The sequence below is a fragment of the Lytechinus pictus genome, chromosome 3 (assembly GCF_037042905.1).
Source record: "Lytechinus pictus isolate F3 Inbred chromosome 3, Lp3.0, whole genome shotgun sequence".
NCBI classification, from domain to species: domain Eukaryota; kingdom Metazoa; phylum Echinodermata; class Echinoidea; order Temnopleuroida; family Toxopneustidae; genus Lytechinus; species Lytechinus pictus.
The window spans coordinates 13,418,027-13,490,115 of record NC_087247.1 but is presented as its reverse complement, the minus strand read 5'-3'; the positions used below and the strand labels follow the sequence as shown (position 1 = coordinate 13,490,115).

General features: G+C 35.8%; 3 protein-coding genes and 1 long non-coding RNA gene across 5 annotated transcripts in view; 2 read left to right on the top strand and 2 right to left on the bottom strand.

The window, feature by feature from the left end:
• The window catches only part of LOC135153527 (uncharacterized), a 25,855-nt gene extending 13,969 nt beyond the window's left edge, over positions 1 to 11,886 (top strand). The window contains exons 5-7 of the long non-coding RNA XR_010292931.1: positions 1,806 to 2,030; positions 7,427 to 7,585; positions 8,414 to 11,886. This is a non-coding gene — a long non-coding RNA (uncharacterized LOC135153527). The remainder of the gene's footprint in view (positions 1 to 1,805; positions 2,031 to 7,426; positions 7,586 to 8,413) is intronic.
• A 5,258-nt stretch (positions 11,887 to 17,144) lies between these two features.
• LOC129256522 (dnaJ homolog subfamily C member 9-like) lies at positions 17,145 to 33,489 on the bottom strand. The gene is made up of 5 exons (XM_054894705.2): positions 33,050 to 33,489; positions 29,954 to 30,106; positions 27,761 to 27,877; positions 22,753 to 22,964; positions 17,145 to 22,078 (listed from the first exon to the last, which is right to left on the bottom strand). Exons 1-5 carry the CDS (start codon positions 33,138 to 33,140, stop codon positions 21,863 to 21,865), a joined length of 789 nt encoding a protein of 262 aa, XP_054750680.2. The 5' UTR covers positions 33,141 to 33,489; the 3' UTR covers positions 17,145 to 21,862.
• Positions 33,490 to 35,031: 1,542 nt separating this feature from the next.
• LOC129257791 (serine/threonine-protein kinase DCLK1-like) lies at positions 35,032 to 61,084 on the bottom strand. Its single transcript, XM_064096426.1, has 6 exons — positions 60,312 to 61,084; positions 53,235 to 53,919; positions 45,759 to 47,857; positions 43,967 to 44,099; positions 42,246 to 42,413; positions 35,032 to 40,175 (listed from the first exon to the last, which is right to left on the bottom strand). The coding sequence occupies exons 2-6, from the start codon at positions 53,848 to 53,850 to the stop codon at positions 39,970 to 39,972; spliced, it is 3,222 nt and encodes a 1,073-aa protein (XP_063952496.1). The 5' UTR covers positions 53,851 to 53,919; positions 60,312 to 61,084; the 3' UTR covers positions 35,032 to 39,969.
• A 3,099-nt stretch (positions 61,085 to 64,183) lies between these two features.
• On the top strand, positions 64,184 to 71,598 carry LOC135153525 (ileal sodium/bile acid cotransporter-like). Of its 2 annotated transcripts, none has more exons than XM_064096422.1 (2): positions 64,184 to 64,516; positions 68,383 to 71,598. In XM_064096422.1, exon 2 carries the CDS (start codon positions 68,438 to 68,440, stop codon positions 69,842 to 69,844), a length of 1,407 nt encoding a protein of 468 aa, XP_063952492.1. In that variant the 5' UTR covers positions 64,184 to 64,516; positions 68,383 to 68,437; the 3' UTR covers positions 69,845 to 71,598. The 2 variants fall into 2 exon arrangements, with proteins under 2 accessions (XP_063952492.1, XP_063952491.1); XM_064096421.1 differs by lacking the exon at positions 64,184 to 64,516 and adding an exon at positions 66,429 to 66,585.
• The last annotated feature ends 491 nt before the right edge of the window (positions 71,599 to 72,089 follow it).

Below are 72,089 nucleotides of genomic sequence, written 5' to 3'. Positions count from 1 at the left end.
TTCCCTATTGAGTTTTATCTCTGGTTTTTTACCCTGGATCTACTTGTCGTAGAATTGGGTACATGAATATGAAAGTAACCCAAGTCCATCTGTTGGCCAAATTGATTTATTCATGGGATATTGTTTGCTTATACATGAGCCCATCTTATTTGTAATTTGTATTTTGGAATTCCACCCAAAAGTTCCCCAAATGAATGAAAATTTGAACCCCAAAATTATTTTTTATTTTTTCCTTGATTTACTCAAAATAAACTACATGTATTATGGAATTGGGTTATTGTTATATTCATATACTCAATTGTCAACACAACCCACCCCCCTTAATTTTGCACTTGATAGCTTTGTAATACTTATTTTTTCCATTAATATTATAAATTTGTTCTGTCTTTTTTTGTCAATTATTACACCAAGGTTTACAAAAATTGGCAGGTTACTTTTAATAAACAGGCTACTTTTAATAAACAGAATATCATGTATTAAGTGTTATAAACCCTTATCTTATTTGTGTAGGACTATCAGCAACAAACAAAGTTGATTATTAGATAATTCAATCTATTCCTGTTCAATTTCGTTTGACAAAATTATATTCGGTATACAGAATAAAATTTGATGTTTTAGAGGAATCAATTATGTCTGTAACATGAACGAAAAACAGCAAAGGTCCAGATATATACTTACTAGTGCGACATTGCATGTTATGGCAAGAATATCATATCAGTCAACAAGGTCATTATTTTGAACTACTGGGTATTAGAAGTTTGTTGTGTAATATATTCTATATCTGGCAATAACTAAAAGATAAAAATTTATTAATTTGATACATTTTCGTGAAAAAGTTTACTGTTAGCATCAAAGAGCTAATTTTTAAATATATCTTGTCTTAAGGGAACTATATAGAACCATATAGGGTTCATCTTCCAACTTGGTTCATGAACTATATATGAAAAAGGGTCTGAATCACATGGGTATTAAGAAATAAAGTACAGTATTGACTTTTCAAAAAGTGACTTTATATTATCCGATCAGTTTTAATTCTTGAAAAGTTTATGATACTAGGATGATCCGATTGAATTTTAAGGTCACAACTTAAGACATATCTCTTTAATGAAGCATTCAATTAGATTTTACTTAAGCCATATGTAATTGATTAATGCTTTTGTTGTTTAAGTGTTTATTTCCACTGTTCTAAGTTATAATTGGGCAATTCCATAAAATATGTACGTCCGACCCCCCATATGTGGGACCTTCATGACATTTTTTTGTCTCTGATTTCTTGTTCTTTTGACAGTCTGTAATGCTCTCAAATGACTATGACTTGGTCAGTTTATGAAGTGAAGTAAAACTTGAGAAAAATGGGGGTCGGATGTACAAAAAGGTTGATTATTTTATGGAATTGCCCAATTACAATGTATAATTTTATTTTAAGTAAAGTGCATTGAGAGTCCTTACAGGTCTGAAATGCGCTATATAAAAACAACACTATTATTATTATAATGATTCTGGGGAGTGTTTCACAAATGACTAAAACTGACCAAAAGTCTTTGTTACGTTAGGATATTAAGCGCACAGTCTCATTGATTAATACATAGTTGAGAGTGATCTCTAAGTATGATCCAACCAAAGGCCTATTTTCCGCACCAGTTGGAAATGAAAGAGCAATTTTTAGTCACACATAAAATCTTTGTGAAACACCCCTCTAATACTAGATAGCTTGGACCTGCCCGGTAGAGTACTATTGTTTTTACTATATATTCGCTTTGTATTCATGATTTTTTTTTTTTTCTTTTGTGAAACAAAAATGTAAGACCAGCAGCTGAGAAGATTCTTTCAGGTTGGAGGACCAGAGCATTTGACCTCATTGATTGCAGGGGTAGGCCCTAGACCTCACAAACGTGGCTTCCTGTCTGGTTTGAGCTGGGATCTTCCTGCCAGAATCACACAGTTAGTGACGTCACTACCAAGAGACCTATTTTTCAGTGGGCAGAGAAGGGCACTGGACACCGTTGAGCATGGTATGCAGCTTCCATAATGTAAGTGCTTTATTGATGAATTTAATGATATTTTGTGTGGCTTAGAGTATGCAAGACAATGCAATTGGTTTTCCGGCAATTATTCTAAAGGTAATAATTGTCGAGGAAATATTGGGCAGCTATTTCCCTCACATCAGGATATTTGCCCACTTGTTGCCCCATTTGAACTCTTTAGATTCAGTACAATTTCTTTAATCTTTGGGATGTAATTCTTTTCCTGAAATTCTTTCAAACAATACCAATCCTTATAAATGCAATTTTGATAAATTTGTAGGGAAAAAACCCCCATTGCTCTTTTCTGTCTCACTTTAAATAAATGACCTGCCCTTTACTATTACTATTTATCTTTTCCATTCCTACATGAATATCATTTTGTTTGCTATGTGTCTTGATCTGTTGATCTTTACTGTAGTCTATCTATTCCCCTTATAGCCATCCCTTTCTTATTCCCTAATCTTCTTTCTTCCTTACTCCACCCTCCCCTCATGTTTTTGCTTTCCCTTCTCCTCACATCTCTACAATAGTATTAACAGTTGATCCATTAATTATTGTCTGCCTTTTAATTCCCTGTACTATCTGCTCGAAATTTATCTTTGTTTCACACCGTTACACCATGATATTTGCCATGACTGATAGAATGTGCCAAGACATAACAAATTCTTTTACAAGGCAATTTATAAAAAATGTACAAACTTTAATCTAATTATTATTACATTTATTGCAGAGGAAGAAGTATAAATTATTTTGCAATAAATTTCCCTTTTTCTGTACATGTTAATTTTTCGGACCAATTTGAAACAGTCGTTTTGATCCTTTCCCCATAAACCACATGTTTGTGGGAGTATGTATGTATTCATCATGTCATCACATAACTTGCAGAGATAACGGCCCGCGTTGGAATGATATATATGATTTGTGATGAAACTGAAAGTAGATTCTCAATATCGGTTTGTCCATCAAAAACTTTGCATTTAAAGTAAAGTATAAACCTTTACCCATTTTTGTGAGGATTGTGTGCTTCAATGGTTTTTCCACAAAAAAGGGGGGGGGGTGTGCTCCATCAATTACAGCAATACATGTCAGTGTTGAATCTAGTTTCACAAGTGCAATGTCAAATTTTGATTTCTTTCTTGCCAGCAATTGTCATTTACTTTTCAAGTGATTATTCAAGAGCCTTGCTGTTGTTGTGTTTCCAGTTGACCCTCCTTGATGTAATGGGGCTTGTGCACATTTGTCGAATTTCATCGATGGAACAGTTTAGCTTTGGGGCTCAATGGCATTGATTGATCAAGATCAATCTTTAACCGGTTTGCACTCCAAGTTGACCCAGGTTTAACTCTGCGCGAAGAAAGTGAAGAGAGGAACTGTTGACCTAAAGAGAGCTCTGCTGACTTCTGGTATTTTTTTTCAATTGCATGTGACATCTTTGTTTTTATTTTGAAATCTTGTATGGTGCTGATCCTCAAGTACTGTCCGACCAGGCCTTCTTTTCATCTAATGTATGATATCCCAAGCTCTCCACAACATCATGCAAGTTGCACATTAGCTACAGGACTTTCAAATCCTGATGTAGCATCTGTTCCTTTGATCTGGAATTGATTTCTCTGCTATCCTTTGAGAGTGTTGGCCTCTTTGTGGTGATGTTGGAGGAATTCTCAGTGGATCTCGTTCCAGATGATCATTTTCTCATCTGAAGTATCTCATGGGAACTTGCAAGTCCTTCACTGTCCTTGTAATGACATACAAAGCATGTTTGCAGACCATCGTAGAAGTGGTTCCTTCCTGTTGTTTATGGACCCTCTGATCATGTCTGAGTGAAGTTGAAGTTTCTCAACAAGGTCCAGGGGCTTGTCATATGTCGATGTTGGGCTGTTCATCCACCTACGCATCTGGCAGTGATCCACCAGATCGATAGCCTTCATTTCTCAATTTTCTGTTTGATTTTCCATGATGCTCTTTCAGTCATTGAATTGTGTGGTATTTTTTTCTTGGGAACAGTGTAAGTCGTATCCCATGTGAATGAGGATTGCACTTATTTAATTGGCTGGATGTATTTGAGAGGGCTTGCTGTACTTGGGAAGGCATTTGATGGAACTTTGCTTACATGGTTCGGTTGATCCTGTGGTTTTCTAAATTTCACATGGGCTTTAAAAGTTATTCAGTCCAATCCAGAGTTTTTTCATGGTTCTCGTCATGTATTAACCCACGGTGTTAATGATGGCGGTGTGGCCTACGAGAAGGAGCCAGAGTGGGACAGCTCTTCGAGACCCGAGTGTCAAGACTATGGTGATCAATGAAAGAGGCTTGTAATTCCTTGAGCTTCCTAGTCAGCATCTACAAATGGTGCAGATACTAAGGGGCATTTTCGCCTATTATGAGCCCATTTGAAAATCCTTATTTTATTGTTCGAAATAGACACCAGAAATGAAATACTCCGAAAATTTGTTTTGCCCAATTGATCGTGGGCCTGGCAGCCGCTGTGCAGCACCAGATCGACGAGGCTCTATCCCTTTAATTGTTGAACACCTAGCAGGGCTAGGTGTTTGAACCCACGACCTCCCGGTTGTGAGACGGATGCTCTTCCAACTGAGCCAACACACTGGTCACTGAGCCAACACACCGGTCATTTCTGAAAGTTTCTATTTGAAGTTAATGTGTGTAATTGGTTTATTGTCCCAACTGTCAGTGGCGAAAGAAATGGTTTCCAACATCCAGTCTGGATAGAGTTCAGGAAATTTATTTGGTGCCTTCTCTGATATTTGACATTGCACTTCACAACTAGAAAACATGCATTGTATTGTTATGATTGATGGGCTATTGATTTATGGGTCATTATTAAATCATTGTGGGATATAAAGTGCACTTCCTCGGGACAGATCTATGTTGAGGGTTTAACCCTTCAATAGATTCACATATCATTTCATTCCAACGCCCTTTACCTTATCTCTCAGAGTTGTGCAGAAAGAAGTGATGGATACAATATACAAACACAACCATTTGGTGCCCCCTTGACAGAAAACAAAAGATTTAAAAAAAAAGAAACCCTTTAAATTATTATTTGGCACTCTCGGCAGAAAAAAAAAATCAAATTAACATTTTGTGCCCCCCTTTTGACAGAAAAACAAAAACATCAAATTTACATCCCATGTTTAATGGATTCTCTTTAGATGTTTCAACCAAATTGCAGTGTTCATTGAAATTCATAAAAACATGTTTGCATCATGTATGGAAAAGGGTGTATTTATTTGCGAAATTGTTGTTCTATTTTCCATTTGCTCACTTAAAAAGGCCCCCCCCCCAAAAAAAAAAAAAAACTTACTAAATGAATAAATGATAGAGGAAAACAAATCAAAATTGTCATTATCATGGAAAAGGAAAAAGAAAAAAAAAAAACATACAGATAAAAAAAAATGGTATCATGAAATTACTTAGAACATTGTATTAGTCATGGCAAGTAAATGTTGCAAGGGTGTGTCATGAAGGCAGACATGGATGGATAGTACAGGGAGGTACGGAGAGATCATGATTAGTGGATCAACTGGTAAGCTTGCAGGAAGGAGAGGAGGGGGATAAAGGGGAGGATAGCCTATCATCCACGCAGAGGCTACAGCTCTATTTTTGCCGTTATGCTGAACTAAAGCGATGTCTGATCCAGTGAATATCTGGTGCGTTTTATAAAAAATTGCACCAAATCAGAGTCCATAGTCTCGCTGCATCAGACACATGGCTTGTGTTTAACATCAGCAAAAAATAAAGCTGTAGTCTCGGCCTGGATCATAGACTAAGAGGTGGTATTGAAGAAGAGAGCAGACTAGAGGAAATAAGGTGGTTTTGTTCAAGGGTGAATAGAGAGACTACAAAGAGATCAACAACCAAAGTCACATGGTAGGGAAGAAAAAAAGGGGGAGGGGCAAACTGTAAATGCCTAGGTGGGCAAGTTACTCCCAAATACAATTGTTGCCAAGAGCAACAAAACCAAGACCCCTCGGAGCGAAGACGGCTGGTTTTGGGGGTTTTGGGGGCTATTTTTGGAAAATACTTATTTTGCTCAATTTTGGACAATTTGGCAGGTCACGGGTGGGGCAAGAGACTTAAATCTTTTCGAAATCGATCTTCTTTATTTTTTGTAGATTGACCCATTCGGATGCTAGAAGACCCCTCGGAGCGAAGACTGCTGGTTTGGGGGGTTTTGGGGGCTATTTTGGAAAATACTTATTTTGCTCAATTTTGGACAATTTGGCAGGTCGCGGGTGGGGCAAGAAACCCGAAAATCTTTTCGAAATCGATCTTCTTTATTCTTTGTATATTGACCCATTCGGATGCTAGAAGACCCCTCGGAGCGAAGACGGCTGGTTTGGGGGGGTTTAGGGGGGCTTTTTTGGAATAAAATCATTTTGCTCAATTTCTGACAATTTTGCCAGGTCGCGAGGGTGCAAGAGACCCGAAAATCTTTTCGAAATCGATCTTCTATATTCTTTGTATATTGACCCATTCGGATGCTAGAAGACCCTTCGGAGCGAAGACGGCTGGTTTGGGGGGGTTTAGGGGGGCTTTTTTAAAATAAAATCATTTTGCTCAATTTCTGACAATTTTGCCAGGTCGCGAGGGTGCGAGAGACCCGAAAATCTTTTCGAAATTGATCTTTTTTTTTTTGTATATCGACCCATTCGGATGCTAGAAGACCCCCCGGAGCGAAGACGGCTGGTTTGGGGGGTTAATTAAATCATAATTAATCATATTTAAACAGAGTAATAGATCGGTGTACACGGAGATGACTTTCTTTCCTATACATAGCGTTGAACCTATGAAGTTATCATGATATATTTAGCAAGAATGATGTGTTATAAAATTGTTAAACTGACAAAGATGATGCATGGAATAATTTTTTTTCTTATCTGCAAACAACAGAATCCTCTGTGATTTATCAAATTTAGGAATAATTTTTATGAATCATATTCCACCCCTCATTTTGAATGATTAAGAAACTGTATTGACATTCAAAATGTCAAATTAAGTTAGGAAAACAGGACAAGAAATGGATGTGCAAGCCAAAGATTTGGAATGAAGTTTTATTGCATTTAATTAACCATTTTGTTCAGATATATTACAGCATTAATTTATGCCTGCATCTTTTTTAATGAGTAACTTCAAGAGTGAATTAAAAATTGGTTGTCCATTTATGAGGTGAATAGCTGGAGAAGTAGTCATGGGAAGTGGTGGCAGAAGTGATGGAGTTTACCAACTTTAACCACAAGTGTAGAAATTATTTGTTATGAATTAGAAGAAAAAGGGAACATTATTCATACTTTCATAATTAAATTTTGATTGTACGATTAATGTTTTTAAAAGAAAATGTTGTTAGAATAATATTTTGTTCTTTCACTTGACATCCGCAGTCATATCACTCAATGTACAGCATGGATACATCCCTATCTTGTGTGAACCATCTTCCAGCATGAATAAGAGAGCTAGTTTACCACAGACAAGGACATGACACCAATCTTGAAATCATCATCTACAAGGAATGGATAGTGTGAGCAGTTATTGATGTTTAGGTGAGTTATGATCCAAAAGAGGCATTGGATTTGACATAAAACTCTTTAAAAATCTAGTCATGTTAAACATATTTACCTTGTGAAACAGAGGAGTAGATCCGTGTACAGGGAGAAGAATTTATTTTTCAAACAAAACGTTGAACTTTGAAGTTTCAAAATGTGGATGTTTCATAATAGATTTAGCAAATACTGTGTCATCAAATTGTTTACCAATTTCAGATTCATTTCTTTATCAAATAGAGAGAGAGAGGTTTTTATGCTGTTGAGAAAAAATAAATCTTTCATTTTTTTCCCCTTTGCTTTCATATTGTTTTTTCTTTACCCTTGTGTTTTCGTTCTTTTTGCAATTCCCCCCTGCCTCCTCACTATGCCCCTGAACCATCAAAAAAAATTTATGATTTTGCAAGATGATTTCTGTTATATATTATTTCAGTTGCGACATCTGCATATAGTAGGCTCTTCTCAGAAGGAACAATTTTGGAGAAATTTTGTTCTTAAATTTTGAAATGTATGAATGTAAACAAACAATCCATTTTATCGCAATCTCCATACTGTATATTCAAATCAATAAACTAGATGACACCAAATCAGGTGATACATGTGTATTTGTGAGGAGTTTTTGAGGTTATGTTATGGTACTTACCTCTAAATAAAATTGCCCTCATAAGTGTTTTGGTGTAGTATACTGGCATTACATTTGTCCAAATGTAAGCCTCTATTCATTTCATTTGTACATGTTTTATAGTATGATGAATGTTTCTGAAAATTTTATTTATTTATTTATTTATTTATTGAAATATATTTTGTTCTTTCACTTTACATCTGCAGTCATATCACTCCGTGTACAGAATGGCTACATCCCCTATCTTGTGTGAACCATCTTCCAGTATAAATGAGAGAGCTACATGTAGTCTACCAGAGTCAAGGACATGACACCAATCTTGAAATCATCATCTACATGGAATGTCTGGATGAGTATGGGAATTTTGCCATAGTTTCAGAAGCAAACGGTCAGATCTCTACATTTATTATTTGGAGGTTGTATACAAAAATACAATTATGCATATTGACTTGGTATGCATTTTTTCACATAAATAAAAAATCAAATTTTACAGCCACATTTTTTCCATTTTTCTTTAGGGAACTCTTATTTATTGAATTATGAGTGGGGAATATTACAAAAGACGGCAACAATTTCCAAGGACACAAAGGGGCATTTAGTCCAGTAAACGGGCATCCACAAATTATTTATTATCAAACAAATTGAATGAACCAAATAGGTAAAATATATTGAAAAAATGTTATTTTATTTAATATGTGACTTTACCTTTGCTTGCCATATATATTGCCCCATTTACACAATTTATGGTATGTGAAAAAATAAGTTTTTAAAAACTTTATGGTATATGATTTGAGAAAGTGGACAGTTTCCACTTTCCTTTTATGCTGATGTTAAAGTCACATTTGAATGATTCAAAACAGAAAAAAAAGGTTAATTTACCCAAAATCAGTGATTTGTTTAAATAGGACAATTTACATGGCCAGTGAGGTTATATGCATTTGCTACTCATGAACACATTTGTATGTGTTTGATAATGGATCCACGGGGCAGGTCCAAACTATTATCTGTATCTCAATTATATGTTCTTTCATTAATGGATGCATACAATGTAGGGCATACTTACTAGAAAAAAAAAGGATTTGTGCATAATGTTGGAAATGTTTCCAAGTATTGTGAGGCTTAGAATTGTTTGGTAATCAAGCCTTGAATGTATTTGTGGAGAATTCTTGTGTTAACTAGTCTGCAAAAGTGGATCCAAAGGTTTTCCAGAGTTTTTGCCTTTTGTGTTTTATCTCTGGTTTTTTACCCTGGATCTACTTGTCGTAGAATTTCTTAACACAAACATTTCTCCCTCCCAACTTCTGTGCACAATACCTTTATAATATTCTCCATGAATGTTGTTAATATGTTCTGTCCAATTTGGTCAATTGTTACTCAAAGGAGGGTGATAGATCAAATGCACAGAGAATGATATGTGTGGTGCTATTAATCTCTAACCCTAAAAAGACTTAAAAACAAACAAGCAAATCTTGCGCAACGTTTGAGACCAAATTTACAACTCCTGGGTCTGCAGTTCCAAAATTATAAAACATGTAGTTACATGTCAGACATCAAATTGCTAAGAAAAGCCTTTATTTCATGAACTGTAAAAATCCAATGCAAATTCTATTTCTAGCCAAAATTCATAACTGTGTCATTAATTTTTTTTTGCATCATTAAAAAAATGAAAACAAAGAAATACATAACAAATTGCAAAAAATAAAATACATAATAGAGCATTTTGATAACAATTATTCTTTGTTGTGTGTTTGATCTGAATCCAGCAAAGAGTCTCCAAACAAAAACATATCAGTACTTTAAGAGCTTTTTTTTATAGATTCAAGCAAAAATTCTGATTTTATGCAGTAATTAGCATTATTAATTGATGAAGAATTAAACTTGAATAATTTTGGAGCAATCATACATACAATTTTGTAGATTATACATGTATCATGGTTGACATGTGTATTGATTTTCATCATGCTTGCACAATCAACTGCCGAGAACTTTAAGGGGGAAATTTAGCTCTTCATCATTCCAGCCTCGAAGATACCCAAGTCTTATTTTGGTCAATCTATTCATTAAAGCATATTTTTCAGTTCAATTTTGAATAACTTTTGCTTATAGAAATTAAAGATACAAGTGAAAATAACTTTTTACTTAAATTTATGCTTTTACAGATATTGGAGAAAATTTAAAATGCTCTTTTTACACCACAAATCCTGTTTTCATTCTTTTCAAGGGGTTGGCATTGCTGACAATGACTTACTCACATATAGTTGTTATTAGGTCATAGGTCACAGATATCAATTTGTATCCAAAAATTTGTTGTTCTTGTGATTAGCAAAGAATTGGTTCATTGTATACCTGAAAATATCACTTGCCCTGCGACAACTTCAGGTTTGATTCAGGGATCGATTTTAAACTTTGCTCATGAATGCATATGTGAGTAAAGATCTCATTACATATTTTTTGGTCACAATGGCAAAGGTCATGAGGTTATTATTTTTAATTGTATGTGTGTTAGTCTGGCAATGGTGAATGTATTAACTTCGACTGCATGCAGTTAAGAAATTATTTAGTTTCTCTTAATTATTCATGGCCCTAATATTTTATTAGAGAAAAAAATTCCACTCTATATAGGCTAGTGTTTGAAAGCGTTTGTTACTTAATTTATTACTTTAGATTTTAAAATGTTTATGAAGCTAGCAAAACAACTCTGAAAAGTGTTTCACAAGTGAATAAATACAATTTAAAAAGTCATGCCTAAGTGTGAGTGTGCATGTAATATTTAATGCACAGTCTTATTGATTCGTATGCACCAGCGTATGAGTCCTCTGAGCGTGATCCAACCAGTATTGTGACCCATTATTTTCCGTGTGCAAGTGTAAATTCAAAAGTGAATTGAATCACACACTTAAATCTTTGTGAAACACCTCTTTAGTTTGTTGTGTCAGATAGCTTGGACTTGCCCTGTAATGTACTATTGTCTGTATCATAATTATACTTGATTTGTATTCATCATTTTTTTTTCTTTCTTGAATAAAATGTAAGACCAGCAGCCGAGAAGATTCATTCAAGTTGGAGGACCATGGCAGTTGACCTCATTGATTGCTGGGGTAGGCCCTAGACCTCACAAACATGGCTTGCTGTCTGGTTTGAGCTGGGATCTTCCTGCCAGAATCACACAATTAGTGATGTCACTACCAACAGATCTGTTTTTCAGTGTGCAGAGAAGGGCATTGGACACTGTTGTGCATGGCATACAGCTTCCTTAATGTAAGTGCTTTATTGATGATTTCAATGATATCTTGCGTAGCCTAGAGTATGTGAGACAAATGCAAACGGTTTTCCAGCAATTATTATGGTATTCTGAGGGTAAATATAGAAATATTGGGCAGAAATATCTAAATTGCACTTATTTAATTCATGGCATTTTCTTTACTTTTTGGAATGAAATTCTTTTCATGAAAATCCATAAAAACAATACCATTACTCCACCCTCCTCTTTGGTTTCTACTTGAAAATACCAGTATTATCTGTTTATCCATGAATTGCAGTCTCTTGTACCTCCCTGTACTATCCACTCAAGCTGTCACTCTGAATTCATCTTTTTTTACACCCTCTCAACACGATATTCACCATGACTGATATGATGATAAGACAATTTGTGATTATATTTATAAATTTCAATTACATTAAAAAAAAAAATAATTGCAGAACCACATGAGAAAGTGGTAATAAGTTTACAATATAATTCCCTTTTCTGTACATGTTCATCTTTTTGGATGGACTCATATGAATGGATTTTGTTGATCCTCTCCCCGTTCGCTATAAAACTCATGTTTGTGCAAGCATGTATTCATCACGTTATCACACAATGTGTAGAGATAATGGACTGCTGCTTGGAATGATGTGATTTGTGACCCAATATCGGTTCGTCTGCCCAAAAAATATATATTCACTTAAAAATCAAAAGTAAAGTATTGAGTTTTCACCCATTGTTATGAGGATTGTGTGCTTCAATGGTTTTTCCACAATGTGTAAAAGGGGGGACAAAACGCTAAATCAACCATACCAATACATGTTAGTCTTGAATCTAGTTTCAGGAGCGCAATGTCAAATTGTCAGTTGTTTTCATGGAATTATACAGGAGTGTTGCTTATTCAGTGTTTCGTATTTCCCCTCATGGACCTTTTGCTTGGATGTCTAATTTCATAAATGGAGCAGTGTAGCTGAGAGGACTTTGCGACTCGGAGGCATTGATCAAGACTGATTAAGGACTAGTTGCACTTTGAATATACCCAGGCCTAAGCAACCACTTGTGTCTGCACAAAGAAGGGCAGAAAGGAAATGTTGATGAGTGTATGAAAAGAGCATACCTGAATTCTAGAAATGTGTTTCAACCGCATGTGAAATATTTGTATCTGGTGTCTGGTAATGTGAAAATCCCCAAGTACTGACTGAAGGAATGGAGTTTTTCCAGCTCATATTTCACATATTTTCTATTGGACATTCAAATGGTAATGTTTCATGAGTTGTCTTTGTATTTGATTGTTTTACTGATTTCTGGTGCCATTACAGGTGGTATGAATTGAGAGACATGATGGTTTTCTGATATATATGGCTCATGCCAGCTAAACTTTTGTCTTGTGGAATTGACTTCTTTGGTATTCTTCTTGTACAAGTGTGTTGGCCTATTTGTTGTGTCAGAACAATTCTTGGTGGATCTAGATCTAGTTGATTATTTCTGGTCATATCCCCAACTTTGACCTCACATGGAAACGATCCAGTACGACATCTGTATCCCTTCATCTAAAAATCGTTCATGGGAACTTGCACGTCTTTCACCTCAGGGAAGTTGGAGTTTCTTAACCAGGTTCTGGGGCTTGACTTGAGATGGTGTTTGGCTATTCTTTCGCCTTTTGGTGTGTGGATAGGGCAGTGATCTACCTGATAGTCAGCCTTTTGAATTCTCCAATTTATGTTTTTTGATTCAATCATTGAATCATCTGATACTTTTTCTCAGAACATTTAATGTCATGTCTTGTGTCAACGAGAATTTTGATTTTTTTTCACTTGGTTAGAGTGGTTGCTTTATTTTGGAAGGCATTTGGGTTCCATGACATTTGCTCCAGTGACAATTGCTCCGATGGAAAATCTGCACATTAAACGAAACATAAAACCTAACCTCCAAAACTAAATAAACCCTAATCATAATCTTTACATTAATCTGAACCAAAAACTCTATTACAATCCTTACTCTAATCCTATGCCCTCTAAGATATTAAGACCAGAGCAATTGTCGCAGGAGCAAATGTCGTGTCACCGGCATTTGATGCAACTTGGCATATCTTATTTTGGTGATCAAGGCGTCTTCAAATTTACTTAAGTTCTCTACTGTGCTTAGATCACTTATTTCATCCAAACTGGCACTGTTTTATGGAGAAACCTAAACAAATTGGTTCAAGTTTGGGATTCATCCACTGTGAATAAAGGATGGTGACATTTCCTACGAGAAGGAGCCAGAGTGGGAGGTTTCTCTGAGCATCAACGGTATCCTCGCATAGATTGAAAGTGTGGCATGGGTATTCTAGCCTATTGTTAACCCAGTTTTTAAGTTAACTTTTGTAGGTAAGGAGTGTTATTGGATGACCTCTCCTGGCAGATTGTTCCAACTGTCTTTGTGCCTTTTGCAGAAGAAATTGTTTCCTTACATCCATTCAGAACCTGTCAGGGAAATTTGATAGGGCAATTTCCTTTTGCAAAAGAAGTGGTTTCCTACATCCCAGTGTGAAAGGAATTTCTGACTTTTTATTGTCATTTCTGAAATGTGACATTGCTTTTTATTGACCATTTTGCTTGAAGGAATGATTTCCTACATTAGTATTCAGACATTTTATCAGGTGGCGTCTCTGAAATTTGACATTGTGCTTCACAACTAGAATACACGCATTGTTTTGTTATGATTGATGGGCCATTATTAAACCATTGTGGGATTATGAAGTGCACATCCTCTGGATGAGCCTATGTTGAGGATTAACCCATTAGGTCTAGATTCACAAGCCATGTCTTTCCAACTGCCCCTTGCCTTATCTCTCAGAGTTATGTGAAAGACGTGATGAATATTGTCTGCAAGCACAAGCATTAGGTGTCCCCTTGACAGAAAAAAAACAAAAAAACAAACATCAAATTCTCCATTTTTGGTTCCTTTTCACCAAAAAACAGTGTTCATTGAAGTTCATAGGAACACAATTGCATCATGTACAGAAAAGCGTGTATTTATTTGTAAAATTGTAAATCTTCCATTTGCTCAATTGAAAAGAGCCCCCCCCCCTCGATTGAATTAATGAAAAATTTGTAAAACTGAAATAAAAATGAAGAAAAACGAATAAAGACTATGAAAATAATAGAATTATAAGTATATGTAATTTATATAAAAAAACAAGGAATTTTGACAAAGATTGATCATATTCATCTTTTTTATAAATGTAATAAAATTATCATAAATTACTTAGAACACATCAGTCATGGAGAATAAATGTTGGAAGGATGTGAAATGAAGAAAGATTGGCAGGATATGGAGAGCATTTCATGAAGAGTTTTTATCAATGATTATCACTGATTTGCTTTCAGCCAATCAGATGCATTGATTTACAGTAGCTTATAACATTTGACTGAAAATCACTGATATGAATATTCATGAAATTCTCCCCTTGATAGACAGTACAGGGAGGTATGGAAAGGGATAGCAATTGGTGGATCCACAGGTAAACTTGTAGAAAGAGGGGGAATAGAGGGGAGGAGGGGGTTAATGAGATAGGGAGCAGATTAAAGGCAATAAGGTGGTAGTATTGTCCAAGGGTGAATTGACTACAAAGGAGATTAACACGCCAATTCATTTGGTAGGGAAGAGAAAAGGTAGGGGGTGGGGGAAAATGTAGATGATGTGGGAGAAGTTCCCCCCAAACAAACACAAAATTGCTTGGAAAATCAATGCATTGTCTTCCATACCCTCAGCTATGCAGGGTATAATTGAACTTGAAAATAAAGCACCTGCATCAAGGATGGGGTATATCATGCATGACAGTGTCCAGTGCCCCGCCCTGCACACTTAAAAATGGGTAATTGGTAGTGGCGTCATGATCATGTGATCTGGTCAAGAAGATCCCAGCTTAGATCAGGCTGCTAGTCAGTTTGTGAGGGGATAGGGTTTGCTCCATGAAAAGAGGTCATTTGCTTTGGTAACCTCTATACTTGAATGAATCTTCTTGGCTGCTGGTCATTTTTTTTTAAAGAACTTTTTTTTAATAAATCCTTTGAAAACTAAATTCTTGCTTTGTTATATTGTATTCATGCATTTGTGTGACCTCAATACCCATTATGATCTCCCCTTCCTGAAATGTCATATTTTGGCTTGCAGTGGGTCTAGTTTAATCCCCCATTGAGCTTTGCAAATTATCAAGTTCATTCCTTTTTACTACAACTTTTTATAAAATGGAATAATTTTCCTGGTATCACATCACAATTTGCACCACATTACTTAGTTGAGAGCTTTTCTCTCGTGACCAAAAATGCTATTCAAATTTGTAAAGCAAAATTATTCTCTGTAAAATGTCATCCATTCTTTCCAATGAATGGATGATTCTTTTGGTTCTAAACATCCTTTATTAATGTGCAATTCCCAAGTAATAATTGCCCCCACCCCCCCCCCCCTTCAGATGGAAACTTGGTAGAATGTTGTAAAGTGGATTGAAATTGATGGCAAACTTTTTCCGACTTTGAAAATCACCATATCAGCTATTATCTTGTTATTGAGAGGAATTATTCCAACACCCACCCAAATGAAAGCATGCAGGGTCAACCCCAAGATTTTCCATAATCCTAAAGAAAAATCATAAATAGTAAAAGTTCAATTCATTTTTGGATACCTCAATAACAAATCACTTTTCAACATTCTTGGTAAAATTTCATTTTGAAATCGGGAACGTTTCATGTGGATTTATTTTACTAGAGTGAACTTCATAAAATGAAAATAATTTTGTTTACCGGGAATAGATTTTCATGTTGATAACACATTTCGTCCTGAATTTTATTTGTATTGTATTGGACAGAGGGGCCATGATGGCCCCCCCTAGACGCTTCGCGCGATATTTCCGAAACGCAAACTTTTGAGACCAAATTCGCGACATACGGGGTATAGCATCGCGACGCCACGTGACTGTTTACAAGACAATGTAATGCCGAAAATGGCTCATATTTATACTTAGTGTACAAAGCCTGAGGGAGATGAAATTCATAAAAGGGTGATTATTTTTCATTCTTATTGGACTGCTTAATTAATTTAGGGTTTAATTTTGTTGTTAAATGGTCTGTAATAATTTCCTTTGAAAAAAACAAAAGATGAAAAAACAAAGAAATACATAAGGAAAAAATTGGCTTTTGCAATTTTGCTTTGTTAAAACATTTGAATTAGATTACAAAGATTACAAAGATGACATCTGGGAAAAAAATAAGAAAATTTGAAGTGAAAATGGGTGTCAAATTTGCAAATGTTTTTCAAGAATAAATTTGCATATTTTATTCATAATTCATAATATATAAAAAATTATTATTTTCAGAATTTTTTTATGCTGGCTTGTAGTTTATGTGGTAAAGAATGTGCGTGCTAAATTTCGGCGCGATCGGTGGCCGAGATGGCCCCCCCAGTCAATACATCTCAAATAGCCCAGTCCTTTTAGGGTTAAGAGATGCAATACATTAAAAAATATATATCATGGCATTTACAAAATAAGAATAAAGGTTACTTCAAACTGGCAATGCTATATGTTTAGATACTTGTATACATTAATTTGATAAAGTTAGATTGTTTCTTACATTTATCATAAGAAATTTTGGATCCGAGGAGAATTGGTAGTTTTTTCCATTCCTTTGCAGAATTAGTTTAATAATGTTTTTCGATGTGAATGTGAATTCCATGAAGCTCACTCTATTTTGGATGGCTGTATGAAAATGGGGGTTAAGGTATACATGTACAGTGCATCCCTCAAAAGAGGAAATATGTCTTTAGAGTCAGATATCGCCCTCAACATTAATCATGATCACACGCTGATGATTACAAATAATTGGGCATGTTGGAAATAATTTTGGAGAAACTCATGTGTGAAACTACTCTCTTAGAATTCAATAAATTTAAAATGAATGATTAAAAAAATTAGACACATTTTTCTGAGCATTTAATTTCTAAACTGAAATTTAAATTTCTTCTTGATCATCTATGGATGAACTATTCATATTATGTGATGCATGAAGAAAAACCCCTAAATTTCATGACATCAATGAAAGACTATAAATCATTGACAACTGTTGACAAGAAGAACTAAAAAGCTGAGACTCTCAGTTTCCTATTTTGTGGGATGCACTGTAAAGAGGCTTTCATAAATGGTTGTCATAAATGCATCGCTATTTTGTGGAAAATATATTGTAACCAGAGGTTGCACAACCAAGTGTAAAACCCATAAAGATGGTGATGATTAATTTCCATTTGCTCAGAGGAAGACAGAGAGAAAGGAAAGGGAAAGGAGAGTGAGAGGAAGAGGGGAAAGAAGAGTAGGTGTGAGAGAGGGGTGGGGGATGAAAGAGGGAAACTGGTACGAGAATAAATACAAGTAGCCAAAAACAGGTGAAACGCCATTATTTACTGATCAACTAGCCAGGTGGGTGTTTCATAAGGCACCTTCTCAAAAGTCAGAGCCACGTCTTTCCTGCAGGAATTCTGCAAGCGGCTTTTTATTACAAATCATCAGTCATGGGGACTGCAAGGAAAACTTCACTGAATAGACGCATATAATCCTTATCATGGGATTCCTACTAAATGACGGAGCACTAACTTCTGAAAAGATGCCCATAGCTCTTCGAAAGTTAAAAATGAATTTACGCACAACTTGTGACCCTCTCTTGCGCTATCTGACATATCCCTATGCAGCTGACTTAGCACATAAAAACATGTTCCAGTCATCGGTAAAGTTGTCTGTAACTTAAAAAAAAAGAGTTTTATGAATCATCCACCTGGCAAAATAATGAATTCTAAAATTTAGCCCAAATGTAACTTGCAGAGTTACCTGTACCAAGTGCATGACATCACAAATGACATAAGATGCAACAGTGGATCCTTTGAATAGGGTCAGGTTAGGCACAATGGCACACAGTAATATCATAATTTTTTTTTAACAAAAAGATTTTTAGCCTATAGGCCATTAATCTGAAGTCGGGTTTAATTCAAAATCTGGTCTAAAATTGTGGTCGAACTATAGATAGCCAAGTGTGAAAGGCGTTTCAAACATTTCTACAAGTTCAATCTTTTAGCTCATTTGACACTCAAATCATCCATATCTGACTGGGAACAATTACTGAAATAGTTCCCTTCATTATTAAAACATGAGGAAAGATCAAAGTAAAGATAAAACATACAGAATGCAAATAGAATTTTGAAATGTTGGCTACCCATAATTTTAACCCAGTGAGACCGGGGCCTAAGTCAAACCAGACTTCAGAATATTTTTTGTAATGCTATCCAATCTTTTGTGTTGATGATATGGAGTCATTTGGCTCTTGACTTCCTGATATGACTGCAATACATAAACAGTAAATATTGATGCCTCCAAAACCTACATCTGAAAAACAATGGCAAATATTAGCCACTCCAGTTTGCATGGGCATTGTTTTTCATATTGCAATTTGAGAGATTAAAATATGCCTAACATTAGAAATTAATTAGTCTATTTTAAGAATTTCAGAACAAATGACATTACAGAGACCAAAGTTTTTTTGGTAGCAGAATGTAAGATAATTTTTCCACTGACATATCGGCTGACTTGTTACATTTAATCCATTTCATGTTCTAAGAAAGTCTTGGCCATCATGGCAGACACAAGGTAAAGGCTCGTATTCTGAAGTCAGCTTTCATTAAACTCTAGTCTGAAGTTGAAGTTTAACTACTGGCAGTCACATGTGACACAAATCTCAACCAGTAGTGGTCTAGTTTATCAGCACACCTGACACTAAACCATTCAGAACTGTCTGGGAATAATAAATAAACTGGTTTTCTTCTCAAATAAAGCATGATGAAAGAACATTGTAAATATTACAAAAATACAATGTTAACTAAAGTTTTGACACTTTCGGCGTCCCATAATTTTAACAGGCTTAGACAATGGCCTAAGTTAAGCCAGACTTCACAATACAGACTATAGTGCTTTCTAATGGAATAGGTATTCTCTATGACATAGAGCCAAGGCTGGGAATTGATCCACATCATTTACAGTCAATTGACTTAAGGTGTCACACCTATAAATATTTCTCAATATACACACATGTTAAATAGCAGTAATGAAGAAAAATGCATAAAATGAGGATTTAAATCAAGGGGACAAATTTTTACTACGAAAAGATGGGAAATATAGGGACAGTGATCTTCCGTTTTACCGGTATATAAAACGGAAATTCCGTTTGGTTCTTATACTTTTCATGTAAAAATTCATGGAATTCACCTTTGCAAAACGGAATTCAGGTTTATGCTGTGTACATTTTCAGTGACAAAATGGAATTTCCATTTTAAGATCCAAGTTGAAGCGGAATTACAGATTTTCAGAAACCGAAAAGACAAATTTTTGAAACGGAAAATCACTCTCTCTAGAAATACAGCTGAAATTTCATATCTGACCATCAAACGGAATATTGACCACCTCATTGTGGAAACAAATCAAGATGTATGGACACATCTTGTGACTAGATCTCATTCATCTCCTGAGACAAAACAAAAAAAAACAAACCCTAATTTCTTCACTATTCAAATAGTTAAAGAAGTAAAGTGATATTTCTTACCACTTTGAGCAAAGAAAGTTCTGTGATTGCCCTTCCTAGCATCAGTTTTTTATGGCAAATCATATGCATACACTTTTAGGTTGGGTCAAATGAATATTGTTTGCATTCTTGTAGTACTGAGGTATGTGACACCTATTATATGTCACATGTATTCATTTATCTTCTTTTTTTTTTTTGCTTCTCGTTATTTTTTCACATCTGTACTCTCACATTACCACAAAGTATGCCGTAAAAACTACAATGTAAAAGTGCAATGCAACGACTCGTTTTAATGTCACTCATGCATGGTATATTCCCTATAAAAATCTACATAATTCACTACCTGTAATGTCATAGTAAATGCAATTTAGGGTCCTAAGACCTGATATTCCTTGTAATATAAAGGTGTAAATAAGTAAATTTGTATGCATATGTCGATGCCAAGAAGACCATCAGGATGATTCCCAAATCACAAGTAGTAGCATATATGGGCAATTCCATAAAATATGTACGTCTGACCCCATATATGTGAAACCTTGATGAAATTTTATGTCTGTGATTTCTTGTTCTTTTGACAGTCTGTAATGTTCTCATAGGACCATGACTTGGTCAGTTTAGGAAGTGGAGACTTGAGAAAAATTGGTGGTCGGACGTACAAAAAGGGTGATCATTTTATGGAACTGCCCATATGCATATACATTATTCTTTTGGCTACAAAAAAAAATCCCCCTTTATAATACACAAAATATAATATTTTTGTTTAGCAGGTGGTATCTGGCATACTACGTTCATACATTACACAAGTCCTTTCATCTTGATCAAACCCTGACCATTTTGATCTGCACAAATTCAGTTTAATCATTATATCCATATGTGTAGCCACGTCAATATGGAAGACAATTATCTCTTACAGCAATACAAAGGATATGATGAAATCAATGGATGTCATTTCAACTGCAGACAAGACCCTTGGGCAAGACTGCCAGTCCGGATACCTCACTGGGCTTGAAAACAAGCGAGTAAAAAGCCCCGTTATATGCTGTATATAAAATATGTGATCAGCCACCCAAAACAAATAATGTCACCAGGGAAGGTTCTCTGTACATAGCCAAAATTGTTGTTTGGTTTCCAAAAAGTAAAAGTGAGAAAATTAGCTTATTTGATAGAATAATTCTTCTACATATATGTACTTTCAAAATCTATTATTTTAGTTCATTTTTTTTGGTATATATACATGCACATACATAAATATTGACCATTTGAAATTGTAAAGTTAAATTAAAGACACAAGATTAAAGATACAAGAGTTCCTTTGATACCACTTCTTTTTGCTTGGAATATTCACCAAGAATGCACAGAGTGCACGTACACCATGCTTGAGTGAACTCCAAACTTCCAACTTTGTTTTCTCCTTGTTCTTCAAAGCTCTTTACTGAATTTTTTCAACATCCAGTCAAGTGATTGTTGATTAATTTTAAATAGTTATATATCATTTTAATGCTCATGATGTGCGTTACCAAGCTCAAAAAAATTCTCAAAATTCATTTTGGGTGACTTATTGATGGTTCTGAAGAGGCTGCTCACATGTTATACAAGCCTGAAAATCTGAGCTGGGAAGTTGTCAGGGTCTGAAAATAGGCAAAACCCCCCAAGAATGGTATCTCTGCCTCTAAGGCCCATAAAAAAAAGTTTTTATAAGTAGAAGCAACCAGCTTGCCTATAATATTCCCATGACTTGAAGATTCCTTGACCACATTGAAGCACTGTATTTCAAATAACAGTTCACATTTGCAGAAAAACCCATCCTGGATCCATTATCTCTTTTGTTTCTTGCCCTTTCCTTTCTTAGGTTGACAGTACTTAGCCTCAAGGTTTGCAAAGAGGCTGTCCATCTGCTGTTCTCGGCTTTTCTGCCTTCCCAGGATGAGTGCCTTGAGGGCGTCGTCACCGTCGCCACCAGCCGACGCCCCACTGCCGTTCAAGCCAAGCTCCTCGGCTAGCTCTTCGGCTTCTTCTGCTTCCTGGGCGACCTATAGATTCAATTAAACATTCATTTCAAAAGCATTGTTCAACATCTATCATATCAGTTACAATATACTGGAGGGGGCAAACACACATGGAGAAGAAATTATTTCCAACCCGTGCATAGTTAATGGCCCCATTTCATAAAGAGTCACAACTACATGTATTATGGCAACCTTGCCATTATTGTAACTACATGAAGTAACTACCATGGAAACCTTGATTGTGATCCTATCAGATCTTTTGAATATATATATATATATATTTAAATGCACGTCATATATGCACGGAAGATTGAGTCAACAAACTGGGTAAAACTTAGAAAATATTTATTTTGTTATTTCTGTCTTCAAATATTGTAGTTACCAGAGGTTTCTGTCTCATTCTGTACAACATAAATGCAACACAGTGTGAGACATATATAATAGTGATTACCTATTTCTGTTTCTGTTATGGTAACTCCTGTAGAAACTCAACAGGAGAGCTTTCTGCTGGTATAACGCCAAGCTCGTCTACGTTAATCAAGCATAGTGGCTGACCTCATAGACAGAAAGTACTCTCGGGTCTTTTTATCAAAGTGGAAACAATGGCAGAGCGGAGAATTGAACTCACAACCTCATAACCATGAGTCCAATGCTCTAACCACTAGACCACACAACATCAAATAGCCCATTCCACTTACTCTTTTCTGTCTTGCTTTCTGTTTCTTCTTTGAAACCTTGTCAAATTCTTCAAACACGGGTACTTCTCCTTTCTTGATCAACCCCTTTAAGATCTTGGTAAACCTAGGAACATCTTCCTCTCGACTGCACATGACATTATCCAGAATCTCCTCCATGTCACCTTCAAATTCGACATACGCTGCTTTCAAATCGTCAAGCTCCTCAGCAGAACCTGATGTGTACAGGAGGAAAAAACAATTGAATACCTGAATTTAGAAGTGATACATACTATTTTGTAAATCATATTGTACTTAGTATTTTAAATAGTTTATGATCTCAATTATCGGTATTGATTGGATTGAATTGATTCAAATACTGACATTTTGTATTTAAGTTTTATATTTTTCAATTAGTTCTACATTGTATTTCTAATTCACTGGGTCAGATGCATAAAAAGTAGCAATTGCTTCAAGCACAAACAATAGCTAGCAAAGCAAAAGATCATGCTTCAGCAATTGCTTTACTTCATATGCATAACCCTTTGCTAGTGCTTGAACCCTAATAGCGATGGCACGCTGGTGCGAACATGACTCACAGAATAGGCAGTACTTGAATGCAAAGGTGTGGCATTGCAAATTACTGCTTCTTTCCTATAAATCTTTTCCTCAGACGTGGTGTCAAACTAACTTGTTTCTTTTTGAAAAATTTATATATTTGACATTTGGTTTGCACTTATTAAGAAGAAAACATGTACACGTAGGCTACGGTACACCTTGGGGTACTCTCTCAGGTGCATAAACATGATTAAAAAACGTGAAGGCCCTGATCAAGCAAACGCTCAAGCTGCTCTGATGGAGCTTGAAAAAACCCAAGCAAGTGCTTAAACGCTCAAGCCAAATGTTCGCTTTACGCATACGCTTTTTAACAATAGCTTAATCGTCAAGGAAATGCTAGCAGTCATCGATTGCTTGAACTTACTAGCAAAAGCATTTGCTAGCTCATTTTTATGCATATGGAATCAAGCAAAAGCCTAGAAAAAGCAATTGCTACTTTTTTATGCATCTGACCCAATCCTATGACCCATTGTCATGGATTCTGACATTCGTATTCTTTGTTGTTTATTTCCCTGAATGTCTTGTACAGCGCGTCCCCCAAAAAATGTCCCTCTGATATGTGGCTAAATTACTTCAAAAAATAAAAATCATTCTCAATGAAATGTATGGATTTAGGAAGCTCATATCATGTTCTAAATTCTATGAAAATTTCACTGGCCTCGCTTCAGTGGTTTTGAATACACAGTCTATTATGTAACAGTGGTGCTTTTCAGCCCATTCCAAGTTTGCATGCATCCAGCACTGCTGAGTGTTCTGCACTTTCTAGCATATCAACCCCCTTTTAACATTCTGACCAAGGAAGGGAAATCTCCATGACCTAACTAGGCTCATCAAATCACAACCTTGAGCATGTTCAGAAGGGCAAAAACAATATTTGACAGTTCATTTCATGTTTGATAACGGGAGATGCACAACAATTAAGACCACGGGTCATGTCTGTTTCATGCCTAATACTGTATTTTTGTTTTCATTACTTTTTTTTAGTTAATAAGCTACTGTGGTTAAGTTAATTCAATGTAACTTTTTAAAAGAAAAAAGTCAATTTTTTTCTCTGGTAAAGTTCCTTTTCGCAAAGGGTGATTAACTTATGGATTCCCCTTTATCATCCACCGTTCACATTTTCTTTCCAAGTTGGTGCACTGATTCCCCTTACCAATCATCAAACAAACTTAATTTGTATGTTTCTTGTCCTTCTGCATGAACATGCCCAAGTTTATGATTTGATGAGCCTGGATATGATTAGGGGAATGTCCCTGCTCAGATCCTGGATGTAAAAATGGGGGTTTAATATGCCATAGACAATGCAGAAATGCATCAATACTGCAAATTTGGAATGGGCTAAAATGCACCACTGTTACGTAGCAGAGTGTGTATTCAAAACCGCTAAAGCGCGACCAAAGAAATTTTTCATAGAAGTTAGATCATGAAATGAGCTTTCTACTCATGAACATTTATTTGAGAATACTACCACATTTTAGAATTAATTCAGCCCATATGTCAGAGGGACATTTTTTTTGGGACGCGCTGTACATTCTTTCTTTCATCTTTTTCTCTTCTTAGCACTTTGAAACATAAAAGTGCTTTATAAATATTGTGCATTATTATTATCATTTATAACACAGAAATTTGGTTTGATTAAGTGTAGACTATCTCAAGTTCATGAACAGGAGGAAACACCAAGCTGAAATAAGCTTTATCAGTTCATATGTGAGCAAAGCATCAGAGCTTCATACATTTCAATTAGCAAGAAAATTTACTCTTTCTGATTCTTGAGTGGTTTTAGGTTCTGCATTCTGACTGATCGGATTTTTACTTCAATCTCTCCCTGATTTCATTTTCAAAGTTAATATTTCTTGTGTGGAGTCAAGATGATCAACAAAAGACACTCATTTTATGAACAAGGTTATGATATAACCTTGTTCTCTGTTACTACTCCCTGTGTGGTGAAATAAGGTTGGCAATGTTTGGCTTATTTTCTCTTTTTCTTTGGGACAAATGCTTGATTTTTCGACACTGTCAAAATTCCATTACAGCTATTGATCATATAACTTGGCTCTTTAAGTAAATTTGATTTTTTAAATTATTTTTTCTTAATTAAAAATAGAGATTGAAAAAATGACAATTGTCTTGCCATATTACTTTCAACCAATAGACGGCGCACACAAAAATATGCCCAAAATTCAAGTTTTTGAGCGCTTTAGTGAATACAAAAATTACTCCCAAGTCCCAAGTTACTAATGAAAAATAAATTGCAACTGTATGGAAATTAGTATTTTTGGTCAGAAAAGTGATATTTTAATGATTTTTTAAATTGGCATACCATAGTCCTACCTATCGATTCCCCACAGGCAGGATTGTAATGAACCCTTGAGTGAACAGAGGCATGACATCATGAGTTTTCAATAATGCGATCATTATCGTCCTTCTAAACCCAACTCAGTGTTAGACCTCAGTATTTTCACACTCTCAACACCAACACTGGGCCTGAAATCACCTATCGCCTGGGTCTATCTTTCACTCCATTAGACTATTTCTTCATGAAGTCCTTATAGAATTTACACTTCAAATACTATTTCATATTTGCTTACCCTTTCAGAGAATCAGCCCTACTTCATATACAAATCATGTTTCATAAATGCACACCAGTATTAAGAAACATAGTAACATAGTGTCAATGTATCAGCTGATTAGTGTGGAACAAATAGATGTCATATACACACACAAATACATACTATTATTGAAGTGATCCCGAACAAGGAATCAATGGCATGAGAAATTCTTTCCTATGTAAAAAAAAAAATCACTTTAGACAGGGCAGAGAATGGGTGAAAGAAGACTTCGGTGCTCTATGGAAGCCATAACTAGGGAACAAAGCATTTTAAATGGGTTATGCAATGAGCCAGGTGTGTTGCTATGTCAGTTACATAAATTATCTTTTATTAGGCATATTTGAAGCCCCCATTTATATAGCAGGGAGTTGTTAAGAAAGAGCTGTAACTCTTGTAATCTATGCAAAATTCATTGATGGTTCTAAAGCATAACAATGGGATTCTTAACATTCCACTCAGCTTAGAGCCTCCATGCATGCACATCGTTCTTAAGCTGAGGCGATTTTTTGGAACCCCTGTACCAATTTTCGAATATATAAAATATATTGGTTAATTGCAATAAGAATTATAAATATAAAGCTCATAAATGGTTTGTGTCAGAAATAGGACCAAACAAGTTCTCAAATTTAGCACTTTGTCCGTCTCATTATTTGTGAATCGATCAAAGGAAAATAAGTTTCTTAAAAAAATACAATATTTGAGTACATGTATGTTTCAGTCATTTGCAGACATTTTAATACACTCATTTAATCAATGATTTAAAATCTTCAATATAAAGTACTTTGCTTAAGCTTGTTTCCATTTTATTATTTTTGCAGAAGAAATAGTATGAAATTAGTTTGCGTTCACTAATGAGATGCACGACACATTTGACTATTGTTGACCATTGAAAAGAAATTATTAAAAGGGACAGCGAAGAGTTGCCTAGATACAATGTTCTGATGTGGGAGTTTTAAGAAATTATTATTCATGCGTTCTATGGATGCAGGTTAGCGCCCCGGGGGGGGGGGGGGGCACTCAGTATATAATGCATAGTGGGTATGTGCCGCGGAGGGGACCCCCATTTTTACAATCAAATTTTCGTTCCAAAGCATAGCATTTTTGTCTTATTGAGAAAAAGAACAAAGAAAGCCGCTCCAAAGCATAGCATTTTCTTCTTATCGAGAAAAAAAGAAGAAAGAAATCCGCTCCAAAGCTTCGCATATTTTCCGTTTTGCCGTTCTGAGCCGCAGTTTTGGTGAAAAGCGGCCGCAGAGCGCTGTCCGACCATCACATCTGCGCTAGCGCACCCGGCGCCCGTGTCGCCGGGCTATAGCTGCATGCACGTATGCCCGTTCCATAGAGATGAATACGCAATCACACGCAGGCGACCCGTTCCAAGGACCCCCGTTTTCACAAACATTTGTCGTTCCGAAGCCCGTTCCGAGGACCCTCCTTTTTACAATAAGCCCGCTCCAAGGCCCCAGTTTTTTGTCTCACCCGCGGCACATACCCACTACTTTTTTGGTCGAGTGCCCCCCCCCCCCGGGGTTAGCGCATAACTAATCAACAGTGTCCTGTCGTGCAGGGGGTAAAAGGAAAGCAGCAAGACTCCTCTCCTTCTTAACAACTCCCTGGTTACAAATTACCTTAAAAAAACACAGCACCCAAACCCAATTAGGTCCATATATAGAGAGATAATAGAGAAGAGAAAAAACAAAAGAAAATATACAAAAGAGGGAAAAAATGAGGGATGGATAATAGAAGTTGGGAGGGGGAGGGGGTGGGGGAGGGGTAGGAAGGTATCATATAGTATATACATGTACCTCTATATTTCTCTTCGAATTCTTGGATGTCTCGTACTTCCACCTTCTTAAAGAGAATCCTCCAGTAAGCATCCCAATCCTTCTGCTGGTCTGTATCAATTTCATCATCGACTTCACCTGAAACAAAGGTATTAAAGCATTATCAGAAATTATGAAATAAGCTGCAGTCGAACATGATTCAATTTAATCATCATTTCCTTTAAGCGATTGTTTAAAACTGGGAGATTAACCTCGTCCTTATTTTCGATCATCAAAATCCCTCATAGATGCGAGGCAGTATGTGATATTGCAGTAAAACCATGTTACCTACTACCACTGCTACTAGATGTTGAGACTGACTTCATAAAAATCTTATGCAAGAGGTTCAAACTTCACTACAGACTTGTTCATTATCCAGCTTTAATGCTAATTGGTAACTAAATCTTAAACTATTTTTTTTTTCTCAAATCAAAAAGCATGGTGTCTTTAAAAAGGTGTCACACTCTAATCATATCAAAAATTAAAGAATATCTCAATAAATGTTTGTAAATTCATGAAAAGGTGCCAGACAGAAATAGAATACCAAATGCAAAACATACCATTCCTCATTTAAATGGGAACATTCTTATTGGCAAGAAACAACAACGGATTAACCCTACTTTTATACTTCAACAGGGCATCTTCAAAACAAGTCTGTATGGTGTAGGGGGAAGGGGGGAGAGGGGGAGGCTCACTGGCAAAATGTTATCTGGTATACCTCTTGCCTTGACTAACCCTTAATACAATTAAACTTTAAAATTGTAAAGAGAATTACACTTTTTCAGAGAATTACACTTTTTCAGACAATGACAATTGTCTCCAAGAAACACATATTCAAACATACATCCTTCACACGTAGAATTCAAGTGTTCATATTAAGGACCTCAGTGTAAATAATTTCCCCCATCTTTGATAAATATTTCTGTACTCAACTGGAAAATGCTATATCTACTACATTGCTTTTCAATAAAATAAATAAATTCAAACTCAACGTTGTGTTCGTGCGAGGTTTAACAGAGGCCCGAAATCTTTAAATTGCATAATTTTACCAGAGAGACAATTTGGCAAATATCAAAGTCTGATAGAAAAACAATAAAGCACATAAACCTATATTATTTTTTTTTCATGTTTTTGCATCTGTATGTAACCAAAGTGACTTATGCAAAGTTTGGTGAAAACGACACAGATTTCATTTTAACTGTCTGTGGAATGTCCTTAAACACAATGCCAAATCTGAACTCCCTGAAAGCTGCGCTTAAGGGACAAGTCAATGGGGGGGGGGGGGGGGGGGGGAGTAGGCACATTTCGGAACTTGCCTGGCTTGGGATAATAATCATGTGAAATGATTTATTGCCCGCTCTTTCAAAGTTTGCGCAAAGAGAATTACGAGCAGTGTACCAGTGTTAGATAAACTGCGCCAGTATGTCTGCCATGATTTGTCTTGGAGAAGCAAGAGAGAGAAATTTGAATGGACCGAGGACCCAGGGGTTTCTTTGAAACATGAATTTGTGATGGGGTGTGCAAAATTTGTGGATGAAAATAATGGGACCTGCTAAAAGTCTAGGACTTGGGGATATTGAAAACTTTGAAAACACCAAGTAAATCACAATCCCGACTTCGGTTGAATCTGTACGGACTGAATTTTTATCACACTAAACCAACGGGCCTGCATGACGGACAGATTATAATGTGCAAGTTAATCAGCCTTTTGCAAATTCTGTAAAGACTCTAATTCCCCCATGATTTGAGATTTTTGCTGATTTATCTATCCTTTTAAAGGAAACCAAATGAGATTTTCCCTTTTATTTTACATATTTCACAACACTTCCTCCTGAACTTAACATATGTGGTGTGAATTTTATTTTCCCTGTTTCCCATAATATATGCTCAGAATGAGGCAATATGCAATTTTAAAGATAATAGGGAAAATCTGAAAAATTGTGTACAAAAACAAATGGAGAGTTGTCCACAAAATCAGCCATTTTAAAGCATGTTTGCCAATTTGAGGATCCCCATAGAAAGTACAACAAGAATTTTTAAACGTCCATAACTTGCTTATTTCACAACCGATTTTGATGAAATTTGTTTTAAATTGTTCCTCTTATTTTACCCTTTCCAATAAAATTGCTTCTCATCTTGGATTTTGGTTTCCTTTAAAGAAACATTGATCATTACCTGATTCATCGTAAAGATTTCTCCTAGCTTTGTCTGAAAGGACTGTGTAGACCCTGGACAATGTTTGAAATTTGACCGTTGCCTCTTCTTTATCCTCTTCAGCTGCCCGGTCAGGATGGACTTTCAACGACTGTTTGTAGTATCCCTTCTTCACTGTAAAGAAAACAAAAACAGGAATAATAATAATAATATAGGGTATTCATATTGCGCACATATCCACCTTGTTAGGTGCCCAAGGCGCAAATAATGTGAGCACATGGTTATCACAACCTTAATTTTTCTTTTTCAATTTTAGTTGAAGGGACATAATGGAACTTTTGCTGATTTTGGACAAAATTAATGAAGAAAATATTGGTATAGATCTAATCTAAAGCTAGTCACTGAAGCTGAACTTAGCTTATTTTAAAGGGGAATCCAACCCAAATAAAAACTTGTTTTTATAAGGAAAAGAAAAATCAGACAAGATGATAGGTGAAAGTTTGAACGATATTGGACAAACAACAAGAAAGTTATGAAGGTTTTAAAGTTGTAAATATTGGTAATCACTATACCCATGGAGACTTCAAATTGGCCGCATATGGGATGTCATAGTGATGTAAGGCAAGGACTACTCTTCCATATGCTCCAATACATATTTTGGCTAAAATGTCATTTTTCCCAAAAGTTTTATTTCAAATTATATTTTTCTTTCATGAGGACATAAAACATTATACTACCTGGGTTATATTTAGATTACTGCCCAAGGGGAATGGGCACTTAGGAGAAAACCACAAATCCCTGATAATAAAGTACATGGCCTATAGGAAAGTTGTCCTTGCCCCTTGTCATAATTTTCTTACCCAGTTGCCAATTTGAAATCTACATAGTATTAGTGATCTCAATTTTAAAGCAGCTATAACTTTCTTATTGGCAAAGGCTGGATTCCCCTTTAAAGAAGTTCAGCACCCTTGTTGCTTTTGTCGTAGCATGTTGTGTTTGTTTGTTCCAGCGAAGGTTGTGCTGGAGCTGGATTCCCAAGTACTGGATGTTCTCTTTTTCTTCAAGTCTAGTTCCCATCATTGTGTATTTGGTAGGGTCATGCTTCCTCTTCCGAGTGATCCTCATGGTATTACATTTCGATGGATTAAACCTATGCTATGGTTACGGGACATCAGGTAGCCGGTAGACAAATTTCAGATTTAAAAAAAAATGAATACCGGTATAAAAAAAAGGTTAGATCTATTTCCATCTAAATTAAGCCTTATGTGATTGTAGATCCAATATTTAGCAAGTCTGATGGCAGACTAGTCTTCTGTTTAGTGTTTTTTGTCCACGGCATTTACTGTAACTAATAGTCAGAACTTTGCAAAGAAACCTCAAACAAGGGTCAAGGGAGTTAATCAAAACATTGATTTAAAAAAACTAATTAATAATAATTTGCCTTAGTTGCTCTCACTCATCTCATTCTCAGACTCTCTCATGATCTCTTCTTCTTCTTCTTCTGGAAACAGTACAGTCCACCGTCTGGTGTATTGTCGTACTGGTGAAGTGCAGCGTGCAAGTGTATGTACATTATTCGATAAAAAATTGCTTACGGCGTGCAAGTAAAAACAACCACCGTTATTAACGGAGCTGGGTCTTTTGTACCTCTTGTTTAAAGATGTGTAGAGAGGTACAATTAACTGTGCTGTTGGGGAGGGAGTTCCAAAGTCTTATAGAATCTGGGAAGAAGCTCCTCTGGTAGACAAGTGTTCTGGCAAAGGGAACAAAGATCTTCTGAGAATGACCTCTATGCATGGATGTGGATGGAGTGAGGAAGGTAGGTGGGATGTCAATGAGTGAGTTGGTAATACAGTAGATCATCACCACCTTGGCCTGTGCCCTACGCTCTTGTAAAGTTGGCCATTTGAGCTGTTTCAGCATGGCTGCTACACTGCTTGTTCTGCGGTGGTCATTACAGACGAAGCGTGCATAGCGTCGCTGCACCATTTCAAGCTTTTTTATATTTGCTTGCGTGTGAGGGTCCCATATTATGCTGGCATACTCCATGATTGGTTGCAGGAGAGCTTTGTAGCACAGTTCCTTGACCTTTCTTGGACATGGCCGGATATTTCTCTGGAGGAAGGCACATGTGGAGTTGGCCTTTTTGGTTACAGCATTTATATGTTGATTCCAGCTGAGGTTCCTCTGCAGCTCAACTCCAAGATACTTTGCTGTATTTTTATCAGATATAGTCTGTCCATGGATGAAGTAAGGCTTGATGATAGGTTTGCGCTTATTTGTGACATGAAGTACTTGACACTTCTGTGGATTGAATTCCATCAGCCAATCATGCTCCCAAGGAGTCAAGGTCCTCTTGGAGACGAATGGCATCTTCCTCTGTCTTGACGTTGGCATAAACCATGCAATCATCAGCAAAGAGCCTTACTGTTGAGTTGTTGGAGAGATACTCTGGCAGGTCATTGATGAAGATGAGAAAGAGCATTGGCCCGAGGACACTGCCTTACGGAACGCCTGATGTTACTTGGCTGGTGTTGGAGATGGATCCGTCCAATACAACGCGTTGGGTCCTATTAAGTACTCAGAAAGTCAGCTATCCAATGGTGAGTGTGATCTCACTATCTGTCTAATGTAACTTATCACTTGGTCAACAGGTCAAAGTAAAATATAACAATAAACGTAGTCTATTCAATTTCGAGTCAACAGAACTGGGCGTTGTTGCGTGCGCCGGTAATCCGAGATATGTGGGAAAGTTACAAATTGATTCAGAGGTTCGAGCCCTGGTCACGTCTTTCGGATGGTGACATTAAACTTAAACTAAGGTCGGTCCCAGACGTAAATAATCATATCTGATTGACACGTCTGACAAAACTCAAACACACACAGAACCATTCACGAAATTCGAAAGCGGTCGCCCCGCGCTCCGCACAGGTTCTGGCCTCTGTCTCTGAGCTGGTACTGGTCGGGCTATCGCTAGAGACGAGAGTAGCTATAGTATACTATAGAGTACCGAAACTTAAAGCCACGGCGTCAAGCGCAAACTGCACTGCACTGTCACGACGGGACTGCACTGTCGATCAACTTCAACTATTCTTTTTACATGCATATAATATTTACCTTCACTTGCTGATGCTTCCTTTGAAATCTTTAGGACATCATAAAGATTTCGTGTTCCGAAAATTTTATCACACATTTCTAGGAGCGCCATTCTAAAAGTTTTAAATTTCGGCAGGTTCGGGTTAACTTTCAGTTTTACTACAATGTCATAACCGGAACTGATTTTCCCGCACTTTGAATTAGCGCGCGCTCTCGTGGTTAATTGCCTCTCGCGATCATACAAGTGTGTGCATGCTGTGCCTCGCGGCGCTGATCTCTGGCATTTAATAGCTGGTTAAATTAATTTAAAAAGCAGCCAAATGAAACATAAAAGAACCATTTTTATAAAGCTACTGACAATTGAATGTGTTTCTATGTGAAAGACGAACAGCTGTCTACCTCCTCCCGGTCTACCAGTGTCGATTGAATATGACTGATTACAGGATTAAAAAAAAATCTATAATTTCCTTACGTTCTCAAACAAGAGTAGCTTGGAAACAAAAACAGATATATTTTATTTTCTGTATAACGGTTCTTTGCCGTGGTTCTTTAGTGGAAATGGAAAGTGTTTATTGAAATTAGGTTTAACTTGTTTGATATACCCTTGATATAGTTATTGGATATTAATATTATTGAATAATTGAATTATTGTTTCCAAGCTAAGTCTAGGTCAAACGTGAATGAACTGGGTTTTATCATAAATAAATTATTTTTTCTTTACTTTTGAAAGATTGTATTTTATATATTGGTTTCATCGTATTCCATAGAGGAGTGAAAAAAAAAAGATTATGAAGAATCAGCCATTGCGTGAATAAATTCCAGGTATATTGGATCAAGGTGATGACATCGGCTGATTTGTGAAACAAAGGTTGATATTTGTCCTATTGATGATATAGAAACTAAAATAATATAAGCATGGAACTGAAAAATAGATGTGCTTTCAATGTCGACAAGGGTCTATCCCAATCATGATTCTGCAATATTTGGGCCTATTCTGCTTCAGGTATATAGCATACAATCAATGGTTGACCTAATTACTTCCTCTTCCTGGGTGACACTCAAATAATAGTGTCATTATCAATATTATTGGCAAAAAGAAGCTGCTGAAAACTGCTTATCTAATAAAAGAGAGCCAATGGAGTAAATTAGAAAGTCAAAAAGGGGCCTAAGCTTTCGATCCTAGCAGAATCTTCGTCGGAGGCAAATGACCATTTTGCCTCCGACGAAGATTCTGCTAGGATCGAAAGCTTAGGCCCCTTTTTGACTTTCTATCAATATTATTCTATACTTACCTCAGGCTTAAAAAAAATATATGTGATTGGAACAGATAGACTGCAGACAATGTTAACTTTTCATCAAAATTTGAAGAGAAATGTGATCACATATCAATGTTTTACATTACTAGGTGAAACAGACAGTACTTTATGCATGCATACGTTCTGATGAATATGCAATGAGTGAGCTTTTCATTCTTTTGTATTTTAATGGATGAAATTATGTTTACTTAAATTTTGTCCTCCAAGAATGTAAATACAGGATTGGTCTAGGCCAAACTCATTTACCGAATTAAAAAAAATGATATATTGCTGAAACTTAGAGGAAACCTCTTTTACACAAATGTATGAAAATAAGAAATGATTTTGTTTTCATGTAGTAAGAAAAGAGAAAAGTAGTTAAGAATGTGACATCATCAGCTCAACTATTGCATATTGATGACAGTATGCATATCATTTTTTTATTACATAAGACATTGCATAACTTCAGATATATATATATATATATAGATATATATATAACATCTTTTTTTTTTTTTGGGGGGGATGGGGGATATAGTACCCCTTTAAACCAACCCTTACATATATTTGGGGCTTGTAAAGATCCATCTCCTACATCTGATGATTTTTTTTCCATTAAACTTGAACACTTTCTCTATTCAAGGTAGGTTGACCTGGCCTTTTTATGACACATCTACTCCATAATTCAATAACACAAACAAATGCATGTATCTTTATTTGAATTTATTAGATTCTGCTTCAAGGCTTATTTTGTTTGCATAAGAAGAATACTTATTTGAAAAGAAAGATTATAATAGGTTTGAAAGGAGTGTAAAGGCACTATAATGCAGACATTATTTGTTTTCAATTTCTACTCTCACACAAAATCATTCTGATGCAACTATTTATCTGATTGTGTAAACATACCGAAGCAAGGTTTCAAAGCCACGATTGTGATTGGAAGGTTATTCCACAGACTTGAATAAACATTAATCATTTTGTGATAGAATTATCAAAACTTGAATTCTGGGCTCTGCCTTAAAAAAGACTTGTGATTGATCTGATTATCTTAAACCATGGAAAGCCATTAATGTCATAATTCTTCATCTATGAAAATTATAGAATGCCTCTCTGGACACATAGAGGAGTACACTGATTTGTCAAGATGATAATGTATTTTGGTGTTCCTGGCTTTCCATAGTTGTGACTCATCAGATCAATCATAACTCTTTGTAAGACATGTCCCTGTTCATCCATCTTAATACAGCTATTTAATCACATACTTTATTTCATTTTAAAAGTGACAAAAACTATAGTTTGTGCTACATTAGCCATTCTAACATAGAAAAAAAATCACTCCTTACTATGACTTTGAATACATTTACTTTAAACCATCTGATAAAAAAAAATATAATACAAAACATACTAGATTACTGTACATGATTTTTAAATCTAAGCATAAAAACATTTTTTCTTTCTGATTACAATAATACTACATTTTATTTTTGTTCAAGGTGTTATACTGTAATGATGGAAGAAATTGAACTGAAGAACATACAATAGAAAACATGCATATCATACTACAACAGTAAATTAAGTAGCTAGAGCACATGAGTACTGCACAGTGTATCTAATACATCTATTAAAGCTGCAAATAATGTCCAAAATGGAGACTAAAATAATCTAAGATATAAGATTATGAGTACATTGTAAATTCACAGAATAAGTGAATATCAGATGGGAAATCAACTAATAAAAGATAATTCAATATGAAAAAATAGCAAAGGGTGTACTTGCATCCTGTGACACCCCCAATAGCATTTGGCATGCCTTCATGTATACAACAGAGCTGCCAATCTAAACTGTTAAAAAAAAGACTATTCTTCATTTCCTTTTACCCTATTTTCAAGCATGAAATCCTATATTTCTTTTAAAATTTTGAAAACTCATCATTCTTACAAGTTTAAAAAATCCTATTTCTAGGATAAAAATTGTATTTAGTATTACTTTTCCCTTAAAAATCCTACTAAATATGATAAAATCCTATAATTGGCAGCTCTGATATCTTGAATGCTTCTACATAACCAATGTAGCCATTGTATTGCCAAATTATGATATGAGTTTTCCCCCATAATGAAACAGTGATTTCAAAAACTAGCAATCAAAATGAATGTCCTATTAAGATTCCAGATATTGAAGTAGATATTCTCAATCATGCATCTCAAACAAATTGTCAGCATCCAATGTGATGTTAATCTTCATGTAACCCAACAAAAAATATACTACATAATATTTTCCTTATCTTATAACCAAACCACTTCTTCTATTTTAGGGTGTTGCCAGTTATTGTACCAGAAAAACTGGCAATGGTAATGCATGCTTAATGATCTTAGATATGAATTTCGATTTGAATTATAAATTACATTTCAATTTTGATTAAGAAATATTACATTTGAATTTGAATTGTAAATATTAACATTTGATTATATGTGATGTATATATGTATATTACATTTGAATTTGAATCGTAAATATTAACGTTTAATTACAAGTGATGTGCATGTATATTACATTTGAATTTGAAGTTGAAATATTACATTTGATTTTCTTCAGAATGATGATTTTTTTATCAGCTTACCATAATTTGCACAGCACTGTACTTAAGAGATATATCACTATCATTCTTGGATAACATGTTTTAATAGTGGTGCACTAAATCATGACAACCTTCAGACTATTCTTGAATTGCTATGAATGATGACAAGTTTGAACTACATATACACACATACTATAAAGCTTTGCGTACTGTATTCCACACGCCAAACAGGAACATTTACAATCTTGGATTACTACAGAGTTGCTGATTTACGAGATGCTTCAACATTTTATACATCCAAATAGAACACGTAATAACAAACTTTTGTCAAATTTTTTCCGAGAGAAATGTATATGCAATAGATAGACAGAATATGTAAATATACTGCATTCTTTCTGCAAGAAAGCAGGATGAGAAATTGACATTTTGACATTTCCGATTGACATAAAACAAATAAACACAAAAAAGTATTAAATGAAACAACACAAACAAATGCATGATTCAGCATCATCTTGTACGTGCTAGAGAACAATAACTTGACGGAATACACCATACAGTATGGATTTGTTCTTTTCCTGAGTAACCATTTTTTTTCACTGAGAAGTTTAATTCAGCATATAGTCTGTGCATTTCTTGTCAGTCAATCACTTTAAAAAAAATTCTTATACATGGTCCTATCAAAATGTTTTTTTTTAATTCCCCAAATATATTGTTTTTATTGTCCCAAATCAAGAAGCAAGAGAGGCAAGGCTCTTTGAATTTTGAAGACACAAACCATGCATGCCATCCATGCCAAGCTGGATACCAGCATGTCGAAAGATAGTCTCAACTGTTTGCAATTGAAATTTATGCCTCTGCCATGCCAGATCTGGGCCCCGTCTTACAAAGAGTTGCGATTGATCTGATCAACCACAACTATGGACGGCCAGCAACGTCAACATCTTAAATGCAAATTTGTTCAAAATATTTTCTAGATATGATGTATACTCATAAATTCATTGTTTTCTTGACAATTTTGTGTGTTCGCCTTTGTTTACAAAGGACATTTTGCAAATTTCCTGTAAAAAAAATTATGACATTGATGGATTTCCATAGAGTTACGATTGACTGGATCAATCATAACTCTTTGTAAGACACGACCCTGAAATTTAATGTCTGACCAGTATAAGTTCTAAAAATCTAATCAGAACACCATTAGTCTCCGGTACAGTACATCACTGTAAAACTCATATGACCCAAGATTGAAGGTGACCCTTCAAATTGTTCTTTAATTATCACAGCAAGCCTCTGTGACCTTCATAACCCCAAATTGAATAAGTACATTGAAACCTGTCTACAGTGACCACCCAAGGGAAACACAAAATGTGGCCTTGATAGACAGATGGCTGCTATAGACAGGTGCTTTTACACACGACCTGCCTCCATTGGAATCTGTTTTAGTGGTCACTATAGGCAGGTGGCTGCTATAGACAGGTTCTTATACACACAATCTTCCTTCATGGGAATCAGTTTTAGTGGTCATTATAGGCAGGTGGCCACTAATACAGGTTTGACTGTATCTATCAAGCATAAATTAGAAGTCAATTTCCAAATGATGTACTGGTTATATGAGAAAAAAAAAACCAGCCATGACTTGACTGATAACCTGAGAACGTAGTGGCTTCCAGACAGAAACCACCTTTGGTGGGCGGAGGCAGGAAAATGATGACAAAAATAAATTGTAAATTGCCTTCAATGTATACTATATATCAATAGATACTACATTGCTAAGCAGCCTCCAAAACTTCTTCATAACTGTTCTGATTAAAAGAAACTTTCATAAGTCTGAAATCTAACATCAACAATTATTTCCCACTGAATCCCAGAGTTTGTTGTAGATTCATTTTCACATGCCACAACACGTTCTGTGTTAATATTTTTGATATTGGTGTTACTTCATTTTTTGACATCAGCACAGCACCAAACTTGAAATAAGACTGGCTAACTCCAAGTCTAACTTGGTGTTTAGCAATATAATATCAATATTGTGATTTTGACCATTTTTGTAAATTCAGATTATGCTTCCAACAACAACGCTAACAATAAAGCCTAAACTTGACAATCATCCAATTAAGTAAGACCTGCCATAATACTGCATTCAAGGCAAATGATAAAAAAACATCACGGTCTTCCTTGCCACATGCAAACAAAATATCTGCACATTGAACATGAAATCACAAAGCTAACTAAGAAATCACGGTCACGTCACATATAACAAATATAACCCAGACATGAAATCATCAGAAACTGACTATCAAATATTAGTATTCCTGAGGTGTAAAAATCATTCCTCAAATACGCAGCCTTGAAAAGGATTCGTTCTACTGATTGACAGATTGATAGACAGGCTTCAAATCTATGTTTATCTATCACAAACAAGATTTATAGGATATCATAAAGACAGAGAATATATTTCAATTTTTGTCATAGCATGATGATATATATTCAATTTCGAATTGTCTTGATTATGATATATGGATACAAAAAAAACCAAAACCCTGCATTTACCAAGACTTCTTGAATATACAGACTTTATTCACAATATAATACAATTATTTCAGATTTTACTCAAACATATATTTGAAGATTACCTGGTTTTAATTTGAATCAGATTCACTCCTTATAATTGTCAAACAGTTCCTGAAATGGTAACAGGACATGTGCTCCTGCGACACTTGCTCCTCCGCAAGTTTCTCTGGAGATAATATGTGAAGGTTAGGATTGTCGTAGGGTTTAAGGTTCAGAATAATGTGAGGAATAGGATTAAGCTATACATTATGTTTGAAGTTCAGGTTGATGTCTGGCTTAATATATTGATTTTCAGTAGGAGCAATTGTTGCAGGAGCAAAGGTCATGGAACCAATGAATTGTTAATATCTAGATATACATAATAAATTACTAGTAAAACTTCCTGAATTGTCACTGGTGAGTGTATGATATATAAATATGAATATGAAGAATATTGTGCTAAAATAAATGCTCATACATATATATTTACACTAGGTCTTCCATTCACTTTGTGACATGACTGTTTCAGTTCTTGGGAGCGACTGGCTTCCGTTTCGCACTCCGTCGATCCTTAAAGTTCTTCTCAAGGTTCATCGACACCTCCCGCTGCAGGTTGATTTGTTTGCCTGCAGCGCCCTCGCTGGTGACCCACGGATGTTTGAGAACCTGACCAGCTGTGTAGCGTTTCTCTTTATCGACCACGAGGAGGTGGTTTATAAGATCCTTGGCAGCTGGAACAGGGAAGAAAAAAAAATCATAGTGGTTAATGATGAAAAGTAAGTTTATGGAAATGAAAAAGGAATAAATTATTTCAAAGGAACAAATTTGGAAGATCAGAGAGGTACTGATTAATATGTGATCAATCATGGATAAGAGCTTGTGAGAAAGAAAGATAGATTAAAAAGATAGATAGATAGATTAAATAGATAGATAGAGCGATTGATAGATAGATAGATAGAGAAGAATTGGAGGAGTTATGAGTATTTTTATTATTATTTTTTGGGGGGGGATATGTGCACTGAACTTGAAATAACAATTTCCCCAATCCCGAGGGGTTAGTGTTCTTGAATGGGTAAAATCCCAATAGATCACCAACATTAACTGTGATACTTGCAACATCTGACAGCATCCAATAAAACTTTATATTTATATAACTTTATACATAAAACTTTCAATATGAACAATGGGAAATACATCTATTTAATTAATTTAGAGGTCAGTTCTAACACCACCCTCATTTCAAGAATGGAATAATGACTAGACCTTATCAACACCATCAAAAAGTTGATTTGAACAAATAAGAAATACAAACAAGCATACCGGTAATGCTGAATATTCATTAAAATCTGATGTCAAATATTGAAATGTATGAAATTCTAAAGTTTAAAAGAAAAATATCACCCCTACAAAATGCTGATTTAAACAAACATAATGCTGGATATTCATCAAAATCTGATGTTAAATATTGAAAATTATAAAATTATAAAGTTTCACTTCTTTTCACAAAAACAGTTATATGCATGATGAGGTTCATATGCAAATTAGAAAGTAGACATCACACACTCACTATTTCTTTTGTATTTTATTATAAGAAATATATCATATTTCATTTTTTTTTTATTTAGTTGACAATAAGGAAACATCTCCATTGAATCAAAGCATGTTGAAAAAATTTCTAAACAGTATTAATTTAGTGATAGTTTCTTTTATTTTTGGATTGCAATGAGTATTTATTCATTTCGGTTTCAAATTTATAAAAGAAAAGTTAAATTGGAAGTATTCTACTTTAATTAATTGCCAAATTTCATTTCATTTAATTTTATATCTGTATGAATTTCGTACTTGCTGGAAATGAGAAAATGAAATGAGATTAAAAACTGAGACTGACTGAATCAATAGCAATCCCATCTATTCAAGGAGGAATCAAAACTTATTTCACATTAAGAGCGGAAAAAAGGTATTTAATTTCTTACATGATAACATACAAAAGAAAAAAGTGCCTGGCTGACGTCATTTGTACACGAACTTGGATATAACTGCTTTGATAGATTTAAGCAAAATTTTAAATGCCATAACTCTCTATTTCACATCCAATTTAGATGAAATTTTTAAGTATTATTTTTTGTTTAATTTTTTTTCTCTTTTCATGCAAATCAACTTTTAGTTGAGGTGGACTTGCTCTTGGAGAATGATTAAAGGTCAAGTCCACCCCAGAAGAATGTTGATTGGAATAAAAAGAGAAAAATCAAACTAGCATAACGCTGAAAATTTTATCAAAATCGGATGTAAAATAAGAAAGTTATCATGGCATTTTAAAGTTTTGCTTATTTTTCACAAAATAGTTATATGCACAACTCAGTGACATGCAAATGAGACAGTCGATGATGTCCATCACACACTATTTCTTTTGTTTTTTATTGTTTGAATTATACAATATTTCATTTTTACAGGTTTGACAATAAGGACCAACTTGACTGAACCATAAGGTATTAAATAATGCTAATTCCACAAGTTCAGGGAGGATTAATCGTTGTTTCACTTGACAATGAGGAGAAAATTAGAAGATTTCATACAATAAAATACAAAAGAAATATTGAGTGGATGATGTCATCAGTCTCCTCATTTGCATACCGACCAGGATGTGCATATTGTGAAATTAAGCAAAACTTTAAAATGTCATAACTTTCTTATTTTACATCCAATTTTGATGAAATATTCAGTGTTATGCTTGTTGGATTTTTCTCTTTTTATTCAAATCAATTTTTTGTTGGGGTGGACTTGTCCTTTAAAAATGCACCAACCTGAGGAGATGTTATCCCAGTAAGGTGAGACGTAAGAGAATTCTCCTGCTTGGATGAGTTCAAAGAGTTCTTCTTGGTCTCTATCTGGGCTCCGGAATGGCGGGAATCCACACAGCAGGATGTAAGTGATGACTCCTATCGCCCACATGTCGACCTCCAAACCGTATCCTACAAGAATACAAACACATCAAATATAAACAATTTCAATGAGATAATGTTCTGGGGCCCGTAACACAAAGCTTAGCAACGATCGTAGAACATTTTTCTCTGATTGATTGCATTGACTATAATCAATCGTGAAAATCAAGCATACAATCAATCGCTAAACTTTGTGTTACTGGACCTGGTTAGCATCATATTGCATGAATCTTGGCTATCAGGTATGGGGAGAGAGACAGACAGAAAGATGCACGCAGAGAGCGAGAGGAAGGACAGTCAGCATTATGAATCCTGAAAGATATACACAAACATACACACAACAAATAAAAACAGCTTTATGTTGTAAATGAAAAAAAATCAAGATTTTTGAAAGTCAATTTTACAGATCTTAAAGTGAACTATTACTTTTAAATGTGCCTTTTGTAGTAGGCATATATATGCTGACCCGACATATCGTCAGTGATTTTATGAACTGGCTCAAACCTCGCATGGTTTTCCAAAACATGATTTTGAGAAAATCGCATTCAAAGTTTGGATGTTCTTCAAATGCTCATAACTCCGCGTTTTGAATAAAACAAGATCAAATATTTATACCAATTTAAAGCATACATATACAACATTTTGTTCGTAATTCGTATTCATTCTTTCAATATTTGACATGAAGCGCATGTATGCATTTCAGAAGCTACTAATTTTTACCCAAAACAGGGGGTTTGAGCCAGTTCGTAAAATCATGCCATGTGCATGATTTTTATCAGCACAAACCACATACGCACAGCATCTAGGTCGGGCCTTTGACCTACGCGCGCCATAACATAGACTGTATAGTACACAAAGAATGGTTTGAAACAGTTCGTAAAAATAAAAGGAGGGGGTTGAGCCAGTTCGTAAGAAAATTAAATATGCTCTTATTCTTTAAATACTAAAAATTTTAATCTGAAATTTGGCAAATCAATAGAGCGAATCAAGGGCTTTCAGAAATGCAAACAAATAAATTCCAAAAATTTGATCGAAAATCAGGTTTGAGCCGGTTCGTAAAATCACTGACGATATGTTCCTGCAACAACCATCCCTGCATCAATTTTTCTGAAGACAAAAGGGCTGGTATTGGTGTTGTGACAGTATAGTTTGGTTCTAAATAATGTGTAAGTTAGGGTTAGTGTTGGGATTCATCTGAAGCTCAATGTACGGCAGAGATGCCAACTTTTGGAAATAACAATATAGGATTTGGAACTGACATCCAATTGTGTTGCTTGGATCCTAAGTCAGGAACTGAGAGCTCTGGGTTGCTACATGCAGATGCTCTCTGGTGCAATCTGAGCCTTGTTTTGCAGTAGTGACATGTTAAAAAACTAACACAATACCAAGTATCTAAACATGCTTTTTCTGGCACGATTTAAAGTCGGTGATAGTAAAGTTGAGAGTTGGGGCCATTTTTTTTTTTGGGGGGGGGGGCTTAAGATGGAATCAGGAGGGTTGGTGTCTCTGTGTACAGATGAATCCATGGAAGCAATTGTCACTGAGCAAGTTTCATGGATTCAACAACAAGCACATCTAAATACCTGTCTCTCCCAGGATCTCAGGTGCCACATAGGTGGGTGTGCCACACACAGTATAGATAGGTGCCTTCACTTCCATCGCAAGACCAAAGTCAGCAAGCTTCAGGGTTATCTCCCCCGACTCGGATTTGTTCACCTAAACACAAACGATTCAGAATGAGATTACACATGTAGTTACAGCTACATTCACAGTCAACAAATACATGTACCGTAAGGGCATTAGTATTCAACCCGTTTGGAGAGTTTCCTAAAATATATAGAAATATAGAATTTACCTGAATTTCAGACTCGTCTTATTTCCAAGAGCAAATGCTGGTTATTCTTTTTCCGTTATTTTTTTCTTCAACCAGTTGACTGTGTGCGCGGGCGATCGAATTATACGGCGACGGATTTTGGTACTAGTATTCAACCCGTCGGCACTAGTATTCAACCTAGCGATGAAAGATGGCCCTATCTCTCAATCTGCCCTTGTCCCATCCGACTATGGACTAGACCATTTGAGATGAGACCAAACAGGGAATTAATCAAAGCCAGAGATTTACATAGATCTAGATCTAATTTAGCAATCTAAACCCTTTTGAGATTTGCTATCAATCCTCACTAGGTTGAATACTAGTACCATTCAGTGCAAAAGGCCATCGCCGCATAATTCGATCCTCCGCGCATACAGTCGACAGATTGACAAAGAAAATATCGACAACAGATTACCCTGGAAATAACAAAGGTGTGAAATTAAGATAAATTCCCTATTTCTAAATATTTTGGGGAATATGTCAAAATCTTTGAATTATACCGGGTTGAATACTAGTACCCATACGGTACACTACTTGATCATGAACAGATCATATTTTTTAAGAGACACAAATCAAAGAAAATGTATGAAGGAAATGCAGGGTTCCCACAGAAATTTGAATACAGAATTCCATTACTTTCCATGACTTAATTGCTGCTTTCCATGACTTCCTGTGAAGTCGCGGGAGTTATGTAGAATTTGAGATGTCACAAAAATGGGAAAAATGGAAATCATGAACACCAATTATGATAGCAGAGTATGAGAGTTGCGAGACACGGCAAACTGGAAAGCTGCCATAGCCAAGAGGTAAATGCAATTCCATGACTTTTAACAAATTTTTCAAATTCCCTGACTTTCCATGACCACAAATTTTTTCCAGGATTTTCCATGACTGTGGGAACCCTGAAATGGTTTGAAATTAAATTATTCCATTTCTTCCAATGTCAGCATACATATTCATTAAACAGATCACAGTACAAACAATATCAATTGCATTTATGTCAGTCAAGGTGAATGAATCACAACAGAATTTTAAATAATGCCATCCTAATTGATGACACTGTTACTGCATTTCAGAGGAATGCTACTCCATTATGACTTTAGACAAGTGCCTAAATGTAAAACAAACATACTCTAAGACTTGATGAACATACTCCAGGACTTGAAAAGAACCACATAAAAAATTACTATAATAGTAATTTGCAATCAAACTATTTCTTCATAGAATACCAGATTTTTATTGGCATATTGCTCCATAGCAACTATTCCATGAAGAGTAACTGCAAACTTGCCATTACAGTAGGTTTTATGTAATGGACTCCAGGGGCCTGTTTCATAAAGACTGACAGTTTTCGTAAATTTAGTCGTTATTGTAACTTCCATAGAAAACATGAGAGTGATTAGCTGCTGAGCCCTGTTATAGTAGTTGCCATAAATGGAAAAGTTACAATTAACTCTTTATGAAACAAGCCTCTGATTATGATTTCTCTTCCTTGGACTTACCAGCAAGTTCTCAGGCTTCAGATCACGATGGACGACATTCAGGTCATGAAGGTACTTGAGGGCCTTGGCAAGGTCAGTCACCATCAGAGCAGCATCTCTTTCTGTGAACTTGACACTCTCTGTGATAGCATCAAAGAGATCACCTCCGGTTACGTACTCCATCACAAGGTAGATATGGCCCCGAGTCTCGTACTCCTCGTACAGCCTTACGATGTTGGGATGACGAACATGCTTCATAATAGCAATCTCATTTTCCACCATGTGTTCTTTGTTCTTAACCTTTGCCTTCTCGATGACCTTCATGGCAAACACATCCCCTGTCTCCTTCTTGGTGGCTTCATGGACATCGGCAAAGTTTCCATCACCAATCTTAGCCCCGATATCATATTTCACCAAGATATCAGACTTCTTGACAAGAGTTCTAGGCTGGTGGATGAATCTTTCTTCAGGTGTTTCTGGAGTAGGAGTGTTACTTTCATCTTGTTTGTAGACAATGTTATCATTGGCATCGGTTTGAGAGTCAGGAGAAGGAGAATCCTTCTGGTTGGAATCCTCCTCTGCACGTCTTTCCACTTCCTTCCTCAGGTCAGCCTCAAGCCGTGCAAGTCTTTCTGCTTCTCGTTTCTTGCGTTCTTCCTCCTGTCCCTCTTTGTATCGAAGCGCTTCTTCTGCTTTCCTCTCGGCTTCATCCCTTGCTTGTTTCTCTGAGAGAGCCCTGCTTTGTGCTTCCTCCCTGGCCAACTTCTCTGCCTCTCTCGCTTCTCGTTCTGCCTCTTCTTTCTCCTTGAGCCTTTGTTCTTGTTGGATCCTCTTCTCCGCTTCCTCGCGTGCCCTCCTCTCTGCTGATGCTCTCCTTGCTTCTTTTTCTTTGACATTTATTTCTGCTTCAAGTCTTCCTCTCCTCTCTGCTTCTTCTTTTCTTTTGAGATCTTCTTCATCTCTTTTCCTCTTCTCAATCTCAAGCTTTGCATTTCTCTCTGCTTCCTCTCTCCTTGATGTTTCATTCGCTGCTCTCCTTTCCGCTGCTTCCCTGGCTTCTCTCTCTGCCAGAGCTTGTGCTTTCAACCTGGCTTCCTCTATTTTACGCTGTGCATCAGCTTCTAGGAGTTCCTGCAGCTTCTGCCCCTCTTTTTTCTCTCTTCTCTTCAATTCTTCCTCCTTTGCTTTCAATTCTGCCTCTTTTCTTGCCAGTTCATCTTCTCGCTCTCTGTCCTTCCTCTCTCGTTCACCCTGCTCCTTCATCTTCAACTCTTCTTCCTTTAATCGTAATTCTTCTTCTCTCTGTTGTAACTCGGATTCCTTTTTCTTGATATCTCCCTGCATTCTCTCCTCCAATTCCTTCCTTCTCCTCTCCAATTCCTCCTCCCTCTTCCAATCACTGTCCTTTTGATTAACATTTAAACTATCGATTGTCAAATCTGACCCCCTGCTATCGTTCAACCTTGAATCACTGTCCTTCAGTTTATTTCTGTCTCTTTTGTTCTTTCCTATCTTGACTTCCTCATCACTTATTCCACTATCATGTTTTGCTCCATCTTTCTTTTTACCTTTCCTCTTACGGAAATTCTGGGCGTACGGACTGTCTGGGAAGAGCTCTTCATAAATGTCAAGAAAAGTATCCTCCGAGAGGCTGCTTCTAGATGGCGATGCAATAAACACTCCCTCCTTGTCTCTATAAAAATCAACGAGGCTTTTCACTTCCTTCCCTTTCACCGTATACAGCTTCCGTACCCTGTTGTTCTTGTACTTTGGCAGGCCAAAGGCATCTGAGACATCCTGGATCAATTGTTCGTAAGACTGTACACTACGTTTGTTGATCAGCAGAGACACCATCTTCCTAGGCTTGGGTCCAGTCTTGACAATCTTGACCACTCTTGGCTTGATGGGGCTTCGGTCTGAATGAAGGATGCCCAACGCTTTGGAATCTCCATCAAGACTTGCTCCAGCTTTATTCCTATGATGGGCAAAGGAGCCTGGGCCGGTGTGACCGGAACCAAAGGTAGTCCTGCCGTACATCTCTGCATACTTTCCTTCGGTCGGGTAGGATAACCCAACAGGTATGTGGGTGTAGAGATGTGCATCACTCTTTGGATCTCTCCCTGCAAATGGGAAGACAAAAAGATTGGAATATTGGTAAGAGACAAATGCCAAGCAGAAATAAGAAATAAATTCAAAGATAAATATTCAAAAGTGGATATCATTTTCGAATATATCTCAGTCTAGTGGATTTCTATCACAATTTCATTGGAATTGAGTAAATATCATAGGCAGTCACGTTATACATAATTCAGCCTTTTAATTTTGACATATTCAGGGTAAGGCCATTGTTCTACAGATCATATTTCTTAATAACAGCACAAATTAGACAAATTAAGAAGGTCACAACAATATCCAAGGCCAATGAAGATAGCATTGAGGCCAATAAACAAGGCATCCAATGCCAAGGCCTCTGATGGCCTAGAATTGATATAGACCCTGTACGTTCGAACAAAATAGTTACAAAATTAATGTATATTCACAGAATTATATGAAAAAACTTTTATAGTCTGAGAAACTAACATGTCAAAAGTAGTCTCCTATTCTTGTTCCAATACATCTCCTAATCATGATCCAGGATAAGTGAATGAATTACAGAAGTATCGATCCACAGAAATCAAAGGAAATGAGTTCAAGGAAAAAACGATCCCGATCCCATCATTATCCAACACCAATTAAACCAAATCTCAAGTACATCTTAATAATATGAAGTATTAAACAAAGCTCAAGTGTTTGTTTTTGGGGTATTGGTTTTGTTGTCATGGGATATTTCCTTCACACAAGAGGCTGAGTTGCAGAGCTATTGACAAATGCCAATAAAGTAGTGCAAGCCCATGTTTGTCCTATGGCACATTCCTAGTCCTTGTGCAAGTGGTTGCCATCGATACAACACATAAGCTGCTGTAGTGGACATGAACAGTCAACAAGCAGGTTGGGAGATTCACACCAAATGAAATTAGTCTGTATTTTCCTTCAAGATTACAAGTGGTGCTATATCATTTGTGAATTTTGGAATGGATTGATATCGGATATAAAATTTCAGTGACATTCTAATGTCAATCTGGAAACTTTTCTATATGTGTACATGTATTATCATCCCACTGGGCCCTTTTATGGAAATGATCAAATATTGATTCAACCCCCTTTCTTTGTCAACAGTGATAAAACAACATGTGAGTAAATAGACATTTCCATGGTTTAAGATGGCTGCAATCTTAAACTTTCCCTCACAGCCGATTGCTTAGTTTTACAAATGTAGGCATACTGATTCAAGCACAAGGCTAGAAAAAGCAAATTGCTACATTTTTATCGATGCAATAATTATATCATAGCTAGCATAATCCAAGGTAGTCTGCAGGCACAGACCCTGATTGATCATCAATAAATGGGTCATGAGACAAGTCAAAAGCACAAATACAACTTGTTGAGTGAGGTATACTAATCAATTTTTTTTTTTTGGGGGGGGGGCATTCGGTTGCAATTTCAGACGTCTTTCCTCAAATGTTGGGAATTTCCGCAGCAATCCCAATAATAATAATGATAATAATAATGATAATAATGATAATGACAATAATAATAATAATGATGGTAATGATGATGATGATAATAATAATGAATGCAATTCAAAACGCACCAAATCCTTCTCATTACAGATGCTCATAGTGCTCAAATGAAAAGGGAGCAAACAAAATAACAAAGGAACACAGTCTAAGTATTAAAAATCACTGATAAAAATACATATAAATATGTACGTGTACTGTAGGTAAGTTTTTTTTTAATTACCTTGACAGGCACAAGTGCAGCGACGACAGCATTTTTGTTGCCTACCCCATACATATTTCTTAAAGTAGATTGGATGTCCATTTGACATTTTCAGCATTAAATAAATCCACTTTTCAAATGTGCATGCTTGATGGTAGCACTATACATGTCGTTCACACTATGCATGGGCAACGTTTATTTCATCAACAGTCCTAACGAATATCTTTGTGCAAAATTCACCCATTTCTGTCGCAAAAATAAAATGAAACCACAAAGAAGCCACGTTTCCACTGAGTATATCCTATGATAATGAGCACTTTAGTAGCACGAGAGTACATGCAGACCCTGTGTTACATGTAGGAGAAGTCACAAAATACAAGTGGATAGTTGAAAAAGATTTCATCGTTTTATAAGCACTTTGGCAAATATAACATTGTTTGTACTCTATAAAAATATTCTTTCTTGTTTGAACCGGCTTGCAAAAGTTCCATCTTAAGTGGAATGAGATGGGCGATTGACATCATACATCAAGCATGGTATACAATTAATAGGTCTACAGGATGGGGAAATAGAAATCACCATGCTTTGTATTCTACTTGACTCTTCAAGTCTATAATTTTTTTTTTATGCCCAGTCTATTCATTCGACAGCAGGTTGATTTCAATAAATATGAAAAATCAAACGGGTTTCATTGAAAATTCATCAAGTGTTGTGAATATAGAAATGAGTAAAGAGGGGGAGAAAGTACCGGGGTACTTTAGTATTACTAGTACTTAGAATGGGAAATGAAGTACCAATAAAATAAAGGTTATGAAATACAAACCATCCTGTCCACGATGTTTGCCTGATGAGTTTACACTAGGACTGCTTCCCATTCAAGGATGGTTTATTCCATAAAATGCATGAATAAGATGCTATTAGTAAATTTATTCACAATATGAATGATACTGGTATGTTAAAATCCTGATCCTGATTAAAACAATGTACATGCTGGTAAACTGCCCAAAAAGTGTTATATGTAGTCCAGAAATATCCGCAAGAATGAGAGAGATGTCAGAGTTGCTACTTCATCATTCTGGCTTCTAACCCTAAAATCAAATTCAAATTTTGTGGAAATGAGAATGCTAGCTTCTTCTCTCACAAGTTGTTTTCTTCTAATCAAGAACCACAAAAAACATGTTTAATACATGCACAGATCATTATACAGTACACCTTAACAAGATTATACTCATGTACTTCAGATTAGTCTTCAAACATGGAGATTATCAAGATTATTACCCTGATAAGCCAAAGATCCTTAAAGGTAGCTAGGTTTCATTGAGGTAACATGGGACCGATCTAGAGGTAGGCACGTGAACACCTGCCTCAATAGGGCAAATATCTAGTGGTTTGCATACATATATGTATCTGACAGTAAAGTATCTTGAAAATAGTTGGTACGTAATCAAAATTATGAAAAAAATACAAGTGTCTGCCAAGGTTGCAAATTACAAGAATATTCACACAAGCAGGAAGGCAAGGTAAAATATAATGCTCATTCCTCGTTATACATTGAAGAAATATAATTATGAAGTATTGCTCACTTATTAAATGTACAAGAACTTTATATAATTTTGTGTCAGTGTGAATGCAAAGAATTATTACTACGGGCCTATATTTTCAATAAAAATAATGTTCAATATGCTGCTATGGTAATTCTCATAGTAAAAGGGCTTGGCAGTCTTATTTGACAGCCAATTGAAATAAATGTTTTCACAGTCATTCTGAATACCATTTGGCAAAGTCAATACCGTAAACTAAACAAAGCCAACTTGTAATTATGAAGAAGGATCTCATTATTTTTAGGCCTGAGAAAGTTCTCATAATTTATGGGTATTTTTTTTTATCATGAAGGTGTGAATACACCTTATTCATTCATGAGCATTCTTAAAAAAAAAAAGTACACATCCACATATGTAAATGTAGCATTAGCAATCAATATGGGTTTCAAAGTCCAAAGTGAGATGGGTTGTATAAATTGTTTTTCAACTTTGATGTTTGAACTTCAAACGATCATATGCAAAGGTCTCCATTAACAAATGTGAGAAATAAAAATAAATCTGTAATCTGAAATTGAAAAAGTATAAACTTGTAGAATCAGCTACATGTACATAAACAAGTACTGAGGCAATGCAGAACATTATTAGTTTCACTCTCATTATAAGATTCACCATAAATTTCTTAATATTAGTTAACAGCACAAAGTACCATACCACAGTCATGAAAATATCTGGTACATTTTTACATTAAGTCCATTCTACCTTGATCATACATGTACGTCAACAAGAAACAAGAATAGCTTACCGCTTTTCATTAGTAGCAATGACGTGAAATGTACATGTTCATGGATGAACAGACAAAATGAACAGATCGCATCAATAAAAGATTGAATGTACATCCATTCATATAGTCTGCCAATTATTGACTACCGTAACTGACAAAATATCAGTTACCATTTTTGACAGCTGCATAAAACTTTTGTGAAAATATTGTGTTGAGCTTTCAAGTATAATATACAGTCTCCAATTGCCGGGCGTATAAATTTTGATATAAAGAAATTAAAAAACAGGCTACTCTCTATGAATTTTCCAGCGTGTCCTACTTTCCTGAAGGGGTTATATCTATTGCAGTATGTATGCATGAAAATGCAATTGAGGTAATTTAGCCTGAGGAACTTTCTGTCCACCAAAGTGGATATCAAATTAGGTTACATAATCTACATTGGTAGTTGAGCTTTTAATGCAACAATCTATTTGTTCAGCTCTCCTAACCATGAACAGTCAAGATAGCAACACCAAGCACAGGTTTCTTCTATTTGCTCTGACAGGATCCACAACAGAGCAGCTAAAGTATATTGTTTACCGTTACCATGCAAATGGCTTGTGACATGCAGCGTCGAAATCTACTGATAATAGTTCATTTGGTGGTTGTAAGTTTCTGTGGTTTATTCTGGCTCATGCCTCCATAAAAAATTCTCTCTGAAGGGGGGGGGGGGGGTAGAAAACTAAGTGTATATGCTCACGATTTGCCCTAATGGACATAACAATAATAATTTCGGTCATTTGATTTGAGATAAAATGAACACAGTTGTGATAAAAATGGGGATGCAAGCGTATTTTCAGACAAAGTACGTGTGTACAAAGATTACAGACAGAAAATTGCACTTAACTGTGCACATGACATGTTGACAATGACATTTCCCTATAAAACACTGAGATACATCGTAGCATTCTAAATTTGGCTTAAACAATAATGTTTCACTTCAAAGGACTAAAAGGGCAACCCATAGAGGTTGATAAATAGGGTATCCCTACATGTAACTCCTCCACTCTTTTAAACAGCCCAATGTATGCCCTTTGGATTCACTAATAAATTAATGTATGGGACCACACACAAAAAGTCAGCCCAAATATTGCAGCTGTTTTATTTCATTATCATTATGAACTTAATATGAATTATGGTTTCAAGAAAAATCCTCAGCTCAGCAGAATTTGCTCTATTTGCCTTAAAATGAAAAGAAGTTGAAAGCTTACAAGTACTTTTACCCACATATAAAATATTAAAACCTTTTTATACAATTTCTTTCAGGAAAATATTTTAGTCAATGTGAGTGCAATCAAACTCGTATGTGATACTTACTTTGGGACCCTGTATTCCAACCAGGAAATCCTGTAGAAGATGCATACTTCAATTTCTTCAACCTCTCAAAAGAAGCACAGACATAGGACTCTCCGTTCTTGAGTTCCTCAATGTCTCTGACCTTCGTCCCATCTGGCGTAAAGATCTGTCTTACGCCGTAAGGGAGCTTCATGTTCCGCGTCAGGTCACTCAGAAGGTCTTCAAACGAAGTGTAGCGATGCGGCGTTATCAACATCTTCTTCCCCTTGAAGAATCGGTCACCGTTGCGGTAGAAGATGATCTGACGTGGTCGTCTCCTCTCCTGGTACTGTTCGCGGGTCAGGTCATGGAGCTGCTGGGAAGCAGCGGCCATTGTCCTTGGGGACACCTCGGATGGTTGGAAGCTACGAGGGGACAGCATGTTCGTCGGCATCGACAGGGACGAGACTCTGTCGTTATGTAATGAACGAGGACTGAGTGAGGTGGCCATGGCCGTCGGTGGGTCTGTATGGGGAGGCCGTCTTTTGCTTTTCCTGGCTCGGACCGTACTACCTGGTATTGGGTACTGTAGCAATGTGTCGTGCCCGGATGATGCCATCCAACCATTTATAGGCCTAGGTTGCCTTGGCTTGGTCATGCCATCAATCTGCAAGTATACTCTTCTTCTCTACATTATGCTTTGTTTTTCTTGGCTTGGAGTACAGAGCTGCAATACAAAATGAAATATAAACAAAAACATGCAATACATGGGTACATCGGAGCAAGAAGACAACAATTGAACATCTTTGAATCTAGTGGGGATGATGAGGGTAAAGTGAAAGATTCATTTTTCTTTTTTTTCTTTTTCAATTAAAAATTAGAGTATAAGTTGCAGGCAAAAAGAAATGAATAATGAAATTATATTCAGCTAAAACAAATAGAAAAATTTAAAAAAAAATAGAAAAGAAAAGATGTATGCATGAATTACTCGAAACATTTCATGAAACACTTCCTCCCCATACACATATCTCTATTTCTCTCTCTCTCCCTCTCTTATGAGGAAATAAATATTTCCAAATTAAATAATAAATTCAGTATTGATAGCATTAGCACTATTATCGTCATGTCAAATTTTCTAACTAAGTGACCAGTGCAGCAACACTGACATTCTAACTAAAACAATCTGTTCAATAAAGGGCAATCATTTACCAGCATTCAGACCCCTAAATCAATCATACATGTAAGTCTTACAACTTAGGACCAACCTGCTACTTGCAGGAGAAAAAATACAATTGATTGATAGTTGCAACTAACATACAAAAGAATAAAGAAATCTGATTTCACCTCTTTACAAGCTCAAATCAAAACTCTCATTAAAATGATTAATTCTCAAATATCGGCTCTTTATCACGAGGAGCGTAATTTTTCATGATTGATGGATGATTGATGGATAGATATGTAGATAAATACATAGATAGATAGATATTTTGACAGATATACAGAGATACTGTAGATTGAAACATAGATTGCTAGTAGCAATTAACAGTATACAAAAGAAATAGAGAAATATAATTTCCTAGTTAAGATCTGAGTTCACCTCTCTACAAGCTCAAATCATAATTAAAATGATCAATTTTCTGATAATACCGGCTCTTATCAAGAGGAAATGTCACGTTTCCTCCTCTTCAAGCAGACCAAGCTCACATCTTTCTTTTCCTTAAATTCCTTCACAATTCTCACACTTGAGAGTAACTCAAGCATCTAAAGTCAAATTAGATGATTGAGGATATAAATGCACTTAATACAGGAAACAGAGTTTTTAAGGAAGTAGGCTTTCAAGTCTGGATTCAGGTCACTTTACTATGTAATTTGAAAAGAATTATACGGAGAAAAACCAAACTAAAAACTTCAGGAAATGCATGTCTACATAGACATCTAGGCATTTACAATATTTAACTGCATTTCCCTGATCTGAGATGAGGAAATATTTTGTCTCATATATGCTGCCAAAGCAACATACTGTACGGAAAGTGTACATTCAGTGCAAGTCTGCATCATATAGGGAATTGCCATCACTTTTATGTGATCCTAGCATTGAGACAACAGCTTAAGCATAACGTGCCGATGAGGATTTACAGTGAAGATTAAAAATATTCTGCACCCTCACACACTGTATGCATTATTTGCATGGTGCACTTCTATGGAGACAGAGACCCTAATCTTTGACCGTGAATGACATCATCGAGTAAGAACATGCAGTGAGATTCTGATCATGAACACAACCCTCCGTTGAGTGAACCATCTACTAGTATATCCCAACAGTAAGTAAGCATATAATTATAATAGTATTGATATGAAACATTATATGGGGCTTAATATGATAGAAAACTCAAAACAATGAAATACACAATTGATTGAAGAAAAGAGAAGAGAAGATTTGAAAAATAGAAAGATTTTATAGATAAGAGAGTGAACGAAGAATTAATAAAACATATTTTAGAAATACGTAAGAAAATCATAAAGAAGAAAACAGAAAGAGAGAACAAAATATACATAAGAATTAATAAAAGATGAAAATATTAAAACAAGATACCTAAAAATTCATAGAAAAAAAAAGATAAAAAACCCAGAAAAGTTGAAAAAAAAGAAAATGTTTAAGAATTGATTGAATGCGCATTTTCCCTTCACTGGAATAGGTACGATCACAGCGCATCTCGCGATTACCACTGACGTTTGTTCTAATCTCAACGACCCTTGCATGTGTACCTCATGTTTTGATAAGGAATTTCATGCCGTGTTCATTCCAGACGATTGCCCAGTGTGACACTAGAGAGACAGAGACAGATCTAAATGGGGTATTATTTTCAGAATATTTCATTGTAAACAAATATCAGCAGTGATTTTCTTGGGTTTGTTTTAAATTTGAGCTTTCTTCCTTTCTATCTTTCTTTCTTTTAATTCCTTCTCTCTTCATCCTTTCCTTTTTTCGTTTGTTCGTTTGTTCATGCTTTTTTTCTATCTTTATTTTCAATCCCACTTTTTCCTCCCTTTCTTTCTGTGTCCATTTATTTTCTTATTTTTCCTGTTTTTCCTTCATTCATTTTTCTTTCTTTCCTTCAAATTTCTTACTTTCCTTTTTTCTGTATTTCCTTCATTCCTTAAAGTTTCTTTGCTTCCTTCTTCCTCTCCAATACCTAATCATTCTTTTTTTTCTTTCCATCCTTCATTCTTAACCTTCATTATTTTCTTCTTTCTTTCTTTCATCCTTCTTTTCATTCTTTATTTTCTCTTTCCCTTCTTTCTTTCTTTCTTTCCTTTATTGTTATTTCCCGTTTTCCCCTTTTCTTTCTTTCAAATAATGAAAGACAAATTTTATTTTCCTTCTTTCTTTCATGCCTTTCTTTTTTCTTTCCTTCCTTTTTTTCTTAACTTCATTTTTTCTTTCCTTAATTCTTCTGTTCTTTCCTATCCCTGCATCTCTTTTTCTCTTCTTTTTTTGTTGTTGCTTATTTGTTTCATCCATTTTTCCATCCTCCCTTCCTATCCTTTTCTATCTTTATTCATTTTTTTTCTTTCATTCTCTCTATTTTTCTTTCTTTCTTTCCTTCCTTCCTTCCTTCCTTTCTTTCTTTCTTTTTCTTTTCCCTTATTTTTTCTTTGTTATTTCCTTCTTTCCTCCCTTCTTTTCTTTACATATTTCTCTTTTCTTTCAAAGAAAGAAGGACACATTTTTTCTTTATTCTTTCTTTCCTTCCTTCCTTTCATCCATTCTTCCATCCTCACTTCATTTCTTTTTCTTTCTTTCTTTCTTCGTTCCTTTCTTTCTTCTTTAGTTATTTTCTGTGACCCCCCTTTTTTATTGTGTGCCTTGGCTTGTTGGCCCCCTTAAAAATACATGAAAATGAATGTTATGAGAGGAAATTATTTAAATGGCATATTGACCCTATATTTTTGGTCAAGGCGGGCAAGATATTACAATGTAAATCACTGAAAAATACAATCATGAATTTACGAGGTACTGTTGAAATGATAGGGAAAAAAGTCAATGGTATATAAAACTGCAATACTTTCTTTTAGAGGGATAAAAAAAATTTTTGGGGAAAGTGAAATATATTTTTGGGCAATTATTTTCCAACTATTCAAAAATTTGCCAGACCAGGCAAGTGCTTCAAAAAAGTTGTAATGTATGTACACATACATGTACTGTATGGAAATGTGAAATAATTATGATTTCATGTAATAACAGGTTCACTCCTAGTACCAATGAGGTCAAAACATAACAGTATTGATCTCATACATGTGATGGCGCATATACATGTATATTGTATACCACGTGGTGCATATGAAGAAAGTCAGCATCTGCGGTAACACACAAATGTAAACAAGTAGAATGCCTCTGGCAGTCTCGCCTGCATTATGCAATTCGATATAGCAGCAGTGCTTCCTTTGAAAACAGCCAATGAATAATTAATCACAGAAGAAAACACTAATATGATAATAAAATATTATATCCATTGACCCCAAAATGATCTTAGACCATGATTATGTGACCTAAGACAGGGCTCCACACTAACCCTTTTTTCTACTGGTCCAACCTTTTCATGTCGGACCAGTCGGATACCCAGTTTTTTACTGGTCCGAACCTAAAATCTACTGGTCCCAAAAAATAAGGAAATTATTTTAAAATGGCGCAAGTTTATTTTGCTGTCCTTTCTTGTTACCCCCCCCCCAAAAAAAAATTGAAGGAATGAAAGACAAAAAGAAAGCAAGACAGAAAGAAAGAAAGAAAGAAAGAAAGAGAGAATAAAAGAGAGGAAGGAATGAAGGAACAAAAAAGAAAAGGTAAAGAAAGTATAGATGTGAAGAAAGGAAAAAAAGAAACAACTTAAGAAAGAAAGGAAGGAAAGAAAGAACAAAAATAAGAAAGAAAGAACAAAAGAAAAAAAAAGGAATGTAGGAAAGAAAGAAAGAAAGAAGGAAAGAAATGAAGCAAGCAATAAATAAAGAAAGAAAGAATAAAAGGCAGAAAGTAATGAAAGAAAGAAGCCATAAAAAAACAAAGGGTAAAAGGAGAGATGGAGAGAAGGAAAAAGAAAGAAAGAAAGAACAAAAAAAGAAAGAAAGGAAGGATTGAAAGAAGAAAGAAAGGAATTAAGGAAGAAATAAAGAAAAGGTAAAATGATAGATTGGAAAAAAGAATGAAGGAAATGAAAAAAGCAAACAAGCAATATAAAAAAGAAAGAAAAGGTAAAAGAATAGATGAAAGGAAAATAAGAAAGACCGAAAGATAAAGGAAGGAATGAAGGAAAGAAAGAAGAAAGGAAGCAAGCAGTAAAAAAAGAAAGAAAGAAAAGGTAAAAGGATAGATGGAAAAAGAAAGAAAGAACAAAAGACAGAAGAAAGGATGCAATGAATGAAAGAGAGAAAGGACTGAAAGAAGGAAGAAACAAAAAACAAGAAAGTGTAAAGAAAGGATGGATGGAAGAAAGAAACAAAGAAAGTAACAAAGAATGAATGAAAGAAAGGGTAAAAAGAAGGAAGAAAGAACTTGATTACTTGATTATGATGATAATTCCTCAAATTACCCCAACATGGCCAAAGTTCGTTGACCCTAAGTGACCTTTGACCTTAATCATGTGACCTGAAACTCAGGCAGGATCTTCAGCAATACACTATTACCCTTATGTCTAAGTTTTATTAGGAAGACTGCAAGATTTTTCTATCTCATCAACCACTTCATTAAACTGTCTGATTGTTTCAGATCTTGATAAAAATAGTGCAAAATAGAAATCTACCAAATTTCATAGTAATCCATGGATCAGTTTTTGAGTAATAATCAAATGAATTATGAATGAAATTCCACCAAATGCTCCCAATAGGCTCTGTAGTATAATTTGTCACAACACACACACAGCTGAAACACACGACCACACACAGAGTGCAGATGTTTTGTGTGCAGTTTTGCATTGCCTTTCTGGAGTAGTGGGGGAAGGGTATTTTGAAAGCAATTCTGACACTTGATCCTAAAGGAAAGGTGAAAAATTAGTATTTCTATTGGATTTGCCATTATCAATACTACAAAAATATGATACTTTTATTCACAAGATACGAGACTTTGAACTTCCTTTTTTAATGCCACATCAAAATTATGGTAGTAACAAAATGTAAACTAAGTAGGCTATTTGGAGCATTTTATTCTCTTTAATATGATACCAAAATCATTAAATTTGGATAACGGGATCATATGTCTTACTTCCCCAACATTATGCGACGCTCGCGTCCGTAACGTTGGAGAAGTACAATAAGAAACAAGATGGCGGCGTAACATCGGGACAAGTCTCTTCCGTCTTTTCACAATATTTTTTCATTTTTTTGATGAATTCTTGTTTTAAAAATAACAACGAGAGCATAGAAATGTCGGAAACGAAGTTTTATCCCATGTACATGATTTAGAGCTAGATCTTTTAGAAGGAAAGTAGAAATCTCGGGGGTGAAAGTTTCAGGTTTTGGCTAATTCCTTTGTGTGGGTCTATGAGGTAGAAGTCCTGGCTTCGTATGATGAGAGAAACCTTACGTTAGTAAATGATTTTTACTCTCTAGAAGCCGCCTGGCTATTCTGAACCCAGCTTGTTGCTGGAGCTCAGTTTAGCGGCCTTTCTACACTTTCAACACCAACACCGAAGACTACTTGAATTTTATTGAAATCACCCATTGATTGACTGATGTCTGCTTAGTGTATCTCATCTGTCGATCCTCCCATCAATCGATCAAGATTCAAGCCTGTAAAATTAAAAGTTAGTGTACTGTAACTAAGCTAAGGCTGTATAATTTGAATTTCTGTATTATTATAGCATAATTAGATATCTGTGCATGAAAATTGCATGCACATGCCATGCCAGAATGGTCGCATTTTGTTTGCATTTTTAGTTGATCTCCTCGTGCACTCTCAGTTCAGCGCACTCTCACATTCGCTCAAAACATCAATATGAATGATGTGGGACTGAACAAACCAATTTGGGTCCAATTAAGTCACAGCACCAACTCGACACAAAATCGTCTTAAAGGACATGTTTTTTAATCTGTGAATCATTATTTCACTATAATAGTAATTCTACTTACAAAATCCGTCACTCCAAAAATTATTTCCTTCTTTTTATGGTCAATTCATCCTCGGTGCGTAATTTTCATATTTTTCGGGGTAGAACCTGCGGCTGCGGTATTGATTTTCAGGAACACGGATATTGTCGTCAATATATTTGTCCAGGATTGTGACGTCATTAGATACTGGAAGCGGCGTTTCTTGGCGACCGAAGATTTCCATCAAACAAACCAGCTTTGCCCGAAAATTTTGATAATTGAAAGCTAAAACCAGATATCCGGGCAAGAGAAGGTTGAGGATTTTCATTTGAACCACTCATCGTATAATATTCTTTTGAACTATATATTTGTAAAAGTTAGTTCACAACAATAAGGGATTGATTCAGCTCCATCTTTGGTAAAAGATGTAGTCGGAAAATTAATTCTCTAAATTTTCACATCTAAGATGTCGTCCAAAGTGACCTGGGGAAAACGACCCCATTTTTATTAGACCTAATTTACATTTTTTCTCGCAAGAATTGGGTAGGCTTAACTGATTGAAATACATATTGTAAGATAAAGGGAACGCAGAAGGGTGGGGGTGGTAAATAGAATTTAAAAAGATGTCATTACATCTATTTTTGTCCTATTCGTATATTTTTATATTGGTTTATGCAAATTTGCTGTCATATTTTTCATTGAATTATGGAAATACAACGTAATTGAAAATTAATAGAATAAACTAGTTTAAAAAAATGAAGATGACAGTTCATTTGTGAATGATTTATTTGCGTATTCAGCCCCCCCCCCCCCCCACCTTTCAAAAAATCCTTCCGCTGCCCTTGCCTCTCAGTATCCCGAAAGGCATATTTACATATTATATATTCTTTTGTTAATTTTTTTATAACAGAGACACCAGGGCAATTAAACCCAAAGAAAAAAAATGCAATTTCCCCCAACTTGACAAACCATTTCTGATAATTAAAGGGATTCTCCGGGCTGAACATGTTTATATCTAAATAAATACAGTAAAATTCACAAAGCAAAATGGCGAAAATTTTATCAAAATCTGATAACAAATAGCGAAGTTATTGAATTTTAAAGTTTAGCAATAAAATGTGAAAACAGTTTGGGCTGATGATATCACATCCCCACTTTCCTTTTTTCACGTATATGAAATCATATTTTTTCCATTTTTTCATACATGTGTGAATGATGTCTCCTTTGTAATGAAATAAGTTGCAGCAAGTAATATTTCATGCACTTAATCAGTTATTATTCCAGTATTTTTGGTACTTAAAGGAAAAAAAATGAATAAACCTAATTTTATATAATAGAATACAAAAGAACAAGTGGGGATATGACATCATCCGTTTGCTTCAAATTCATGACTAGAACTGTTTCACCGGAATAATGCAAATCTTTAAAATGCCATAACTTTATGTTATTCCCTGTCCGATTTTGATCAAATTTTCAGTGTTTTGTTTGTCTGATTTTTCTTAATGTGTTCAAATCAAATTATCTTCAGACTGGAGTATCCCTTTTACTATATTTGGTTAGAACTTCCAGGGATATAGGCATTGTCGGCGCGCGGAAGCCAAAAAATTTAGGGGGGGGGGGTCCACCTGAAATTTAGGCTCGGTGTAAAAATGGCAGAGGTAATAATGGCAGAGGTAAAAATGGCAGAGGTATAAATGGCAGAGGTAAAAATGGCAGAGGTAATAATGGCAGAGGTAATAATGGCAGAGGTAAAAATGGCAGAGGTAAAAATGGCAGAGGTAATAATGGCAGAGGTAAAATGGCAGGGGTTATAATGGGAGAGGTAAAATTACAGCTCTAGATAAAATATGGCCTGTCTTAAACCCAAATGCAATGAATTGTCAAAAAGCCGCCGCATGTACATACATTAAATAAGTACATGTCACGGTTAGGCATTCCATCATCATTATGTCTTCATCGGCCTAACAATGCTATTTACGAATTCTTTGGAGGTGTACCGTGAACGCTTTTTAAAAAGAAATCAAACGACAGATATTTTTTCATTCAATTTATCTGGAGCAAAATGAAACTGCACTATTCTCATTCATCATTTTATTACATTCCTTTTTGTCTGGCTGTTTTTTTTTAAATCTAAAGTTTAGCCAGGTTTACCGATGCAAAAAGGAGGAAGAGTGGACATAAGAGAGGTGGAGAGATAGAGAGGGTTAGGGGGCGGGGAAAAACATATTGTGGTTAAATATTATGTCCTTATTTGTAATGTCGTCTGTACTATTCTCTTTAAATAGTTGAATGACAATAAGCATGCGTTCCCAGGCTTGGCACTGAATATGAAACTGATTATCAAAATCAATAATAATCTTGCTTTGACTGGTAAACCAATTTGGGGTCGATCGAGGGGGACCGTCTGGTTCATATTCTTTACATAAAAGAAGACCCTGAAACTTTACCACTGCATCCAATATGATATAAACGCCTTAATGGTCATAACCCTTGGAAGCGGAAGTACTGTTGGGTATTTTATACACCATAAGCAGCACCCTCTTGGTAATTAGCTTGGTATGTTAAAATGTAGAGATTTGATACAAATCTCTGTTATTTTTCAAACAGAAGAAAAAACATTGTTTATTATCTAATTGTTATTATTTTTATTGTAATTCTTTTTATGACCTAAAAGAACTTCATTTAGTTGAAATAATTTTTTGTGTCATTTTCCCCCTTAAGACTGGCCATATTTTACCTAGAGCTGTCATTTTTACCTCTCCCAGTATAACCCCTGCCATTTTACCTTCTGCCATTATTACCTCTGCCATTATTACCTCTGCAATTATTACCTCTGTCATTTTTACCTGTGCCATATTTACCTCTGCCATTATTACCTCTGCCATTTTTACTTCTGCCATTTTCACCTGTGCCTTTTTTACCTGTGCCATTTTTATCTCTGCCATTATTACCTCTGCCATTTTTACCTCTGCCATTTTTACCTCTGCCATTTTTACCTCTGCCATTTTTACCTCTGCCATTATTACCTCTGCCATTTTTACTTCTGCCATTTTTACCTCTGCCATTGTCACCTCTGCCATTATTACCTCTGCCATTTTTACCTGGCACCGAAAGTTAGGGACGGACAAAGGTAAAAAATTGGACAAGCAACAACAACAAAAAAGAAGATAAAAAAGGGTTATCAACCGAAATTTTAGGGGGGGTCCGTCCCCCACCCCCCGCTTCCGCCGCCTATGGATAGGGGCGACGCTTACTAGGCATGCTCTTTCTCACTCTCTCATGTTCGTCTTCCCTTCTGCGTGCATAATTTGCTTCATGCTAAGAAATTGGCTAGCCAACATCTTTTTTTTACGTTCGACAAAACAAAAAATATATAGGCCTATATAATATCTAGAATAAGAAATAGCTACAACTTTCCTCTTTAGAATATTATTTGGGGCTTGTATATAAACACTGAACTTAAAGGTGATTAGGAAATGAAAATAATAAGGATCCAGAGGACTACAGGAAACAGGGGCCGCGGAACGGTTTTCAAAGTGGGGGGAGGGGGGGGGGGCTGACCAGGCAAAAAATCACAATCACATAGTCATTTTTACGTTTTTGTATACGGTTTTGGAAAAAAGCCCCCCCCCCCCGCTCCCGCCGCCCCTGGGAAAGAAAAACATTACAGTGAAGAGAAAGAGATGTGTGAGAGGGAGAGAGATGGGGGGGGGGGAGGGGGGGGGGGTACAAGAAAAGGAGGCGAATATGAAATGGGAAGTCGTGATTGCGAAGGGATGGGACCCCGGGGCCCCGTAGGGGTGTTTCTGTGGATGGGACCATGTGCCTTTTATGGCACCATTCGAAAGACCCAGGGGGCCCGGACAGCCTCACCGAGAAAAGAACTTTCGCCTTTTATGCCCGGGCTTTCATGTGATTACGTAATAATTTGCCCACAGTTAAAGTAATATACAACAATAGATGACGGGCGAACCATCAATATATTTAAAGCGTGTATTATATCCGTGCTATAGCTTGAGATGGGAGAAACCATAACTGCTAAATATTACGACTAAAGGACGAATCTTTGATCAGTGATACCTGTAACATTTTCTGAGGAGACGTTATTGAAACATTGCGTCAACAAGGCTAACGCATTTTCATCGGCACACAAATCATTTCCTGGAAATTATTTGCAATTCAGTATTCATATCATTTTCATCGCGGTGTGGGTGTATTATAGGCAGTCACGTCTTTGTCAAGGTGAGGTGAGTGATAAAATTTGTGTTTTATACTAACATTCTAGTGATTAAGGATGCCGTTACATGGATGTGGATTCTCTGCATGCGAGGGAGCTAAGCGACAGAGTGAGTAACGTGGGGAATAATCAGGGGCGTAGACAACGGGGGGGATGAGGGGGATGCATCCCCCCCACCTCACAAGGTGGGGGGGATGGCATGTACAATCATCCCCCCCAGGTTTTGGGGAATGATATTTGGTTACTTAATAAGTCATAATGATGATAATAATAGTAATAATAATAATGATAACAATTATAATATAAATAATAATAATAATTATGATGATGATAATAATAATAATAATAATAATAAAGCGCAGTGTGAATTTACCCTGTCTTGAAATGCGAGATAAAAGGAACCTATTAGTATTAGCATTATTATTTGTATTAGTTTTATTTTTTATTTGTATTATTATTATTATTATTATTATTATTATTATTATTATTATTATTATTACTATTATTACTATTATAAGACTGAGATCAAATAGAAGTAAATAATGCCCTAATTTGAAACGATGCAATGCCGTTATGGTTCCGATTTCTTCACAAACTTACAAAGCAGTATTGTTGTTACTCCATGGATCATAGTGATACTGTTTATGTTTTTTGTATCTGTATGTTAATGAGCCGCCAGCCAATATCCATCTATGGATACTATGCCTGTTTCTTTGAGGTAAAAAAAAGCATAGTATGTACGTATTCATTATGCTTTATAATGAACAGACATATTTTTATTTGTTTGCCCGGTTTGTTTGTTGTTTATGTGTTCTATTCACAAATGGCCACAGAGGCTGTTTTCATTCATAACCACATACCCATATCAAGACAACAAAGACTATACCTGCGTGTACACAGTTGACATTGGTTTTTTTTCTGAAGAGGTGTAACAGCAAAATTCACAGAGATAAATAAATACGTAGTGTGGTTCAATATGCAATACTATGTGTCAGTCCATTCTGTATTCGTATGCCACGGTGTGTAGATCTGATGATACCATCCCCTCACTATTTCTTTTGTATTTTATTATAAGAAATATGAAATATTTCAATTTTCTCCCAATTAATTGTCATGTGAAACAATTTTTTTCACTGAAAATGAGGGATTACCATTGTTTTAACATTTTGTGGTTCAGTCAAGTTGGTCATTGTTGTCAAATCTGTAAAAAATTGAAATATTGCATAATTCAAACAATAAAAATCAAAAGAAATAGTGAGTGAGGGATATCACCGATTCTCTCATTTGCATATCCTGAGTTGTGCATATAACTGTTATGAGAAAAATAAGCGAAACTTTAAAATTTCATGACTTTCTTATTTTGCATCCAATTTTGATGTAATTTGCTGCATTATGCTTGCTTGATTTTTCTCAATTTATTAAAATCAACATTTTCTTGGGTGGACTTGACCTTTAAAAAAGCCGGTGTGAAAATATACCGACCGATTGTCTGGAAAACCCACCGAGTACACATGCAGAGTCAGCAAATCGATCAATCTTCATAAAACCCATGCAGCCTGTTGTTTGTGATTGATAAAAGTCTTGAAAAACCCACCAAGCATCCGGAAGGGGGCAAATTATGCTCCCCATTATGGGGGGAATTCCCGGACGATTATTAAAGGCACCTGTAGTGTTTACACAACTCTGAACGAGGGTTCGTTCATTTTATATTACAGGGGAGTTTTAGTTTATATAATTATATAAATTATAATAAAGTTTCGAAGGAGGGAACAAGTGAAACTTTGATGTAACTATTATGTACTGTGGGATGACAGGCCTTGAATGGAACCCATGAATGCATGAGCAGCACGCACATGAGTCAGATCTGATCTGATTTCCTAATGCTATAGCCCCCCTGATTAACATACCCGGTTAACATGATTAGTGTGGGGTTAACCGGAGTGTAGCATGGACCTATAAAGGCCCATGATGAGAGCGAAAAAAGACAGTAATATAATGCTGAGGTCTTAAGTGTTTTAAAGTGTTGCAGTGAGCCATTTTCGGCAAATCTTAATTGTGCAACAGAGGGACATTTTTGGGGCAAGTATCATAGTTTATTATTCTATTTCTGTTCGCGCCAATGGGATATAGTGCATGAAAGTTGCGCATTATGTAACTGTTTCGTGAAAAATAAGCGAAATTTAAAATGTCATAACTTTATTTTACATCCGATTTTGATGAAATTTTCAGTGTTATATACTTATTTGATTTTTTCTTTATTAATTCAAATCAACATTTTTCTGGAGGGACTTGACCTATAAGATTTTAAACACTATATTATCCTATTCAAACAACTATTTTAAGGTTCGCGGTGTACAGAAATTTTTAACAGCGTTTTTACTGTGTGACAAAATATTAATGCAGACATTATTTTGTACGATTGAAGGCCAAATACTCTTTTAAAAAAAGGGGAGACGGAGCGTATTGTATTTCTTTATTTATTTCATTATTATTATTATTTCAATATTATTATTATTTCGGGGGGGGGGGGAATACAATTAAGGCGTGCATGTCGAAATGTATGGGCATTTGGGTGCAAACAGATATTTTCACCATCAGATTACGTTTGTGCCTGAAGAAGCTTTGTGTTTCGTGGTAATTAAGTTTAGCAAACCGTTTTTGAAGTTTGGAAAAAAAATGAAGTTGTAAAACTCGATCTGTGGTCAGTTCTGGCGCAAATTTAGTTAAAAGGTATTTTCCCCTTACACCTTCCTATATCGCTTTAAGAGAAAACAAACTATGCAGGGGCGGATTTAGCTTTTGCCAAAGGGGGAGTCATAATAATATTTTGATCCACATTTTGCTCGATCGGCCGCAAAAAAAAGATTTTTGCTGTTGGTCTTTTTAAAAGGAGGTCCTCACTAAAGACTTAATTACTTTTATTCTTATAAACATATCTCATAGGGCCTAAATATATATTGCAAGCGCTAAGCGAGAGCTCAAAATTATCTTTGAATATAGGCCTATTTTATGTATTTAAACATGAAAATTACACATTCTGAGCAGTTTGTGTAATCATGAAAAAGATGTGTATCTAGGAATGACGCAAGCGCAAAGCCCGAGCTAAAATCTTAAATATAGGCCTACTGACCTTTAAAGGGACTGCTTTTATTTTAATGAATAGAATACATACGGTATCTCAAACGAATAATGCGAGGAGCGAGCGTATTTAGGGTATGTTTTTTTTTCCAAAGCTTTTTTTTTCTTCTAAGACTAGCCAAGCGTGTTTAGGGTCACAGTTTTTCCCCCAAGCTTTTTCCCCGGGGCTTTTTCCTCCTCGTTTCTGAAAAGTGTTCAGGTTCTTCCTGATTGTGGTATTTTAACCTAACTGCACTGGGGGTATGCAATACCCAGTGAATATAGTTTTGTCTATATCTAAATATTATTGTTAGCAAGATCGACAAAACTTGTTTAGGGGTCATATTCTGGCGACAACTTGTTTAGGGGCCAAAATGTGTTAATGAAGCTCGCGAAAAACTTGTTTGTGGGGGTTATTTTGCACACAGAGAAAAACTCGTTTAGGTGGTGTTTGGAAATAATTTGGCCACGCGTGTGTACAGTAATACATTTGACTGCCCCCAGAGGATAGTACTTTTGCAATTACAGGATATTTTACACCAATAAAAATATACACAAAGATTCTTGTCATCAAGTGTGAAATCGTACTTCCGAATATATTACCGTTGTCTCTTTCACGTCAAAAAAAAATCACGAGAGTTAAATCCTTGGCATCTTTTGGCAAAATATTAAAGTGTTTTTTTTTTTCATATTCATTAGACCCAGTTCCTTTCACTCCCTTATCTAATTTTTCCCCACTTCTGTTTTTATTCACTGCAGGTTGCCCAACTTCATTTGCAATAAGCTGTCAACAACGGAGAAAGAGGTTTTTAAGATGACTGTCAGGTGCCCCGAAATGTATTTAACAATATTTATAATCTTGATGTCATCTTTGAGATCCAGCGCAGATGATAAAATAAGTGTTTCCTTTGACAATGGTGACTTTGTTGTCGTTGAAGCTTTCAAAGAAATCGAACTTAACATGACGATCACATGTTCTACCAAACATGGCGGGAAAATGACATTCATGTCAGCAGATGAATCGGTGTTTACTGTTGAAGAAAACGTGAGTACGATTGCTTGCTCACCAGGAGACACGGAAACAAATGTGACACATTCTCTATGGATCGATGGAGTTGCATTAGGTGTGACCGATTTGCGAACAGTCTTCCAGAATTCCACAGGCGAGTATCTGATCAACGCTTACTTGGTGAAAGTTTTAAGGAAGCCTTTGTTCACTCCGACAGCGTTAGCAACAATCCTTTTGGTATGGATATGTGTGTCTTATGTTACGATGGGGAATAAAATTGAACCAAAATTGATACTGGATCACTTAAAACGTCCCCATGCTGTATTGATCGGTTTATTATGCCAGTTTCTCATCATGCCTCCTTTGTCCCTAGCAATCGCCAAAATGTTCAAGTTGGACGACGCCGCTGCCATTGGACTCATACTCGATGGAACATGTCCTGGTGGCTGGTTTAGCAATGTCTTCACTCTCCTTCTCGATTGCGATTTCAATCTCAGTCTCACGATGACGTTCTGCTCAACAGTCCTTGCGCTTGGCATGATGCCTTTGAACCTCTTCATCTACACCCGCTTCTTCCTTGACCATAATCAACAGCTTCGGGCACCCTACGGTCAGCTCGCCATACAATTAGCCTTTCTCGTTGTACCTGTCGTCATCGGTCTCGGGCTCAGCCAGAAGTTTCCAAAAGTAAAACGACTTTTTGATAAGATGCTGCGGCCGATGTTGGCTGGGTTGGTAGTGGTCGCTCTTGGAGTAGGAATCCCGACGCAGTACTACGTTGTCCTGGTGTCCTGGAGGATATGGGTCGCTTCCGCTGTCTTCCCGCTGATCGGAGGTCTGTTGGGCTTTGCCATCGCTCGTGCGACGTGTGTACAACTCAGACCCGCCGTCACAATCGCCATAGAGACAGGAGTCCAGAATAGTCTCCTGGCCATCACAATAGTGACTTTGTATTATGATCAACCCGAGATTGATCTGATTGGACGTGTTCCTGCACTCATTGGACTCCTTGTCGTAATGGAGGGAGGGGTACTAGCCATATTCAAAGCCATACGGGACTTCTACAAGACAAGAACAGAAGTGCCTCATGTAGAGTTAGATGAAGAGACTGGAGATGTCGAGGACAAGGGAAGGACTGTACCAAAACCCACGGACATAAATGATATTAACCTAAGTAATAGAGAAGATCAACAAATGGGACAACTTGCGTGATGCTCAGACTTTATGATGTAAAATGATATTTATTTTTCTTACCACAGATCTTAATCATTCTATCAATTTGCAAGGTCGGTTATTTAATGAAATTTCAGTACGATTAATGACAAGTCCTGACTGAAAAAACCCTCTCAGGGACAAAGAATCGTATTCAGATGAACTCAGGTTTAATTCATACTCTGTTCTTAACATGTGGTAACTATGACACAAATTTCCAACAGTATTGGTTCAAGTCAAAAGCATATTTGACACTCAAGAACACAAGTCGGATGTAATGAACTTGAAAACGCAGGATTACTCCATGTAGATCAAAGAGCTAAACATTGCATCACGCTCATGAAAATATATTGGATACATTAGATCCTAACATAGCCAATAATTTTACTAGTGTCCCGATTATCCATAGGTACGATACTAGAAATAGTAATTTTGATTTTGTATTACCAAAACGTGAAGGTCATATAGGGAACACTTTTTATTTCAATGGCATCCGATTTTGGAATTCTCTTCCCAATCAAGTTAAAGCTGATAAAAGTTTTTCTCACTTTAAGAGTGCACTAAAAGAAATGCCTATAACTGGAATCTACTACAGAACAGTATCACAAGTAAAATACACATTTTGTACAGTTGGTTTTCAGTATTGTAGATTATATAGGGCATAAGTAGATAATTGCTGTTTGCTTCAGGTTTTTACAACATATTTGATTGGTAGATATGTCGTTTTTACCATGTTCTTGTACTGGTCGTAGTTATTAAATTTTGTTGTTAGAATGTTTTTATCCTATAATAGAACCCCTGGTTGGAAATAAGCCACTCGGCTTTCATGGGTTATCCTGTCAAGGTTTTCTTCCCACTTATTGTATTTTCTATCTTGTGATATTCTTGACTAATAAAATAAATAAATCAATCAATCAATAAAATCATTAAACCATTCAAGCATGATAAAAGAGTACAACACACAAAATATATAATGTAAAAAAAGTTTTTAACTTCTCAGCTTCCCATAATGTTAGCCCGTGTTAATTTTCAAAATACAGACCAATTATTGCAGTTATAAATTTGTTTTTTAACAAATCCTTATTACTTGGCGATTGTAACGCTTGAAAATGGCTCTTAAAATGGTTACACTTGGTTTATATTTTCTCTAAACGTCCCGCTAAACGTCCTGTCTGTAGTATGTACCCTATTTCGGGGTGATGAGAACAAATATTTTTGTTGACAAATATGTATGGTGTCTTCAGCAGTTTCCATGACGAAATGTTTTAATTTTTGCAAAAGTGCCAAACTAGTAGAGTATAGTAGAAAAGGGCCGTAGAAGTGATAAAATTCATTAATTTCAATTCCATTATTAGAAAACTAAGGTCTCAAAATGGTTGCTGTTATGGTATTGGCTGAATGAGTAGATTATATTTATAAAGAAAATGACCAAAATGTTTGTCATCTTTTTGTTGATCACCCGAGCGGTTTCCCTGATATGTGGTTCCTTTAGCAACTTTTTATCAAAATTACAAATTTGGAAACAGAAGGGGAAGATGATGAACAAGGATATTATTACTATTATCATTATCATCATCTTATAAACCGCTTTGGGCCTAATGAGAAAATGCAGTTTAATTAATAACAATAAAATTATATGAAAATAATAATAATTTGTATTTTTTAAATACATTTATCATTATTCAGGGGGCTGGGGTGTGTGTTTTGTAATGGATCAACATTGATGACAGAAATAAAGACTAAAGAATTGATAATTTTGGAGTGTATAATAGTTCTGTTTGTTTTGCTTATTGGTCACTACTGGGAAGCATACAATAAGTCAATGCTCATGGTTCTTGCAGTTTAAGGCATGATTTACAAAGATTTACATTTGACAACAACTGCAGTAACCATCCAGGGGGGGGGGGGCAATGAAAATGATCAACTTCGTGAGCAAGAGGCGTATCGAGGGGACAAAAAGAAAGTAGACGAAAAAGGGGGAGAAAGGGAAGAAAGAGGATAACAAAAATAGAAAAGAGGAAAAGAAGAAGATTTTTAAAAAATAGAATCAAGGGACACAGGGGACCATTCTCCCACCCTGTTGATCAGTGTGCCAAAAGAAAAGAAATAAACAATAGCGGGAAAGAAGGTCTAAGAAAAAAAAAATACTTAAATATATTTTGTTTCAAAACGAGTGGAAGTTATTCATGGGCATTTTATTTTTTTAGTGTTTGAATGAAGTTAAGAATGTTCACTCTGTAGTAGG

Bases quoted from the DNA above. Each gene is read 5' to 3' on its own strand.
- LOC135153525 (XM_064096422.1), top strand. From the start codon at position 68,438: ATGACTGTCAGGTGCCCCGAAATGTATTTAACAATATTTATAATCTTG.
- LOC129256522 (XM_054894705.2), bottom strand. From the start codon at position 33,140: ATGGCGCTCCTAGAAATGTGTGATAAAATTTTCGGAACACGAAATCTT. The intron at 22,965-27,760 runs GTACATGTATAT...TGTACACATCAG, and splicing joins ATTCGAAGAGAAATATAGAG to GTTCTGCTGAGGAGCTTGAC. The intron at 22,079-22,752 runs GTAAGTGGAATG...TTGAATCTATAG, and splicing joins AGAAAGCAAGACAGAAAAGA to GTCGCCCAGGAAGCAGAAGA.
- LOC129257791 (XM_064096426.1), bottom strand. From the start codon at position 53,850: ATGACCAAGCCAAGGCAACCTAGGCCTATAAATGGTTGGATGGCATCA. The intron at 42,414-43,966 runs GTATTTAGATGT...GTATTCTTGTAG, and splicing joins TGAGATCCTGGGAGAGACAG to GATACGGTTTGGAGGTCGAC. The intron at 40,176-42,245 runs GTTGGTGCATTT...TCCCTGTTCCAG, and splicing joins CTGGGATAACATCTCCTCAG to CTGCCAAGGATCTTATAAAC.